Below are 57781 nucleotides of genomic sequence, written 5' to 3'. Positions count from 1 at the left end.
TACTGGCATTCCCAATTCCATACGTATGTATTTATGTATCTGCTTCCTGATTTGGAGAGGATGACCAGGAATGTGCCAGGTTCACTGCAGGCACATAACGTCCTTATTTGCCCAGTCATTTGTTTCCTTTTCCAGTCACTAACATAGAGTCCCACTGCTGCTGGACATTGAGGCAGGTGTTCACTGCCTCAGCATCTCCCAGTGATGCTATGGAGGGGCTGTGCTGGATCCCTGAACACCTATTGGTGTGAGGCTTCCTCTGTGCAAAGGATACGCTCTATTGTAAAGTAGGATTTGGCTTTTAGTACTTCTTTAGCCCACACCTTTAACAGTCTAATTATTCAAGCCAGAATTCCAAAGCTGTGTAACATTTAAGATGAATTGTGTGTGTTCTTTTTATTGCCAGCCCGAATCATAACCCTTTGCCAACGTTAAAGCCTTTGTTCTCCAGTGTGGGACTGCACTGGGTGTCCCTGGGCGCAGACAGTGCTGGTGTGTGCCAACCGTGCTCCTACCAAGTGGCAGAACTTTGAGTGCCCAGCACTAAAATATTACAGCGATACTTGGAAGGATTTATACTCTCACCAATGACAAACTGTGGGACAGGACTGGTTCTGCACTGAGGGAGTTTTGGGGTAAAAGAAATGTAAAATAAATCAACACCTACTTTGGGTATTTTTCCCTTTTACTTTCTGCTGTAGTATTTACCCCCACTGTTTATACTGGAATGCCTTCCAGCAAGACTTCTGCATACATTAAACATTCTCATTGTTGCTCCATTTGAGGGTCCTTCACCCTGGTAGAAGTCATGTTGTAATAATCCAAGCATCTTTCAATCCTCTTAAATACCTGGCACTTACCCTGGTTACTGTGACTGGTTGATTAAGCTGGCTTTGCTGGTAAAGAGCAGATCCACGATGGTCTCCAAATGCCAAATGAGATGAGCTTGAAAAAGGGAGGAGAGTTTATATTAAAAACTGTATCAAGATTGGAAAGCATCAACTGCTTCACAGTTCACGCACAAGCATGCAAATCTCTTCCCTTTATCCACAGAGTTAGTTTGGGATAAACAGACTAATCTCATCTTATTTTTGTAAATCATTTTCTATTGACTCTCATTCTCGTTTTCCCCAGATCTGGAGCAGGGAGGATGCCAAGTTCTCAGCACTAAATGGAGAGGCCCAAACCTCAGCATTTAATTATTCATTTTCATAAAGCACTAGACTTTGTTCTGTGAGTAAGGGAGAGACATCTTCAGAGAGGTTTTGGTTGGCTCCTGTCCAATCTGTAAATAATATACCTTAAAAACACCAGTGAGGCAGCTCAGGAGCTGCTTTTGGAAGTCCAGGTCTGGTTTATATGTTCCTTCCTTCCACATTTGTAAGGTGGATGAATTGACTGTGCCTGCTAAACAGACAATGAATTGCAGGGCATGAAACTGATCTGTATCAGCTCAGCCAGAGAGACAAGAGTTACACCATAAACCAGGGTGCAAGTGATTTAATTACTCCTGGGTCAGATCTCCCCTCAAGTTCCTTGGAGTGAATAAAAACATAAGCAATGAACAGCAAAGCTCTGTGGCTGTGCCCTACACACCATCCCCAGCGTTACCCTCTCCATGGCAGAGAACTGGGCTCTGGGAGCAGGCAGAGCTCAGGATTGGGATGCTCCTGGCGACAGCTCCTGCTCCTTTTTTGGGGAGCCCCCAGTCCTCAGCTCAGGGCTGCAAGAGGCTGCTGAGCCATGTGTCCCCCACTGCCCCTTTGCTGCTTCGTAGGGCAGACTCAAGCAGAACACTGGTGTTTCCTCCATGGCAAGAACAAGGTATGCCCCAGCCCCATGTGCTCCAGGGAGGATGCCATGTCCTGGCCTCCTGAAAGCCCTTTTGGGCAGGAGAGCCATGCTTCAGGCCTCAGGGCTTTGCTTCAGCTGTGCTGTTTCACTGCCTCAGACTGCAGTTTCAGTTACAGAGGATGTTATCTCCTGTGACCAGCATCTGCCAGGGCTGGAAATCCTCCACATCCGGATTGTCCCTGCCTTTGTGTGCACACGTGGAGCCTCCAAGCAGAGTCCATCAGAGCAGCTGGCTGGCCACTGGCTCCATGGGGGAAACCCACAGTGTGTCTGCTCCATAGAGACTTGGGGGGACTCCCTGGTCTCCCCCCTTTGCTTTTGTAGGGGGTGAAGTCGTGGTCCATAGGAGTACTACAGGGCACTAGGCTCCTGCTGTCACCGTTCAGGTAGGCATTCAGGCAGAGTCTGATTATTTGGCTGCCTAAAAATAGCATTTCCAAGCTCTGATGCTTTGGCCATCTCCCTGTCCCCTGGGAGAGCGAAACCTCTGCCTTGGGTGACGGAAGGAAGCACTGTGCTCGTGCCCAGCAGTGTCAGTGGTGCCTGACCAGAGACCATGGAGGAGCTGCCTGTGCCATGCCCTGCTCTCTGCCAGTCTGTGCTGCTGTGTCACTGCCATTTACCCTCTTGTTTCCTCCTCCCTGCCCTGTGCTCTTCTCCCACACCCACCCCGTTCGTGCGAAGCTCCACATTCCTTTCCCCACGGTCATTTCCATTTTCCAGCCCTGCGCTTCGCTTCCACTCTCTCCTCCACTTCCTTTGCCTAAATGACCAGTAACAAACCAATTTGGGATGCTCCCACCAGGCTTTACAGCTGGTGTCGCAATGAGGCTGTGAGGGACAGGGGTGTTTGTGCCTCTCCATTATTTGTTCTAGGGACATGTTGCTGCTCTGGTGACACTTGGTTTGCACTTGGAAGGTTTTCTGTGAGGCTTTACCCCCATGTGCCCCTCCAAAATGAAACTCCGTACAGCATGGACACGATTTGATGAGGGCATCTGGGCCTATGTGTCAAGGGAAGCTCCTCATTGGAGCCAGCACTCGGCTCTGCTGTGATTCCTTGGCTCTGCTGCCATTCCTCTGCTCCTGGACACAGAGCAGGCCTAGGAGCTTTCCCAGGCAGGGCTGGGATCAAAGCAATTCTCTGCCCCAGCCAAAGGGTGGGGTATCCCCTGCCCGGAGCCAGCAGCAGGGCTGGGCGCAGCGGTGCCAGCTCGCTGTGCATGGGCCGCCCTCCTTGGCACGGCCTTCAAGAGCTCCGGAGTGGGAGGGAAGCGGGAGTCCAGCCCGCAGGGCAAGAGGGGGAGTCCTTGCAGGCAAACTGAAGGGATAGGGCAGGGTGGAGCACTCGTTTGTCTGGAAAGACGATGCAGGGCAGCCCTGCAATGTGGGGATAATGCGATAATCCATCCCTGCGAGCCAGAGGGAGGAAGGAGAAGCCCCTTATCTCAAGCTCCTGGCTTCACCCTGCGCTCGGCAAAGCTATCCTGCTGGCCGAGAGGCGCTCGGTAGCTTGATCTGACTGTTCTTAACAAGCAAAATGAAGCTGTTTCCCTTCTGCTCTTATTTTCTTTGCTGGTTTTCATTGGAATCCAGGCTGGTTTTGATATTGGTGCCTGGTGCCTATTTGCCTGGCAAACTGCAGAGAGGAAAACTCTCATTAGAGAGATTCCAGGCCTGTGCTTTTGTGGCTGAGGTCTTGGAAACTTCTCATTCGCACTCGGTGGTCCTCCAGAGAGACCTCCAGCCGGAGCAGGAGAGAGCAGGCTTGCTGCTCACGCTATCTCGAAGGTAAACTGAGAGTAGCATTAGGGCCTCTTTCTCTTAAACGTTCCTGGTCTCTTCGGAAAGCTTTACAGGTGCTATTTGCTTTCCCTCCTTATGGTACACGCCATTTCCAAGGCAAAACGTCCCCCTCAAAGATGGAATGAGCCTGGAATCGGCTCCTCAGCCCATAGGGCAGCACCCGCGTGGCGATGCTGAGCAGCTGTCTGCCTGGCAGGGCTGTTCCACTTGGCAGCCAGACAAAGGACTCAGGAGTAGGAGGAAAACAAGGCTGGGAGGGAAAGTCGCTCCAGATAATACGGCATCTGGCCTGGGAGGAACCATCTCAAAGTGGGAAGCAGGGCTAGGCTGGGAAAAAAGTTTCTCTGGGAGAATTTAAGCGGAGAGCCCATCCAGAATAAGCATCCAAACTTCCATCTGAAATCACTGCAAGGCTGACGTGGGCCAGGCGCTGGGGCTTGGCTCACGGCTGCTGCTCCTGCCTTCTGCACGCCGTACCACAGCCCCCTTGCACAGGGTCCAGAGGGATGTTTCCTGGGAAGGGTGGGGAGCAATCTGGAGCTTCCAGGGGGAGTTTGAGGTGTGAGGAGAAAAGGCAACAGGGTAGAGCTGGGGAATGTGTGTTTCTGCTCAGGACTGAGTGTTTCTAATGCGTGTTGGTGAGCTGGGGCAGTAACGTCAGCCAAAAAGATGGTGGTGGAGGAACACCAAGGGAACAAAAAGAGCAGGAGGGGAAACCTTGTACCCTCATCAGGAAGCAGTTATAGGGAGCAGAGACAGGAATGTAAGGAGCTGTAGCAATGCGATAAGAAGGGAGCACGAGTGGTGCCAAGAAGGATAAAATGCACAATCTTCCCTCTGTGCCAATGCCCCAGGAGCATGTGAGGTGTCCCTGGAGCAGGGCCCAGGGAAGGAAGCATGAGGAGGTGCTGGCTCCGTATGATCCCAGTGAGAAAGGTGCTCAGCTCTGCAAAGTACCTCTTGAAATGGTGTTTGTTAGAGCTGACACGCACCTCCCTCACCACTTGTGCTCCTTGGGGAGGCTGAGCTACCTTCACTCAGGACTTAAAAAGGTTCATTTTCAGCCTAGGCCTATCAGAGACTCCTCACTTCCATTTTGGATGATCTCTTAGTTTTAGCATGAGAGAGCAGTCTGTAGACCTGCAGATTAAATTAGAGCTCAGAAACCGGTAGATGCATCTCTGATTATTGTACATACGATGCTGGGACCCCTAGAAATGTGGGGTATTTGATATAACCTCCCTCTAGAAAGAAAAAGGAACAAACTTCCCCTTGCTGCTACACGTGTCTCTGTGGTGGGTAAAGGATATTTAGCACATCTACAAGTCACCCAATTCATTAAGCCTGGCAACAATTAATTACATTGAAATGAATGCGCAAAATGTAATGCTTTACACATGTCAAAAAGATGCCAGGAAAACCCTGGGTCTCACTGTGCCACCTTCAATTCCTCTCACTGTTGGTTTAATCCAAGATGATAAGGAACAAGCCTATTCTGTACTCTGCAGGAGGGTTACACACAGCTCTGCAGATACTGATGCCATTTTCCTTTACTTCTAGATAAAAGGGGACAAACAAGTTTGACTTTAGGCATGGCCCAAGGCCCCCAGCTCTGCTGGGGAAAGCAGCACCTTCCAACACACTTTGCATGTGTATTCCTTACACCCTCGCCAGAGCACAGCATCCATCTGTGCCGACTTTTGGGAAGGGAAAACCTCTCTGAGATCCATCAGGGCTTTGGCTAAGCAGGGAATGGGAGGCTCTGTGGAAACATTGAGTATTTGCAGTGGTTTGGGAGGAGCAGAGGTGAGGAAGTTGAAGGAGGAGAGGGAACAGAAAGGAAAGAGGAGGAGAACAGGGTGGATGTTGCAGATGTCACACATCCGAGAAGAGGTTCTGTACCTGGCAAATACATCACCTATGTCTGCAGGTGGCTGAAGAGACAGGCATCTCTTACTCACCTTGCTGGAAACCATAAGCACACACATTGATTTTGAAGTTATCTCTTAGTGTGGAGAAGGCTCATGTGTGATGAAACGGCGCTGCTGCATTTGCTGCTCTGCGACCTGGCCACTTGGTGATTAAGAGCTGCTTTTGCTGTCAGTAAACAAGCCTGTGCTATGGGTCTGCAGAGCCCAGACCTGTGACTTGAACAGACTGGAGCCTGCACACTGCTGGGACTGTAGCTTTACATTCAATGCAGGGTTTGCATGTGCAGAACACAACTTTCAGCAGTGCAAGCCACGCTCGTGACACAAAACACATTCAAACTGCAGGCAGTGCCTCTGAGGGAGCTCAAATCTCTGCTCACCCCACTGAGCACAGTCCAGGGCCCAAGCACAATGGTGGCTTTATTCTTGTGGCCGCACCTGGCTCAGAACAACTCAAGTGAATCCACAGCGATAGGAAGAACACAGAGGTACCTCTTATCCAAGCCCAGCACCCACAAAACACCCTAGGAGGCAGCTAGTCGAGTCAATTGAAGCTTAGAGAGCACCCAAGGCCAGGCAGTGAGGTCATTGAGGTTCTTGTGCTGAAGAAAGGATCATCTTTACAGGATCGTTTCCTTATCCCCCCTTCCAGGAACACTGTGTATTTTGAAGCTGTCATTATAAAACACAAGCAGAACACGGGGGATCTTGTTCTTCACTGTGTTGCTCTGAGCAGAGTTGTGTGGAGTTGATGTAAAGCTGTGTTAAACACAGAGAGGTTGGAACACTCCCATTTCACACTCAAGCGGAGTGACTGAAAACAAGGCAGTGGAAAATCCCATCCCAGGGCGGCATGGCCCTCTCCTGCAGGACTTCATGGGCCTCCCAGGGATCAACAGAAAGGCACTTACTTACAAATGTGGAAAGGAAGCTTTAGGGAGACAGAGTTCTCGCTTGAACAGCCCTGGAACTGGGGGTTTAACCAGTGGAATCCTTAGTAAATGAATGACACTGTTAAAACCTCAAGCACCTGTGTGAAAATACTGTCACTGACCATGTAATTCCATACCTGGGGCTGTCAGGTCCCCTCGCTTAACAGGCAGGACGTGGAGCAGTTGTTGTACTGGGCTTCGCCACGATAGCACTTGGACTGGAGATAAAGCACAAAACCAGAACAAGGTCAGGTATTTTATCTGGTTATCAGCCATCATTTTGAGATGTTTCCTTCATGCAGTTGCTAGGGCAGGAGATGGGGGGGTGTCAAAGGCTGGCTCGCTTCTCCCACCCTGCTTCAATTGTCCTTTATGTGGAGGAAACCATCTAATTGCACCGTGTGTCTGCAATGGAGATGCTACCTGCCTGCCTCTGCAGAGCAGCCCAATGACAGTGATCCTATGGGCTTAAATCCGTGTCACTTTACCCCTGACTTCCACGGAGCAGGATCAGGCTCCCTGTGTTTGCTGTCGCTGCATTAAGCGCAGTTGATTGCCTTGCACAGACATCAATTAGCATGTGCAATAAAACTACCAAGTACCTCACCCATCTCACAGCAGGAAGATCACACATGTGGGTCTCATCCTGTGGGTCTTGGGCTGAGCTGTGCACTGAAAGAGGCTGTGCAGGTCCCAAGCAGTTATATTGGTATAAATCTGGAGTAATTTAACCATTATAGAGGATTAATTGACAGAAGGAGCAAACCCGAGTGCTTTGCATCGAAAAGGACGAGTTCTGAAGTGGCAGATGCAGGCTGGAAAGATTCATAATTTAATCTGTAAATTTGCATTTTTTCATTTTTTTTTGGGGGGGAAGGAAGATAAGGGGACATTACTGATCTTGCAAGCAGAAAATGAATCAATTACCAACGAGATTCGTATTGTGTTTTTCAATCCCTCCGAAGCTGCGATCTACATTAACCTTCACCCTCCAAGCGGAGAGAAATAGTGGTTTGAAATAAAAAATAAATAAATAAAATAATCAGATTTTTCCTTGGCGGCGTCTAGGGTAAAAAATAACGTTTTATCCTAATATTATCAACAGGTATTTTCCATCGAAATCGACGCGGGGGGAGACGCGGAATAAACCGGAGGTGAACGGCGGCTCTGAGGTGAGGGGGAAGGCGGGAAGGCGGCGACACTCGGGCCACCCTGAGGGACGCGTCAGCCCTTCCCCTCTGGCAGGGGCCGCCGTCCGCGATCCCCCCCTCCGTGCCGCGGGCAGAGCCGTTTATAAATGAGAAGTTGTGCCAAAACTTTCCGAAGTTCAATTAAAACAGCCCCCTCCCGCCGCCGGGCTCCCCGCCTGCCCGCCCTCCCTTCCCCTCCTCTCCCCTCCCCGCCCGGCTCCTCTCACGGCGGCGTCCCTGAGGGGAGCTCCATTGTCTGTGAGGGGATGGCCGCGGCACCCCCCGCCGCCGCGCCCCCTCCGCGCCCCCTCCGCGCCGAGGTGCGCGGGGCGCCGGGCCGCCGCGGCGGGTGGCTGCTTCGTGTGCCCCAAAGTTTTTGGATCGGCGTCTCCTCATGATGTATGGATGATATATTGCATTGTGGGTGTCAATATAACTGACGGCCATATTTGCCGGTGCTGCTACTGCTGTAAACAACCCAAAGTGTCTGGGAGACACGGAGACGCTTCACTGAATTTCAGGACGCTTCTCCTCCTCCCGCTGGCCATGTCTCTGGGAATGTCTTACAAGCCCAACTTGAACGCCCACATCCCCGGGACTCCCCTCAACCCGGGTAAGTCCGCGCCGGTAACTGGGTGGTAAGTTTGGGAGGCGTGCGGCGGGGCCCCGCGGTGCCGCACCGGCACCTGGGGAGAGGGAGGGGGAAAAGCCCCGGACTCGAGTTTTTGCCCAGTCCGGTATGGCGGGGCAGCGGCTCCGCGCCGGCTCCGCGCCGCCATTAACCAGAGCCCGCCCGGCGCCGTTACCCCGCACCGCGCCGCTCGTTCTCAGGGGTGCGGAGCCGGCCGCGCGCTGCCACCGCCGCCGCTCCGGGGCTCCGGCCGCCGGGTTTCCTCCATGCTCGGCTCCCCGGGGCGGCTGATTGATCTGGATCAGGAATATTCCGCCGGCGCCTCAGCGAGGACCGCTGCTGGCGGGACGCCGCAAGTGCCGCTCGCTCCGCGCCGTGCCTCGCCTCGCTTCGCCTCACGCGTGCGGCCGCCCAGCCGCTCTCCTCAGGCGGAGGGGCCGCCCCGGGCCGCTCTCTTCAGGCGAAACGGCCGCCAGGGACCCCGGTCCCGCGGCCGCCGCCGATGGGGGGGCCCGCAAGCGCCTCAAGGGGACCCTCGCTCCCCGCTTCCCCCTCAGAGTCTCCCGGCTCTGCGGAGCAGTCGGGGCAGGCGAGCCCGCTGCGCTCCCTGGTGATTTTTGGAAGGCGGGGGGGGGGGGGGGGGTAGCAGGAATTCCTCTTTATTTCTTACAAAAGCCCTTTTAAAAACGACTCCTTTTCTTTGGATCTGTACAGGAATGTTTCCAACTTCTCTCACTAAAAAGTTTCCTTGATGGCATTAACTTTTACTCCATTCCCCCCCCCCCCCCGTTTTATTTTCCGTTCCCTAATTCCCGAAGGTAACAGCAGACGAGTGTTTTTCCCTTGTGCTGAGGTGTTTTCTGTACAATTGGGTCTCCGTGGCGGGGACTGTGTAAATCGGTGCAGCCTGAACAAAGCCGCAGCAGCAATTGGCTTCGCTGTGGGATATTTGGAAGGGATCTCGCTAATCCGTGCGCGTCGGCTGGTGTTAACCAGAACCAAAATGGAGAAGTTGGTTCCGACTTCAAAAATAACCCTTCCATCTCCCTTCCCCACAGCCCCAGCCTGCAGGCTTGGCATCAGAGCATCCACAGCCAGGAATCAGGCAGGTTTTTTTCTTTTATTTCCGTTTTTTTTTCCCCCTTTTGAGAAGAGAAAGTTTTGCAGTCGGGCTGAGGAGGGAGGGAAGAGTGCCCGGGTGATTTTTACAGTGCCGTTTGTGGTTGTAACCCTGGGAGATTGATGAGCGAAAGGGATCAACAAGATGCACCTTTACTCTAGCTACCAGGAGAGCAGCGGTCTTGTTTTACTGCAAGGAGCTGTTGCCAGCTGGTGGATGAACCGAGGTCCCTGTGCCTCAGACGCTGTGATCCTGCGTGGCGCTGAGCTCGGTGGGGCTGCGAGCGTGTGAAGGCTCGGTGTGCCTGGGTTATGTGTGGGGAGTGCCGCGGGCCCGGGCGCTGCTCTGCGAAAGGGGTCAGGAAGCAGGGGATGTGCTAAGGATTGCTGACAAAAAGCAGAAGTGTCACCGGAGGAAAAAGAGAAACAAAACAAAGCCCAGCAAGGCAAAGCGTTCTCCTGCCGGCTCCCACGAGAACCTGTGCCTTGCTCTCCGGAACAGCCGTAAAATTGCAGGGAAAACAAAGGTGGTATTTTGCGGTGGTGGGTGAGGGGTGGGGATTAGGTCATGCTATGGGGGGGATCCGGGTCTGGCTGCTCTGCGAGCGAGGGCTGCAGAATCCCGGCTCAGACATGCCGCTCACAATGCGAGCTGAGCAGTGAAGTTTCCGTCTCGAGCCCTCTCGCTACCGTGTCTGTGTGCTTTCTATCGCTCCGGCTGTGATCAGCGCTTTAGATTCTTTCATGCAGTTTTATCCTTCCCCCCCTTCCTCCTTCCCTTTTTTTTCCCCCCTCGTAATGGCAAGTTAGCAGCAGTTTGCTGTCATGCTGGAACTATTCCTGTCTAAGTTGTCCTCTCTTCTGAGTTCGGATCATCCTCAACACCCCCAGAATCTTTTCAATGAAAGAACGTCCTCCTCTGAATCCAAAATGGGCTCTCTCTTCCCTCCCTGTCTTCTGCCATTATCCTCACGCACCAGCTCTTCCTCTAGCTAGTGGTATTGCCAGCACCGTGGCCTAAGGCCAAGGGAGTTAGACAAAGCAGTCCTTGCAGTTGCACATATCGCATTCAGAGTGATATGACTGCAGATGGCCCCCTCCTTTCTGGAGCTTAATTCTGAATTGAAGGAGATTGCTTCTGTATTGTGCTTAAATTAAATGCCCTCCCAGCCATGAGGTTAAATTCTAGGTTTGCTTCCAAACCTGGGGTGAAGGTCCCCCCCGCCCCGTCCTGCAGAGGAGAGGAAAAACAGGAAATCTGTCCCTTTTGGCCTGAAATCAGCCCTGCAGAAACCTCTCTGTATGAATGCTGAATATTTTGGTCTCGGCCGAAGGAGGGCTCTGGGCAGCTGTGGATCTTACAGGGATTTTCCTCTGGGAGGTAACGCTGCTCTTCCCTGCAGTGCAGGGCTTGTGGTGCAGGAGAATTTGGAAAGGCAGTGTCGACTCAGCTCCGGGAGCTGCGTCCTTGCTGCAGAGCCAACTCCTTTCAAGTTTAGCCTGAGAGTGGCCACTCTGCAAAATCATGTTTAAACTGTGCTCAGTAAGTGCATCAGTGAGGTGCAGCAGTTGTGGTTGATGGGTGGCTGCGCTCTCTTCTCGCATGGGAGCGTGTCTGGGGGCTCAGAAACCTGGACTGAGGTCCAGAGGGAGAGGAGCTGTCTGGGGGGAGGAAGTAAGGGAGGAAGCCTCTGTGGGTTGTCGGCAGCTCTGGGGATGACTGCGGGTGAGGAAAATGCAGCTGCTCTGCAAGTGACTCAGGATGCTGGAAGCATCCGGGTGCTGACTCCTCTGCCTCACACCAGCGTGAGGGAAGGAGAATGTGTTGTCGCAGCAGAATTTGGTGCCTATTTCTCTTCCCTATTGCCCAGGGAAGGGGTGACACTTGGCCCAGGGTGTCTGCAGCCCAGTCTACATTTTTGTCCAAATTATCAGTCACCTTATGGAGGGCCTGTGCTCTGGGAATTGGGTCCCTGTGCATTCCGTCCCACGATGTCAGTACTGCGTGTGCTTGGGGAGCCCTGTTTGATGTCCTGCACAAGCACCTTTGTCTGGGTAGTAAAAAGGTGCTCTGTTGGGACCTACCACTACCTCTGTTAGGGTGATGGCTTTAAACTGGAGAGAGCAGATTTAGATCTTAGGCAGAAGTTCTTCTGAACTTCAGGGTGCTGAGATGCTGGCAGAGGGTGCTCAGAGAAGCTGTGGCTGCCCCATCCCTGGCAGTGTTCAGGGCCACTCTGGACGGGGCTTGGAGCAACCTGCTCTAGTGGAAAGTGTCCCTGCCTGTGGCTGGGGGTTGGAACTATATAAGCTTGAAGATCCTTTCCAACCCAGACCCTTCTGTGATTCTATGATATGACCTGTCATGCTGTGGCTCTACCTTCCCAGCCTCACCTGACCCTGCAGCGTTACCCTTTCTAACAGCCACATTTTGATTTGTTTGTATTCTCTTGCTTATCTTACTGAATCCTGCAGGTACTGTTTCCTCCTCATTTGTGTTTCATACTGTTTAACTATTTCTCTGTAAGAGGGCCAGCTGCTGCGCTGAGGTGTAGAGCATCATCTCCGTTGACTTAAGTGGAACCAGAGAGGTTTACACCAGCTGTGAACTGGTTTGTAGTTTGTCTCCTCGTTTCCATGTGTTTCTAGCTCTGTGGATATTCACCAGTATTCCTGTTTTGGTCAGAGTATGCACAGGTGAGAGAAAAGTTGTTTTAAGATACAGAAGCCATCAGAAACAGCTTGGAATTTTCCTTTGGTTTCCTTTTAAGTCTTGCAGAAATGTCAGGCTTCGAGACAAAATCCTGTTCCTGTAGCAAAGCTTAGAACCTGTTCTACGTAGGATCTGGAAAATACAAATTCCAGCAGACTCTGACAGGGGAAGGAGCTGTGTCTCGGCTTCTCGTAAGTAAGTGGTGACCTGTATAGCAGGTGCTGCTTAGTGAGGGCCAGCAGGGCTGGTGTGCACCTGAGTCACCTCCAGCAACCACAAGTTTCCTGGTGAAAAGTGCAAATTCTAAGGGAGAGGTGAAAAGAAGATTGTTTTCCTGACTGGGGCTGTAGCTTGCAACTGGAGAGACCCATTTCAATCAGTCCTGAGAAATGACACCCACCACACTAGGCCATTCCTTATGTGATTAAGACTGCAGTGCAGACTTGCATGAGCAAATGGCTTGCTCGTCGCCCTTTGCAGAGACAGCTTGTGTTTGATGTTGTTGTCCATATTGAGAGGTTGTTTTTGGAGTGGGAGTACTGGAAAGAGTACTGTTTGTAGGCAGAGCAGAGAGCAAAGTGTTCGTGCCTTAGCAGAAGAGATAATTTCTAGGAAATAGACTCTTCCCCCCCCCCAAGTTCAAACTGAAATTTGTTGCATCCCTCATCTCCTGAAGACCATGTGAAGTTAGAAAAGAAAAGCACATTGAGAGTGTTTCAGAATTAGCAATTTTCAGGTGGACTTGTTTGTACATTTAGAAAACTGGCATTCTTGGCTTTGTCTACCTGAGTGTTTAGCTTTAAAGCAAAGGGATGGTTTTCACAGCCAGCAAGTCTCCTCATTGTCCCCATCCATCACATGGTGGTTGAGTTGCAGAGTGGTTTTGGTTCATGCTAACTTGCTTCCTTTTGGATGAAAGTAAACTAGGAGCTCTGTTCTGGTTGTGCAACATTGATACTCCATCCCTTTTAATGAGAACACAAGGGTCCAAATCAAAGGTTAGATGGCTTTCAACCATAGCCATGGTCCCAGAGGGGGACCAGACTAACCTGAATTCATACCTCCCCGCACCCCAGCAATGTGTGGTGTACATGTACCATATGCTTTCATCTTTGGATCGTTTCCTTGTGCCAAATAACTTGCTGGTCCTGTGTCTTAAGCTAGAAAAGAAGGGGATGTGACTGTGTTCTGGTTTTCTGATTAAAAAAAAGGCAGGGGGGTAGGAAGAAGAGACATAAGAAATGACCGTTATCCACATGGAAAGATAAAAAAGAACGAAAATACTAGAGGAAAAGACCAAAGCGTGACAGATCAAAAGAGCAAGGCCTCTGGCTGTTAAGATAAAGAATGTCCTAGTTCTTGAGAACATATTTATGTGTGCATGCACTGGACTTTTTTAAAAGGAAATAGTTTTATTCAAAGAAAGGTCTGTTTCTACCACAAGGGCTGTTTAAGGGGGAAATAGTGGGTGAAAATAGAACTTTCACAGGCACTGCTATAAGGAATGTTTTGTGCAAGTGAGAACAGGGTCTGTTATTTTAAATTAAAACATTTATTGGAAGGTTGGGGGAAAAGGGGGCTTTCTGTTTTCACTCTGGGTTGGCAGCTCCTGTAGTGTGTGGCTTGGCAGTGCAGTAGATCTGCTTGTGTAGACATGCATGTGGTATCCCATGGATGGCAAGGAGTTCTTGTTGAACTTAAACCAAAGTGCATAGAGGGCTAAGGAATCAAATATTCTTGTAGTTAGCCAAAACACTGCAGCTGTGATTCAGGCTGTGTTCAGGTACTCGCTGCTGAAATGGCTGTGCTGGTTGAAGATGTTACCTCTCCCCTTGTGCTTGAAGATACCTTGTGATGTGTGTTGGCAGAGCAGCTTCTCAGGTGTTCTCTTGCACTTGTCTCATTCAGGACAGAGAAATTTATATCCTCTCAGTTAAAATATTCCAGCCTGGTTGTCTTGTACCATACACCGTCACGAATCGAGGTGCCATCATCTGAAGCAGATGAGGCATGTCCTCCAGTTGTGTGGGAGAGGCAGTAACAGCACTGGGCTCTATGTAAAGAGGTGATGACCACTAGCCATCTAAATGGCAAAAGGTTTATGTTGCAGGCAACCCCAGAGTGAAGAGACTGTGAAACAAGGTAGACTTTGTGAAAGAAGCCATGGGATTCCACAGACTACACCATGTACCTTGGATAAAATCCAGGCTATAGGTGTCTCTTACATGCTGTCATGTTCATGTGTAGGAAGAGTTTGTAAAATGGCAGGAGTTTACTTACACACTTTTACAGGACCTTAGACAGTACAGGGTATAGAGAAACACATATCCACTGAGGTTGGCTCTTGGCTTGTCCAAGGCAGTTCTGTGTGAGTAACTTGGTGAGTTGAGTAACTTGATGAGTTAAGTAACTATTCCTGATTTTACTTTGCTGTTTGTGAGAGAAGCCATGGGATCTGCTGGGAGTGGATCAGGTGAGTGTGCCCTGGTGTTGTTCTGCTCCCACTGCTTCCTTGCAGGGTGCATGGCAAGCTGCCTTCTCAGGTACCTTTACAGCAAGCAGCAGCAAGAGAATGAGGAATTAAAACTTAGAACAGCAAATTGGTATCATTGCTCAGGCTTGGATACAGTAGCATAGGACCTGAAGGGATCCCTACAAACCTACCATAAATTCATGAGAAGATTCCTGGTCAGTGGGAGTTTAGGCAAACAAAGATTGATGTGAGATCCTTTGTCTCCCAGGGTGTTAATTTGGGCTCAGAGAGACTGCTGGAAGGAAGAGATTTCGACACAGAAATCTCATTTCTGTTTTCTGTATTGTGACACCCTCCCACCCAATTAATACAGATTAATATTGATTAACAAGAAAATAGCTATATTTTTGTGGGGGGAAAACGCTTCTGGCAGTCTTCTGTTTGAATGGAGAAATGAAAGGCATTGTTGGCACAAGAATAAATGGGTAGAGAAAAGGGTTTGTGTACATTTAATTAGGAAAGTGGAGGGAGGAAAGTGTGTCTATTAATTGAGGTTTTAAACAGCAGCAAGCACTAAGACAATCTGGGACGTGATACAGGATGTCTCTTAAATTCAGTACCAAGCACACTCCCTTTTCAATTGTGTCAATTCTTAACTGTCTTGTCTCCATTGTCATTTCACTGTGAGAGAGCTTCAGTTTAGCTCCCCCCTCCTTTTTTTCTCTCTAGTGAATACCTAATCATCACACTGCTTTTTGACTGGGTATTGACTCTGAGACTTCCTGGCCTAATTTTTCTTGCTCACTATAATAGCAATAGCTGGCGATCTTTATTTTGTGATTCTTGAATCTGAGCTATACAGGATACTCAGACATGCAGCTGGATTTTGGGTTAATTGAGTAGTAGTCAGCCAAAACCCAGGGCTTCTCAGTGGTATTAACAGAGAAAGTGATAGGTCACAAAGCTCAAGGTTCGTTACCCTCTGAGATACTCATACCCCCACAATTAATTTCATTTTCATGATTGCATCATCTGAAATTGAGGTGAAATCAAGGATTTTTGGTTTTTTCCCCCCTCCCAGCTGAGTTTGACTGGCACAACTTCTGACATAGGTGTATGGAGGCTGGTACTGTGGCCAAGTCGAATCCTTTTCTTTGTTCTCAGGGCCTGCTGCTGCTGATAAAGTGGTCGGCGCATGGCATTATGTCTTATTACATTTTTGATGCAGACTGCAAAGAAACGGGTAAACTCACCATGGTTACCGCGATCTGTCATTTGGCAGGGCATGCCGTACTCAGCGATGGCCTCTAGTGTCTGCAGCACAGCTCTGCATATGTGACGGGTACAGTAGACAATACAGCACCCGTGGCTGCTGAAGGGATGAACTTTACTCATCTCACTTCTAAGTCACATCAGCAGCAGTGCTCCAGCAACAGATTCTTACTCGTGATTGCCTCCTGAAAGTTCTTGTTTGCTTTTGTCATTCAGTGTTGACTGAGTCACTGCTGGATCCAAGCTTCCAACTACTGTCCACTGCAAAGGCGTGTGGTGTTGGCTTCCACACCTGTGGAACTTTCTTGGTCAGCACTTAGATTTGTTACTTTGCCTTCTAATAGGGTTTCTTTCTTACCTAGACATACCCTGCTGCATTATTTTGTACAGACCCAGCATGGGAAATCGCTTAAATCAACATAATGTGAAACAATCACTGAACTGTCTGTCATATATTGTCATTAACCAACATGGTGGTGATAAGTTGTTGGTTTGCTGCAGCTGAGGCTTGCTCAGTGGGTAGGGCAGGATTCCTGAGCCTGGTCATCAGAGTCCTGGCCTAAATTCTGAACCACTTTGGAGCTCCCAGGACTTTTATGTGGCTGCTTGCAGCAACAGTTCAGGAACAAGTCCTTGCAGGATGGCCCTTTTGTTTTATTGTACGTGAGGAAAAATCACTTTAGTCTTTCTCTGCTTAATTGAGGTAATTAAAGCTTCTTACCTTGCAGCACAAGGGGCTCATTAATGGTTTTGAAGCATTTTGAAGTCCTTGGAGGAAAGATGCATTTTGCTGTTGTGTCAGGTTTGATAACTGTTGAAACTCAGTCATCTGGACTTGAAACACTGGGTTTACATACAGAAATCTTACCAGTTTGAGCTAACAATGTGAAGAACTAATGGAGAACTAAGGGTGTTCTTCCCAGTGCCATACTCTAAGGGTGTGTTGCTAAGTTTTTCTGGGTTTTGCTATGCTTTAGCAAAATGTGACAATGGGCTCCATGGGAAACCTGGCCAGAAATGCAGATTGTAATGCCATAAGGTTTAGCAGCTTAGCTAAAGACAAAGAGAAATCTTGCCTTTTTGAGGTGACCTAGTGACCAGCTCAGTTTGCCTTTCTTAGGATTTCACATTCTGTTAACTAGTAAAAATTAAGAACATGCTCTCTTCTTGTAATGGAGACACCACCACAATGACATCCAGTGATCAGTTCTGAAGTGGGAAGAGACTTCCCAACTGAGGGCAAGAGTCTATTCCACTGTGTTCAGCCTTGTTTTATACAGTGTAACTGCTGGCTCACCCTTTTTGCGGCAAGGGAAAACAGGAATGAAATCACTTGCAACTTTAAAACAAAGCCTAGAGATTTACATAGTTCTAAGCCCCAGTGACTTTTAGCATCGGTTTAATTTAGATTTAAATGAAGGCTGGTAAATGAGATCTTTTCCTCATAGGAAAGACAGTTGGGAATTTTCAGCAAAGGAGTTTGTAAGGGGGAAGATTTTTCCAGACAGCAGGCAGTCTGTGTCTGTGCCTACAGGCAAAGACAGCAGCATCAGTGGATGCAGGGGCACTCTGGCTGAAAGAGCAAACAAGTTGAATGGGGTAACATGCCCTTAGTCCTGAGGTACAGTCCATAGCCAGGAGGTCCTCCAGCACTGGTGGGAAATGGGCAGTGTAATTAAGCCCCTAAGAAAAATCTGAAGGTTGTTTTTCAGCCCCCAGTACTTAGTGTTGTGGCGTGAGGGGGAAGGAGTGTTGTGATGGTTCATTTCTGGAGCAGTTCATCAATGGTTGCACTAGAGTCTGTTTTTGGAAGTCCCAGCTGACTCAAAACCCTGTAGATCCAAATAGAATCCTTTATAACTTCAGAGAAAGTAACCATAACCCAGGGTGATGTTATTTTCCCTTTGGTTTTCTTACACAACACAATTTGTCTGGCTAAAAATGTTTGATATCACACAAAGAGGAATAAAGGTAGCAGTCCTCGCCTCCAGTGTCATACAATGAGCAGCAGATCTGATCTACCTCAACTGACTGTTCCCTATGAATAGTTTTGGCATTGGCTGAAAATAGTACTGAGGGTAACTGGCATTGACCATGTGATGACACTTTGAGTTGCAAAATTACTTTCAGATAACTTGCAGTGAAAAAGTAAAAATAGCACAGTACATTAGACTCATCTGTGTGGAATTTATATCTGCCAAAATAGGGCTCCTTAATATTTACAGTTTGTCTAGGCAGAACAACCTGTCATGCTACACTCTGTTTCACTTTTAGGCAAACAGTTTGCACTGATAATGCTGCAGGCTGTGCTGTTTCCAAATGTACAGCAAACATAAGAGAAGCATTAATTTAACCATTCTCTTCCTAGCAAATACCATGCCTGTGAAATGTCATTAGTGAGCTCAGACAGAGGTGAGAGGTCACAGCTTTAGCAAAAAGTGATTAAAATGTGTCCCAACGTAACAGATTAATTAATCTTTAGATAATAACAGGGTGTTTTTTCCTCTTTTCTCTCTCCAGCTGGGAGCGTTCACTCTCCCTCCACAAGTATGGCAACATCTGCGCAATACAGACAGCTTATAAATGACTACGGACCCCCATCTCTAGGCTACACACAAGGGATGCAGGTATGTCTCTGCTGCTTGTTTCTCTTTAATCGGATCACTGACCCTGCATACTAGCCTGGATTGGGGCCTGTAATCTGAGGTGTTCCTCCCTCCCACCAAGATCTGAAATCAAACCCAAATGGCACACTGATTCATCACACATGTCTTGGGATCAAATTAGACTAAGCAGAGTGCTGAGTGAGATTGGTTACTAATTAACTGTTAGTCCCATCCTATCTGAGTCACTGTGAAACATGTCTTCAGTTATGTTGAGATACAAGAGCTCCTAACATATTTTATTTGTTAAAAAATGACTATTTCTGTAACATTTCTCTTCAGTAAATTTATACCCTAAAACGTAGTCCCATAAAGTGTGTGTCACGCACAGTCCTGTGGGCTGCTCCAGGAATCCAGCTGTAAACTTTCCATTAGATGTTCTTGACTTCATAGGATTTCCCTTATGATACAGGCAGGTTTGCTTTTTCTGCTTCTCACTCTCCTGCCTTCCCCACAAAATGTACACCTAAACACTGAAGAAGCAAAACAGGAGTTAAATAAGCAATTCCCAGCTTGCAGTTCTTTTAGTTCTGTTTTAGCTCTGGTTTCACCCAAGGTCCCTCTCTTGCAGCTGCATGCTCCCATTTGATCCTGATTTTTGAAGGGCACATAGCATTGTGTCCAGCTGTAGTGGCAACCACAAAAAGCAAATGATGTTTCTATAATAAGCCTGAAATTTTAATGTCTTAAAAAGCGGCTTCAAGGTCTATTTCTCCCTGCGTTCCCAGTTGCTGTTTATTGTAATTGTTCTGTTTGTAGCAGTATTTGATTGAGATTAATCTATTTTCAACTACAGGGGACCAGCAGCAGCCAAGTACCACAAAGCAAATATGCAGAACTTCTAGCTATCATAGAAGAACTAGGAAAAGAGATTAGACCCACATATGCTGGGAGTAAAAGTGCGATGGAAAGGCTAAAAAGAGGTAATGCTTAAATCTGTTTGAAAAGAATCATGTCCCATACACTTGGAGCACTGACTGCTTGTGTACAGCTTCATGACAACTGGTTCTCTTGAAAGGAGACTTTGAGCTCATCATTAAACTGGGTGTATTAATGAGCAACTGAAACCTTGGGATACTCCACTTGTGCTGCATTTGATAGATAAACCAGTGATGAAATGGCTTTCGTGTGCACAAAGGGAGTGTCAGTTAGCATTTCAAACCACCTTTTAGACCCATAAGGTGTCTAATGGATGCGTGCTTCCAGGTTGCTGGTGACTGACTTGCCCCTTCAGTTTTCCCTTTCTGGTCTTCAGAATATGTGGCCAAGCATTGTTTACTTCTCCTCACTTACATCACCCATGTACTTGACCCAGGAGCCTTTACTAAAGTGCATTTTTACACCAAGGCTGATGGAGAGCTACAAAAAGGGAATAAAAGGTTGCCAGGGAGGGCTGTGCAGGCTGAGATGTCAAACATACACATTTGTTCCCCCACTCTGTTACCTGTTGTCAGTGGATGTCATTAAGAGCCCACCAGGGAGGGACATAGAAGCTTTTAGGCCTGGCTGATAGGTCTTTCCAGCTTTGCTTTGTCAGCTAAAAGGGGTAATAAATGCCCTTTCCTTGGAGTGTAAAAGAAACCCCTGCATGCCCCACTGCTGACATCAGCTTGACATTGTCCTCTGCAGGGGACGTGAGAGGGATATTTCTGAAGGAGCAGTGGGACATTCCAGTGCCCCAGCTCCTGAAATTACCCTGAAAGGCCATGGACAACAGTTGTGCTGGCAATCCTGTTATTTGTCAGTATAATGTAGTTACTGATTCCTTGGTCCTTGTGCTGAGTTTGGCTCATGCTTTCAACCCAGAATGGGAATGTTACTGTAGCAGACTAACTTCACCATCTTGCAAATCCCCCTTTCATTTACCCAAGACTGTGAAGCTTTATTTAAGGCTCAACCATTACGAGAGTGTAATATATCTGCCATGACATGCAATAAAATGACTAGTAGCTGTTCTGGGAAAGGATGCAATAAAGTCTGCTGATGAGTGGTAAGTGGAATGTGGCCCAGCTAAAATCAATGTTACTGGAGTCTCTTTATTGCATTGCCTGAGTCAGTATTAATAGATCATGAATGGCAGTAGGCTAATGGGGACAGCCTGAGAGGGACTGGGAGAGACGCAGACATCCTCAGTTTGGTCAGAAGTTGTTTTGCTGCTGCTCACAGTGAGTATTCAGTTTGCTGTCTAAGGTGGGTTTCAGGTTCAGTGCTGGCACTGTGACTTGCCAGTGTTGCAAAGAATCCCAAATACATACTTTTTGCTGCCATCTTTTGGTCACAGACATACCTCTCTTTCCATTTTGGGAGCCTGATGGTTGAAGGAGCATGTGCAAGTGTGAGAGCAAAAGTGACTGAGGGTAACCCATGTGACTGCAGCCTTCCTGGCCACATCCCCAGCTCCACCTGCTCCTAAGCAGAGACTACTGACCTCTAAAACTGGCCACATTTCCCACTGTTCTTCATCATTCAGGATAGATTTGCTGCATAAACTAGGCATCCTGCCACCAGATACAGGTCTGATGCACAAATTCTGCATCCCACAGCTGCAGGGTGCAGCTTTACTTGTCTGTGTCAATTTAACCCTCTGCAAAGCCTTGTGCCTGTCAAGTCCCAAGTCAATACTCCTTGGATGTAAAGGCTGTTGCTGTGATATGGAATAGCAGCCTTCCAGAAACAGAATCCATTATCTTTAAATAGAGTTTAAACTTCATCTCTTGTGTTACTGTCCTTTCTCCACCTTGTTAAGGAACATGACTGAGCAGAGAAATCACTTTCTATCTTGTCCTGTCAGTAAAAGATAACCTCGTTTGTAGTAGAAAACCCTGTCTTGTCTCTCATCTCGAAAATCCATCTCGGGCTCTGTTCTTTCAGCAGCTCTGTGAACATGAATCTAGATTTAGTTCCAGGATTAAGAATGGAGGTCCAGATTGCTGGAACTGAAGGCAACAGGCCTTGTAGTGAAAAATTCCACATTATGTCTATCAGATGAGAGTAGATGTGGCAGCATGTGAAGTGGTGATGACTTACACTGGGAGCTGAGCCAGCGTTAGGAGGGAACTTTTTGCACGCACCATAAAAAAATCCTTTTTACAAGAGACACAACTTGTGTTTAAGCAGTATTACGAGGGCTTGGATTAGGTGCATCCTCTCAGAGAACTGTCCCAAGGTATTAAGGCTCAGAGCCTGCTGAAATGACTCCCCGGATAACTTTGTATTTACTTTTCACTCCCCCGTAGCAAAATAACTCACAGGTAGGCAAGATGGTTTTCTCCCCCACCTGCTTTCCATTATGTCTTTGATTTTCAACAGGCCTGCACTGCACATTAGGATATACCTGTCACTGCAGACCCGCAAGATCTTACCGTGCTTTCATTCCTGGTTTAGCCCCTTTTCTGTTTATAATGGCAGTTTGGGAAAGCAGCAGCTGATGTTTGGGAAGTGAGGGGTCTCCCCCCCTTCTGTGGCAGCCTTGGCAACTTAGGACAGAAATACCTCTACCTTTCTCTGCAGTGTCATCGCAGGTGTGACCGGAATGAGATGATTGAAAACATGTCCAATTCTTTTGCAGGCATTATCCATGCCAGAGGATTAGTTCGGGAATGCTTGGCTGAGACGGAACGAAATGCAAGATCCTAGCCCACTCATTCCGTCTCTGAATGAAGAAAAAGTAACACTTATTCCTTTTGACTCTTGAAACATTCAGACAAATTCCTTTATTTTGAATGTTTTGCCTTTCTTGTTTCACCCTTACGAAAATGTATAGTTAAGAATGAGAAAACAAGGATTTTTTCAACTTCCTGAGGGTTTGCATTTTGTAAAGACATTAAAACTCCCTACAAAATGTTTCTAAAACATGAAAACTGAACTGCATGCAGAGGAATGCTCTTTCTCTCCCAGGCTCTATTTCAGTTCTCTTCTTATCCAGCCACAGTCTCATTCTGGTTTTTGGTTTTTTCCTTTGACTGTATTCACTTAACCCCAAACTGTCAATCTTCCACAGTCTGACATTAGCTCTGAGGATTTTGTTTAATGAATGCAGAATAGCATGCTGTCCCCTGTAGTCTGCTAAGTCACACTTTGTCATACAGCATAGACCCTGCTTAGAAATAACCTTCCCCTTCTCTTATTTTCCCTTTTTTGTTCGTTTTGCATAAACATTTGCATGACTGTTAGTGCTTTGAAGTCCATTTAAAGTGCATGAGTTATATGGAAAATAGGGAAACCTATTAAATAATAACAAGGTCCTGGAAAGCTAATTTCTACATTAAGGCTGGAGATTTCAGTTTAAAGTTTGCCAGAAAAAAAGAAGAAAAAGAAAATTCTGGATAAATTACTAAAACTGTTATTTGCATCTTTGTATGTATTTATTACTTGACGTAATAAAGCTTATTTTCATTAACAGTTTGTATTAAAACTCTGTACAGTCACTTTAATTGGATTCATACTCCATGAACAAGAACTCCCAACAGCTAAAAATGTAACTTTCATGCAGGAGGCTCAGGTTCAGGAACAGAGAAGGGAATTAGGGAACACCCCTGAATTGCTGGTGAGTTTCCATCCCTGGCACAGTGGGATGCAGTTGGAAGGTGGTTACAGTTGCCAGTAGTCTCCACTCCTTTCAAAACACATGCTGTAACCTCACTTCCTGAAGCTCTCTCCTTCAATGCTGAAGGCCAAAACTTGGTGGCAACTAGTGAGGTGCTGTCCAGAAATGAAAGGGAAGTTCTGGTTAAGCAATTAGAGTTGTGAATGGGGTTAAAATGGGAAAGTATTCCTCACTAGTGCCTTCAGAGTGACAGTAACAAAGGACATGCAGCTGTATTTGCAGAACATGGGAAACTGTCTGAAATGAGGGAAGATACCCAAATACCTGAGCTTAATGTAATAGTGACTGTAATTCACTGTTATGCAATCTAAATCCTAAGGAAGTTGGGCTGTCTGGGCTATCTAACACATAGAGCTATGGATGCTTGCAGAAAATACAGTATATTAAGAGGCCAGGTTAATTACTTGGATGATCTGGATTTCATTGCCTTGGGAGGCAGCTTCCAGGATGTGTTCTTTAGCTGTAATAAACCAATTTTACCTTTGAACTGGAAGAACACAACTCACTTGGAGCAGGGAGTGTTGGTTTTAGGCTTGTTCTCCCCAAGTGTTTGAACTCCTACGAAGCATCATACGGTGTCATCCAGGCACAAAGAAATCTATTGCACTTTTGGTCTCCATTACCAATGGTGGAAGGTTTATAGTTCCTTTTTAACAAGGATTGCTTTAGCATCTTCTGAACTTGGCAGGAAAACTGATTGCTAAATGTGATTAATGAGATGATGGTGGGCAGAAGCAGAAATACAACTGCTTTTATCACCTCAGTTTTACAGTAATGGAAGGTCACTACTTGGTCTTTCAGCAGTGCTTAGGGAGCTCTACATCAAACTAACTTCATCCATTAGTTTGAAACCTGGGTTTAGGTATAATGACAAACATTCCCCTTACCCTATTCAGGCAAGTCTGTATTTCACACAGTTCATTTCTTATCCAGTTGTTGCATCTCTTTAAAAAGCTTTTTCCTTTCTAGATGTTCCCTTGCTCTTCTTTTTTTTTTTTGCTTTTTCTTCTCCAATGCTTTCTTCTCTTTAAAAACATCACTTTCTTCACCTTTATAGAAAAGGTCAACTTTTTCCTGCAGGATTTCTCTGGCTATCTTCCGGTTCTGCTCCACTGATCTTGTTTGATGACACTGAAGAAACACAATAGAATATTTTTACTGGAACTATTAATCTATCCTTCTGCTTTCCCTTTCAGTCTAGGCATTCCTGCCATTACTGTAAAGAAACTCCTCTTTTGCTACTGTAACTCGTTAGACTAGCTTTCGCATTAATCTTCGATGCTCCTATTTTACCTTGGAGACCTGTTTCTGAGTTTAACGTAATGTCTCCTCCTTATGATAAGGAAGCAAAGATTAATTTCAAAGTATTAATCCACAAGAAGTAGGCAAGAAGAATGCTTAAAAAGAATCTGCAAAGTGGATCTGATCACCTTGTTCAGGAAGACATTCTAACTCACAAGAGGGACAGGAATGCGAGAGCTGCCACTGAAAGACAGCTACAACAAAAGAGTTTCTTTCTGATAGCCAAAACTTGCTTCTGGATGGGATTCTTTACATAAAACTTTTCCTCCCTGACATTTGCACTGTGATGATGCATTAATATTAAAGAAGATCTAGAAGACATGATGACAATTTGTGACTTAATGGAATAAACCAATTACCTTCACTACAATCCCAGATGGAACATGCTTCAAGACAACACAGTTGTTTGTCTTATTTGTGGCCTGGCCTCCTGGGCCATTACCTCTCACAAACTGTTCTTCTAATTCTGCCTCAGTTAGTCCAAGGAGATTGAGAGAGTTTTTCTTCCCTGCTGCCTGAAGTAAGGGTGCTCTGGGTAGAGAGAAATGCTTCTGCCCCAGAATCCATGGTCTCCAGCCTGGCACTCGGGCTTCTCTCAGTAAGGATGCAAAATGAACTAAACTTGGAACGTTCATACAGAAACGAGGACACGGTTTCTCTGGAACAAAACCTGAAACAAGAGGGGAGTAGAGTTTACCATGAGAATCCGGTGTTAAGATCTAGATCCCACTTTTTGAACACGGATACATGAGTGCTTGATACCGGTGTCACTGGCAAGGCCACGGAGGACGATGCTTTATACCGCTGATTAAACCGCCTTTAAACGCTATTGTACTGCTGAGAACCTCGCACGCACACCCAGTTCTGGTAACAGAGCGAGCAGCACGGTGTCAGCAGAGCCAGGAACGAGGGGAAACAGCGGCCGCCGGGACCTACGACGGTCACTGCGGCGCTGCCCTCCCAGACCTGCCGCCTCCCCGGAGCGACTCCCACAACCCGGGACACGCCATCCCCAACCCCGCCGCTGCTTCCTACCTTCAGGTGACTCGGGGCACCCCCGCCTCCGCTCGCACAGCGCAGGCGCGTCCCGCTGCGCACGCGTACCACACCCTCTGCGGCTCCGCACACCGCCGGCCCCCCCCGCGCTTGCGCAATGCGGGGCTGATCGGCGCTTGGGTGCGCAAGGGGCGGGCTACCAATCAGATCCTGCGAACCCGTGCGGCGCGTAGCCACACTGGCCAATCCCCTCGCGGCGCCGCGCGTACTTTTCCACGTAGCGAATCAGCGCGGAAGGCGCGGCCAAGCGCGCGGTTAAGGTGGCCAATCATCGAGCCGGGCTCTGCCTGGAGCGCCCTCTGCCCCACCGCGTTCGAAACTCGGCCGCCAATCGGTGGGAGGAAGGCGGCGGGCCGCGCCTGTTTATCGCCTAACGGTCACCGGAGGAGGCCGCTCTTGGGCCGCCGCGGACGCCTCCCCGCGGGCTCCCAGCGATGCGGGTAGGAACCGAGCGAGCCCCGGGGGCAGCTGCCGGGGGCGGAGCCCGCCGCGCCTCTGCACTTGGACGCGTCCCAGCGCCGGCGATGCCCCCTCCATTACCCCGCCCCTTTCTCTGATGAGTGACAGGCGCGCCAGCCAATCGGAAACTGCGGCGCTGTCAACATCCCGGAGCGCGAGGGGCAGCTGCCCAATGGGAGCGTAGGGGCGGGGCTTGACCTGAGGGAGAGGGCGGTGGGGGCGGAGTCCGTGCGGGGGTGGGAGGGGGACACGCTGCTGGGGGGACGGGGCCGTGAGGGGGAGAGCCGAGGGTAAGGGGCGTCTTGGGAGGGGAGCCCGAGGGGCAGAGAGGGAGGGAGGGAGGGAGGGAAGGAGTGGGTCCATTAGAAGGGGGCAGAGGTGCGGAGGAGATCGCTGATGGAGGGGGGCGGCCCTGAGGGGGATCCCTTGTGAGGGGAGGGGGTCCCGTGATGAAGCTGAGCTTTACGGGCAGGAGCCCCCCCTGGGGCTCGTTGTCCCTCCTCATGGTCCCTCAGGAAGTCCTTGGGAAGCCGGGGAAAGGGAGTCCTGGAGGCGGGAGGGGCAGCGGGGACCGAGGCGCCCCGTTCCCTCTGAGGGATCTGCGGGGGGTCGCGGGCAGTCGGGTCTCGCTCAGGAGGAGCCGCAGAACCACGCGGGCGACGCTGGCCCTGCTGTTCGCATCCCCATCGCACTTAAGAGTCAGAATACCCCGCAGCTTGGTTTTTATCCTACTCCTTTATGTAGGGACTTGGCCGTATAAGGATTATTCTGTGCTATGGAAACAATAGCTGTCAGCTTAGTACTCCTCAGCCCAGTTACAGCTCACTTAATGTGCTTTCTTTTATATTGTGAGCAGACTTCTAATGAGGTTATGAAACGAGCCTGTGTCACAGCGAAGTCCCACCCATCTGCTGTGCTGCTGAGATAGGCCACCCATGATTGCATCCTGGGGAGACTGAGGTAGCCCCCTCCACTGTCATCAGCTGCTCCAGAGGCACTCACAGCTCTTTTATCTGTCCTGTTAGGTGCCTGATAACCTTCAGGTTTTCCGCACTTTAAACTACTAGAGAAAGAAGAAAGGCTTCCCCCCTCCCCGTTTATCCCAAGAAGCTTTGCCAAAGGATATGTGCATCTGGGATAACTTCCTTCCCATTCTTGTATTTTCAGCCCTGTCCAAAGGAGATAGCTTGAGTGAGTACCTGGGAAGCATTCCTGCTAAAAGTCCAGTAAAACAGGCAAAAATCAGGCTGTTGTCCATCGGTTTTCCTTCTGGTGGAAATAAATGTTTATGCTTCCAGACCTATCTATTAGTGTGATATCTCTGTACTCACAAGTAATGTTAAAGCCGGTAGCATGTAATTGTAAGCCCTCTAAAGAGGAATGGTTGTGTTGGAGGTGGTGTGCATCTTTAAGGCAGCAGGGGTTTATTTTTAGTATTGTCACAGACCACTAGGATGTTATTTCTTAATGTCTCTTCTTGTTCATCTGTGCCATGATTGTAAGGTTTCTCGTCCCTGTTAGAACGCAGCGTGAATTCACCAGGGTGTAGAACGCGCTGGAATAAGCACTATAGGAGGACTGAGCAATGTATTTCAACTATTTTTCAGTGAACGTATGGGAACTGGAGGAATATTTTAGTCTCTTTACAGCATTTCTTGTGAACTGCTGCTTTGAGTGCTGTAAGAGCATCGCACAAGTGTTTAGTAGTTATTTATTTATGATGCTTTCAGTTAACCAGCTGCTGGGTTTAACTGCTCTGGGATTCCTGTTGGACTACATGGGGTTTTGTTGTTAGTTGTTAAGATGTGTAGCTCAAAACAGCTTTTTGAGTTAATGTTCTACAGTAACAGTAAACCAAGTGTTCTGTGAAGAAAGCAAGCCAAATATCACATACAGAAACGTCAGAATTGGTCAGTTGCAGTCTAACTCAGTGGGTCTTGGTTTTATTTTCTGGTGGCTTTGCTTCTTGCAGGCAAGGCACAGATTGCTGTTCAGCAGGTTTAAGTGCATTGATAATAAGGCCCTTTCACAGAAGTCTGAGAGCTCAGATTTCAACCGACCAACCAAACCCCAACAGCACTGTTCTACCTGGAATTTTTTGGATTCAGACACCACTTACAGCCTGGTCTAGATGTGATGCACAGCTGGGAATCTCTTTGATTTTTAGTGGTCCCAGCAAGTAGAAAGCTGACTAAATACCCCATGTTTGCAAGCATAGCACTGGGCAAGGAAGAGAGGTTGGTTGTGGAATGCCAGCACTTTCTGGGGTGGTTTGGCTTTTTAATCAAATTGTGATTCTTTAATCAAATGGCTTTTACAAACCTGATGGTGGTGCTTATTATATTTTGTATATTTATTTATTTTCAGGGTAACATCATACTTGGGACTAAGATATGGAAAACTGTGACGTGGTGAAACCTGCGCAAGAAATCCCTTCATCTTCTGCAGACTCTGATGTCAGCAATACCCACAGCTCTGTCTGTCACTTGCATTGTAACAGGTAATGTGTTGAAGAAATTCCTAACAAATACTGTTATTATTTTCGTTATGCTTCATTAGTGTGCTGTTGCAGTAGTGTTGTTGCTCAGGTGAAATAATACGTAATACTCTGCAATATATTTTGGGCTGTTTCGTATTTACAGGTGTAATGCTTAATGAGAAAAGCTTTATTGAAAGAACTGTTAATTTTTCCGTAAAAGCTTAGGAGTTTCGTTTGCCTTGTCTTGTAGAATTGGAGCTGGGAACCTGTCTTGCACTAATTGTAAGAGCTCATTCTTTAGAATGATCATGCATTGTGCTAAGACCATGCATTGGTAGAGACCAGCAGCTTAGAAATATGGAGTTGTTTTTCTGTTCAGTGCCCAGGCTATTCCCAGTCTGAATTAGAAGGGCACATATGGACTAATAGTCTAAGCGATGATAAGGAGAGGTTCTTCTTGACTGTCCTATTAAGATGAGAGTTACAAGTTGCTTACTGCATGTGTAACTCCTCAAAAGGAGGCAGTACTCTTGGGCTTCATGAATCATTGTTACATAGCAGCTTATATTTGTGCACTTCTGACATCAGAATCTATAAGGAAGCACATGGGTTTGATGAAAAGCTGGATTTATTGACATTTGCACTAGCAAGCAGTAATGTCTCTGTTGGTGATGCTGCCTCTCTTCTTGGAAAGCTGTGTTTTAATAGTATGTAAGATAAGAATGAGGCATCTTGTGGATTCTTGGACATTTTCTTGACAAACATCTATGAACGGATCAGTTGTTATTTTTCAGCATGAAGAGGGTCACAGTGTAAATTAAGTGTGTAACTCTGTACAGCTTCATAGCATACGTAGTGTGTTATTTTGGCCATTATATTGGACAACTGGCACGATAAATAATTGAAATCCTTTTCCTTGTGTTTCACTAGAAGTCCCTCATCCAATCCCAATGGAGTTTCTGGTTACTCAGGGAATACCAGGTCCTCATTAATGCCTGGTTCTGTTGAGCTGCTTGCCTCCTTTGTGCAAGATCTCCAGAACGCTGGAAATTCTGACACAGAAATTGTGAAGAGCTGTGAGGTATTTGATGTTAAGGTTTATTTTTAAAGACATTTGTATTAATGTATCAGCTTTGTATTTTGGAAGACAAATCTAATGCTACAGTTTAGCAGTAAGATCTATGATGTATGTGTTTATTCCTCATGATGGGACAAATCCTTTTACAATGTGTGAACTAATCATGTGCGTAGATTTTACTGCAATTTTCCCATAGCTTTTAATCTTAGTGTTACAAGACAGATGTGAATATTTTTTCCAGAGTTTCAATTGCAAGTTTTTGAGTGGAAAAAAATGTAAACCTTTAAAATTGTCTCACTTCAAACTGGCCTGAAGTGATCCTGGAAATTATAAGTTTTCTTTCTAAAACTGGCTCAGTTTTAGTTTAATGACTTACTTATTCCATTTGTAGCAATGTGATCAGTTTGTTTCCCGACTTAAAACAACCCCAAAATCATGAAGTGGGTTCAATGAGTTAATTCTCTCAAATGCTTTTTAATGTTGTTTTTGTCTTTTTTTTTACTTTAAATTTTATCATTATATTTAGGGGTTTGCTTTAACAGCTCCGAGGAAGGAACAGAGGTGTCTGTGTCGAGGCACATGCTTTCTGTGTCCCGTGTCCTGTGCTTCAAGAATCAGGCTCCATGAAGATTAACATAAAGTAGTTTTAAAATTCAGATTTTACCATATTTTAGGAACTCTATAGATTTGACTTAACATTCTCTTTTTGTTGTCACTGAATAGTTATGCATCATGGCCTTCAGCTACATTGCTGAAGGGAACAAGCAAATGGTTCACTGAACATAAGGATGTTTCATTACCAGTTTTAAAATTGTCTATAATTTACTGAACTGGAATCAACCTTTCCAAAATTGGACTGTACTTCGCTGCCAGCCATTTCTATTTTCAAGTAACCTTTAATAGAATAACTCTCTTCTCTGTTTCATTTGTGTTTTTTTAAACCAAACTTAAATTGTAGAGGTGTTTTCTTGCTGTCTAGAAGGAGTTAAAGTGAATGTGTCCATAGTGAATTGTTCCCATTGATAGGGGGCTGCGTGTGTTGTGGGGTTGAAACCACAGTGCTGTTACCAAACTTTGTATTATGTCAACACCTACGTGTAAGACTGCAAAACTGTATTGTAGCTAGAGATGCAATATGACTGTGCTTTAATTATTTTACTTTCTGATTTAATAGACAAGGTGGCTACAGTTATTGAGACTGGTAGAAAAACAATGTCAGGAACAAATAGTTGCCCAGCAAGAGCAGTTCCACCATCAAATCCAAGTAAGTAATGATTTGTTCATGTAGGTAGGTTAGACTAAACATTTCTTCCCTTGCCCCCAACCACATTTCCCTCCAAAACAATGCAGGCTCTGGCACCCTTATCTTTTTCTGTAAGTATATTCAGACAGGCAGTTAGTGGAAGTGGATAACTGGAATGCCATTTACAGGATGCTTATTTGAGATGGCCTTGGGTAATTAACAAAGTAACTGTAAGAACCATTCTAGAAGTGAATATTCTGAGATTATGTGTTTTCAGTTGTTTTGTTTTCACAAACATTTAGTTCAGAATGCCGATAGGATAATTGGATTTTGGAGGTACAAGCTGGTTTTAACTAACTGTTAGACTGTATCATTTCTAATTTTGAGACATGGTAGTTTTCTCCTCATTAGAAGATGTTATGCATCTTGTCATTCACTCCTCTAGACAGTCTAGAGCGTAGGAAAGCATTCATTGTAAAACCTGAATGCTTATTCCACCCTTCGGTTAAGAATGAAAAGATGACCCAGGGGAATATTCACATTTTTGCTGAACCATATTTATCCATTAAAACAAAACAAATGTCTATGTATGTATGAGACAGTGATTCTATAAATATATAATGCTTAATATCTTCATCATTTTGGTTGCTGTTTTTCCCTTCCCTTTCCTGATGCCCTCTACACTAGTAGTAATCAGCAGTTCCTGAACTGAATTAACAAGAGGTACTGTCCTTTTATCCTATCTCCTGTTTCTCCCCGTTCACCTCTTCACCTTCCCCCCCATCTTGTTATTTTTGTCCCACCAGTGTTTCCTTTCTCTTGTATTTCCTTCCTCCTACTGTAGTGGTTTGATTCACTTGTTACTAATCGTAGTTTTGACTAAACCATTGTGTTGGCTTTGCCTTTTTGTGTCTTAATAGGAAAGGCTACCTCTGGAAGAGCTGACTTTGTGGTATCAGCAGGGAGTTACTAACTACTAATTGCCACACTAAATATAAAATCAACAGCTATAACTTGCTTTCAGTTATATGAGTGCATTATATATAACAGAGGGAGCTATTCCAAACTTAAAACTGAGAAATACTGCAATCCAGGCAACTCACTATGCTCTAATAAGAATACTAAAGGGTGCCCCATCCCTGGCAGTGTTCAAGGCCAGGTTGGATGGGGCTTGGAGCAACCTGCTCTAGTGGAAGGTGACCCTGCCCATGGCAGAGGGTTGGAACTATATGAGCTTTAAGCTTCTTTCCAACCCAAACCAGTCTGTGATTCTATAACAAATAATAATCTACTATTTGGGTAGAAAAACAAGATGCTGCATTAACATTGGTGTGACTCTGAGATAAGGCTTGCTCTATGCTGTGCTTGAAGAGCAATGTGCTTTAAAAATACATCTTAATCCATGTGAAAATAGGGATCAAAAGACCTGGAGTTCATTTTCGAATCAGTGGGGTCAGTCCTTGGCTTTGTGATCGGAAGCCAGGTGTGGTAATGGTGAACTGCCGCCACCTGTGGATCACCCCAAGATCAGACTTTATGGAAGAGATCTGAAAGGAAAAAAAGTTACCTGTATTCCCAGAATTATAGAAGTGTGATCTTATTTTTCCCAGGTCTTGTCTTCTCTTGGAATTATTTGTGACCATGCAAAGAGAAGTAAGAATGCTATTTAATTGGAATAGTAGCCTTTCACTTTTCCCACCCAAGGCATTAATGGCAAAGATTAAATGTCAGCAGAGAATCTCATCAATTTGGGTTTTTTCTCCTGACAATTCTGTTTCTTCCCTTTTGTTCTCCCTTCCCTCCTTTGTCAGAGTTGAGTCACACAATCACAAATTATTGTTGAAATCATGAGCCAGTAACAAAGCTTATGGCAGAAAACTTTGACACTTGAGTGGGAGTGTCAGGGGTTTTGGTGGTGTTATTTGGGGGATGACTTGGGGAGATTTTGTTTCAGTTTTGGAGGGATGGGTTCTGTTGGGGGGAAGATTGGGGTAGTTTTAGGGGGTTGGTTTTTGGAGGTTATTTTGGGGGGTGAAAATCGATAGTTAATAAAACCTAGGGGCTGGTTCTGACTAGTGTACGTGTAGGTTCCTCTGAAATTAAGCCTTACTTTTTATTTCTTACTTTAAGAGAACAAATGATTTTTGTCCAGTTTGTGCTTTCCACCTGCCATTCACATGAGTAATGCACTGGAGTTCTGTGAAAAACATTAGTAGAGTTCCACATTCTTAAACAACTGTTAAATCTAGTGACGTAACTAGAGGTTTGCTCCGCTCCATCAGATACCAGAATAATTCAAATGCAGATCTCTATTATATGGATAAATAACGTATTATCTAAATCTGGTATTTTAAAGTCAGGTTTGATGCAAATAATCTTACAGAGGTACATTATTCCTATTAGCATCATAGAGGAATGGTTTATACTTCCATTAAGCATCCTTGCAGTCTTTAAAACATATATCTAACTTATAGAATCTTTTACACCTAAATTTAGCAAAAGGCTTTTGTCCACTTCTAATGACATACCTGGATAGCTAATATTGCCTTAGCTGGTTGGTAGGTAACTCTAGTTTGAAGGTATGTAGTGAATACATGCATGCATGTTTTTTACATTAATAAATGACTAGTGAGACCTGTAATTCACTGCATGGATTTAAGAATTGTTGCCATGGACATTTTACTGTTACATGTAGACCTACTTTATGCATGAGATATCTACATATTGGAAAATCTGAGTCATTTCAGAGAAGTACCCTAGTTCTGTCACTAATACCATGAATTGAAGAGTCATCAAAGTTTAAATGTGTTCTGTGATATCCTCTCTTAGGAATTTTGCCTTCCCTTTTCCCGCAGCTCATTCAGGATGAGGTAAGGCAGTTGGCAAAACTGCAGAGCAGCAACTGGGGCACTGGCAAGAGCAGAAGTTTGCCCACCAAGCTCACAGACACTTTTTCATCACTAGGCAGTCAGATGGGGATGCATTCTGAAATCTTTAAAGAACATGAATGTGTTGTCAATCAACTTGGATCTAATGAAGCAGAAAGTCAGCCAAATGCCTCTGACCTGTATCAGGAATGTTTTGGAAGTGATGCTTCAATGAACAGTGGGTACGGTACACTTTCTGCCTCTGAACTGCACCCTGGCAGACTTGACAACACTACCACGTGCACAGACTACATGGAGAAAACTTCCCAGGGACAGAGTGATGGAGCAATAGTGCAGAGCGATGCAGCTGTAGCCAGTGTTCAAAATAAAAGGGAACTTTCACCAAAAAAAAGAGAGGAAAATTGTTCATCGGGAAGGAATGATGCTTTAATTTTTCCTACTGATTTTGAACATAAAGTTGATGAAACTCAATGTGGAAAAAAAGCTAGGTAAGTGGTAAACTTTCCAAATACTTTATTGTAGGCAGTCCCCATTCTGTAAATAGCTGTTGGTAACTGAAAACACGTCAGAATTGAATGGAACATCTTGATTGTAAAAAATGCTACTGTGCTGCTTACACAGTAAGAAAAGACCCTGCATTTTCGTTTTGGCTTAATTTTGTGGTTTTGGATGGTATCTGCTTGAACAGACCAAAAAATAGTTGTCTGAAGCTCTTTGTTAGGACTTTTTTTAAAGGAAAGCTATTTTACTGGTGGGTGTGTTTCAGTAGCACCTTTCAGTGATTTCTTTGTGTTTGAGTTGGTTTTTTACCTTAAAAACCCCCAAACCAACAACCCTAAACCATTTCAGCATTCATCACTTCATATTGTTTCTCAAAGGTGTATGAAGGCAGTGGGGGTTTAGTGCCTCTGTTCCACCTTGAAGAAGAAATTTCCTGTAGGGATCATGTCTCCACTGAAAAGGATGTATGTACTTAAGGTCTGTGTTTGTTCTTCTAGTAAATCTTTAACATCGTGGGCACAAAAACTGAAACAAAACCAACCAAAAAGAATAAATGCAGGTGAAGTGTGTGTGAACTCTATGCAAGAAAATGAGCAAGCAAAGAAATTACCCCATCAGAATGTAAGTCTCTGTATGTTTTTCTAGTTTGATTCTTGTTACTGGTATTTTTTCAGCATTGTAGTGGTTTCTGATTCAGCACATGCTTTCATACTTGCTTTAAGCATTAGAGTATGATGTTACCATTCATATGTTTAAAGTTCAGGTGGGCAGAGTTTACTTTTTGTATCATTCTATACTTATATATTTTGGCTTATTTTATTCCTTACCTAATTGTTGTGTTCACTTACCTAGGTAGCACTTGTTCTTTCCTCATAGAGGTAATAGTTACATTCTCAATTGAAGCTTCAGGTCGTGGTCATTTATTGTGCCCTATAATTTTTTTGGAGGATCTTGGATTTCAAGTTTGTGATGCCACCACTTTAGAACTGTAGTACCACCTATTGCTGTGGCTGCTGAAGCAGCTCAAAATGCCTCTTTTGAGCAGAATTTGATTTGTGCTTCCCCGTATTCGTGAGTTAATAATTCTGTATGTCCACGCACCTGATTATTTTGGGGAGGGAAGCTTAATCACATAGTTCTGATCCAGAAGGTTGTTCTGCAAGGTGATTGTGTGAGTAATCATCATACATGTAACTATGAAGTTTTAGCATTCCTTCCAGTATATTGTCACAAACCTCTCTCCTTATGTGAATTTTAAGGAAAGAATTCTTGACACTCTGTTAATGGCTCTACTTATAGGAGATTAGGAGAACTAGGAAATATGAATCAGTTGATTCAAGGCAGGGCTTGTTTTCTTTCCTGTGGTCACTCTGAGGGTGATCTGGAAAGAGTTAAGAGTAGCTTACTGTGTTTGGGCTTGCTCTCTTTAATCTTCTTCCATTGTCGGTGGAAACAATATGTTCCTCTAAGGGGGTATTTCAAACCAGGAGTCACATTTATCTGCTTTGGATTGTTTCTTTTCTCTCTCTGCTACAGGAGGATGCATAAGGAAATTAGTGACAAACTCAGATTTTGAAAAAACCTTTATCTTTTCTTTCCTTTGTGAGAATTCAGTTGCTATTCCTTCATTTTCCTTTCTTCCTCCTTAGGCAAAGGAGAATACCTAAATAAAACATTAAGAGGGACAAAATAGCCTTGAGGTGAGCTGGTACTTCATGCAAAAACTTGAAAAGCTTTAGTTCCAATTCTTTTTTTCTTACTGACTTTTGTTAATTCAATGGTTTCTATCCTGGTTTAGTCCTCAGTTGTATGAGCTGTATAAATTTGCCAAGGAGCATGGCCGTTAAGCTTCTGTAATGGAACAAAAAGCCCCAAGTATGATAGGAAAGAGCAATATGAGATGACTGTTTTAAAGCTAGCTGCACTTACTCAGTTGCTCTTGTATCACTGTGTTGTCATTCCTTGATTAAGGAAGAGGAGCTGTGGCAAATCTGAAGTTATGTCCATTTTTATCCCCTGTGTTCATCCCACTCTTTTCAAAATGGTTTCTTTGATTGCCTTTGGTGGTCGCTTAGGAAGTTTGGAATGAGGAGAAGGGTATGTAGTATCTTGTGTGTCTGGGGTGCTGATAGACAGCATTTACCTGTAGATTTGTGGTAGGTGGAGTCTTAACAGCTCAGTATAAGCAATTCCAATCTTAGGATGAGGAAAGAGTAATGCTTTATTGGTAAGTCACCCCTCTATATACCTGCACCTGGAGCAAGGAAGTTTAGATGACTGTACAAAGTGTGTATTTTTGTAACCGTTAATCTCAGAAATGCTCCACAAGCAACAGGCACATGGCTTAGAACATCAGTGTCTTTTAACTGAATGGCTTTGTTTAGTTTCCCTTTTGACTGTGGTTCCTCTGAATATAAATGGCACAGGTTTGGATCATGCTGTATAATGAAATATAATCCCTTTGCTTAAAAAGACTAACACCCCTTCCATGCAATTTGAAACAGTTATATCCTTGACTTTTTCTTCCCCCTTGCTTTGTGACTTTCCTTATAAATTGTTCCTTCTTTGTGATTTTAGACAAACCTTTCTGATGCTGCTTTGCCACCTTACACTTTTTACCTCAATCAACCGAATGAAAGTCCAAATTCCTTAGTGTCTGAAGCTTCAGGTATAGTTAACTTCTTGTACTTAAATTTCCTTTTCTTTTGAACTCTTGTTTTTTAAAACTCCTCCTAGAATGCATTTCTGGTAACCCTGGGGAGGTGAGGAGGGTTTGTGCACTCACAGGCTATTAAGCTTTGATATAGTATAATCCTGCTTTTCTTCCTCTTGCGTTTCGAACTGGTGGAGTTCCTGTGTGTCACTGCTGGCGGATGTAGGATATGCAGCAATTTTTCTCTTCAAATTCCTCAGTGTTTCAAAGTTGAGCTTTGTCTTTAAAACTGTTTCATAATTTAATTACTATTAAAATCGTGGGGCATCAAATGATCTTTCAAATATTGGCATCATTGGTCTATAGTAGTCACAGGAGTGCCTGGTGATAGAGGCAGAATTCCTGTAAGCCAAGGGTGTGATTGAGGAGTTGTATGGATAAACAAGAACAAGATAATGCAGTGTGTAATGTGCTGATTCTTTAATGGAGGGAGGTTGCTTTTTTAGTGTTTTGGTATGGTTTTAATTCCATTGTTTTGGGGTGGTTGGTGCTGGTTCTTTGTGGGGTTTTTGGGGACTTGTGGGGTTTGGGGGATATGGGGTTTTTTTTGTTTCATTTTGGTTGGGTTTTTTTTTTGTGAAAGCAAACAACTGATTCACTTATTTTGATTGTAACAGGGTGGATTCATTTGAGTAACAAACAGGGGCACAGAGATGCAGCCCTGCAAACTATATTTATTGCTTCTGCACAACCCATTGAGAGAGGGACACATATAAGAAACTGAAGTGGGGTTGAGACTGTATCTGTTCCTCGTGTGCCATCCCTCTTAGTCCTGGTAGTCTGTCTCTTTGCATGCTATAGAGTGCTGTTGAGTAGCAAACTGAAGTTTGCGGTGGGATTATTCCAGGGTAATACAAGTTTTAAATGCTATACTGGAAATGAGTAGAAATACCAAAGTTTATGGTAAATGAGGATTTGTCCCTTGAACACCAAAAAGTAAACCTACGTGCTTTCACTGGTTGATAGCTGTGGTTACTGATGCTGTGTGATGTGATGCTGATCATTGTTGCCTGTGCTTTGCATTGAAATTTTTCTAACTTCTGGTAACAAAAGCTTTAGTGAGTTCCTTAAGTAATAGATGCACATAATTAATACAGCATTTTTGCAAGCTGACACAGTAACATTTTACTAATGGATTTGGGGATTCCTGTTGTATAGCCATGAGTTTGGAATTTGTAGTTTTCTATTTATTATTTTCTTTCAATGTTTCTTTTTACCAGGTCTTTCATACTGGAAATTAGATGAGAAGGAGATGTATCACCCTTTACCAGAGAACTTCAGAAGTGACTTCGCTGATATGTTCTCCACAAAAGCATCACCGGAGCAGGTAAACTTTGTGTGTTAGAAGTTGGCTGATAGTTGCTTGTTGTCTTTGCTTTTTTTTCCCTACAATGGAAAATATCAGCCCTCCAGAAGCCAGCTTCTCTGTGAGACTCTTCTGTTAACTCAGTCTTTCATGTTCTGTTCCTGCATTATTCATTTAACCCCACTAACATCACTAGCAATTGACTGACCTTTTGTCACTTGCAAGAAACTGTGTGTATAGGAGTTGAAAAAAGACTGACTAGTACATTAAAGGTGTATGTCCCTCATTGAAGACCCTTTTTTAAACTGGGTATGCTGAATAAAGCCTTTTCCTGTTCTGAACTGCTTTATTAGCTAAACCCACCCCAGAACTTGCTTATCTATCCTGGGGATGGAGGATTGTGTTCAGGAAAAGTAATGTTGCAATTTTCCCTGTTGAAGTTGTCTTCTGCTGATGAAATCAAGTTGTCATCATTGAAGGATATTTATCATAAAAGACAAATGGAAAACAAGCAGCTGCCAGACCAGAATTTTATGCCTTCTTCCCAGTCAAGTCACCCACCAGAGGTAACACTGATTTCTTTACTTCACGTCTCAGTTTGGATAGGGTAAGTTACAGGCTGGTTTCTCATTAATTGGCCCCTGCTGCCACCTCCAGTTTTATGCTGGAACAGCAATTTGTGCAGCTGTGATGAGCCAGAATGGGAAGGGATCCAGCTGACAAGACCTCCAAAAACACCCTGGGTAAACAAGCATCTTTGCTGCACAACCTTGAGAATGGTGCAAGGATGAACCTGCTTACGCCAAGGCTGCAGCTGATGAAATGCAGATGGAACTGCAGTCGCAGGAACAGGGTTTTCTTACTGCTTCCCACAGGACGAGTTCATTCCACTCGTGAAACAGAAGAGGCCGAGGTTGTGTAATTGTTCTTTATCATATCTGTTTCTTTATACAGCTTTCAGTCTTGTACAAAATCCAGTAATGATGCTTCTGTGTGACTATCTTGCTTATATAATACATGAAGTGATTTTTCATAACTATGCAAAGTTATTGTTTCAACCTACAGGCAAACATCAAAGTCCTTCTATTTACATAACTGAAATGTCAAAGCATTTTTAGACAACTGCAGATGTTAGATATGTCTTTTATTTTTAATGGAAAATTAGAAACTCAAGTTGCAAACATTGGGAATATGCATCATCATCTAAGCTGTTACGTGTCCCTTCATCTTGCTTGTCATACCAAATTACTGTAGTAATTGTAGTAAATGGTTGTGGTTATTCATTATAATTCCTGCAATACGTTACATGGATTGCTGATGTCTTCAGATAAACTCCATTTACAAGAACAAAAGTTAAATCACAGGTTTTTTTAGTATTGTAACTTCTTTCCTAGATCTTGACGTTGGACCCAACCCTGCACATGAAACCAGGGCAGCAGAACCCAGGACCCCGTTTTATCAATGTTCCTGAAGAGACTGCTCCTTTTTCTCCAGACTCTATGGCAGAGCCCGGATTTTCAAGTCATTGTGACACAGACTCTTTTTCACAGACAAGTAATTCATCTCAGTTAAATGATTCTCCAAAGCATCCTGCCAGCAGCAGAGCTGCATGTTTGGACCTCTGGAGAAATCACCCATTCCAGAATGAAAACAAGACCAGCTCTCCCTTTCCAGTGGCATATATGGATGCTAACAATGATAATTTAGTCAACACTGAGGAGGAAGAAACACGGACTCTCACTCCATCTTCTATTGCTCAGTGTGCTGACAGCAGTTTGCCAGAATACAGCCTTTCAGTGACATCTGTCGAGGATCCTGTGATAATGTCAAAGTAAGTAATGTTGGTTGTAATGTAAGTAAGTAAGTAATGGTTGGTACCTTCACAGTACTTGTGAAATGAGCAGAATATGAGTTCTGTTTGCTTAGAACATAGCTGCACATTGCTGCTGTTTTCCTTTTCTCCTCTGAAGTGCAGATGGCGTCATTTCCCACTTCTTACAATTGTCTTTCTTTAGACTGTTCTATTTAACCTTCTTCAGACCATACTATTTAATCCTAGGGCACAGCATTTGTATTCTGTCTTCCTTGGATGTCAAAGCCTTAACTGGAAGGCAAAACAATTTCCTATGTTTTATTTGGTTGTGTCTTTTTATACCTTAAAATAAAAATCCGTACTACCCTCACAGGTCGTATAAGGGAGTTAATTCAGGCAGAGAACTTCCAAGTTCTGTGGGGGATATATTTTTCTGTCTTAGAGGCAAATGGTGGGAGAAGCACAGAATTACTGTACTTAGGAAACATAAATATCCCCCATTCACCATTGAAGCTCCTGTGAGTTGCCCGTGGACAAGCAGACATGGCATATTCCATGTGTGAGGGCTTATGTTAGGGTCATGGTTCAAGATAACTCAGTGTTTTGAGTTTTCCTGCTACAATTTTACATCCAGTTTCTAGTGCATAGCAAAGAAGAGAAGAGAGAGTAAAGCTTTGTATTGTATTTGTATACAATAATACTTGTATTAATGGGAAGACTTCTGTGCAAGCCTTGGGTGTTTGACACCACTGCGTTAGATGGTGAGGCTTTCTTAAATTGAATGCAACAGAGTTCTGTAAGAGAGATTTATATGCTGAGTTCATGATGTGCAAATGAATACAGCAGTGCATGGTCATGGCGATAGCTGGAAACCTTTTCTGTTCTTACTTTTGAAACTAGGATCAGGCAGAACTTGAGGGAAAAACACGCTCGGCACATAGCTGATCTACGAGCTTACTATGATGCTGAGATACACAGCTTAAAACAGCAGCTAGAGACAAGCCATAAAACTGCTTCGTCTGAAGACTTGAAGAAAATCAGTCAAAACCTTGCTGACAGGTACTGTTTGGCCTTGCTTGTCTTCTTCCTCTGTGACATGGGATTCCTTCCACTTCCAAACCTGAATGTACTTGTTTAGAATAGCTTGACAAGTTTGTCACTCTTCAATTCTGAAGATTATGTGCATCTGTCGTACTAATATTTTTGTATTAAATATAAATCTTGTGTTATTTAATGGAGCTGTTTAAGATCACTTTAAAATCATTGTTAGGCAGCAAGCATGATGTTTTGACCAGAGGTCTTGTTTGACCTGATTTTTGCTGAAGCCAGTGTAAGTTTTACTCAAGAGGGGCTGCCAGGCAGAGGTTGGCCTAAGCAATTTGTAATGGAACTATCTGTGTTGTAAAGTAGTTCTCGCCTGTCATGCTGGTGAACATCATCATCCTTTATCTTTCACGTTAAAACCACAGGCTTGAATTCATTGGTACCTTTATAAATTTGCCAGTCAGTGCTCTTTGACCACGTATTACTACTGTAGTCTGTGTGCCTCACCTAAATATTCCATTAGACATAGCTTGAATGTTTGCTATATGGAGAATTTTGTAGATAAATTATTTGTCAGTCAAAATAAATATTGTCAATTTAGATAGCTAAAATACTTAAAAAATCAATGCCTTTTAGAATAATTGAAGCAGTATCTGGGTAGCTGGGACTCTTCTGTACTTCCCTTCCAGCAGTACTGTGTGCTAACTACTAGAAGTGACTTCTGAGCAGTCATTTATTGAGTTAAAGTAGCTCGCGGTATAATTGCAGCTATTAATTATCACACAGCATCAGCAGCTAGCTGAAGTGCAGCTCTGCCCTGGTGCATCTCAGCTGCTTTTGGTCTGCAGCTCTTATGCTCCAAGCCACGTGGAGTCTCTGCGTGTGTTTCCAAGTTGCTGGTTGCCCACCATAGGCAGAGGCGCTGTGTGCTCACTCCAGAGGCTATGGGAGAAGGTCATGGTCTGGGCACCAAAATTCATGGGGATGCTTGAGGAAGGAAAGAAAGCTCTAAAATTTATATGTATTTTAAAGTTTCAAGAGATTTTTGTGATCTGTATGTTCTGAATAGGTGTGACCAATTAGATGCAGCTCTGAACGAAGCAAGTGCTCGCATAAAAGACCTTGAAAATAAGAATGCTGTGCTGGAAAGGCAGGTGGTAAGTGTGTGTTCTTAAATCAAGTTGTTTTTTTAACTGAAAGGGTAAGAGAATGCACTTGTTCATTACTAAGCTGATATGTGTTTCTGTATCTTCATCTTTTTATTTTCAACCTTCCTCCTTAATATATGAATCAGCCAATATGTTCCACCAGTGACTTTCCTAGCTGAGTTTCTTAGTCTTGAATCATCATCACTTTTACTTATGAACAGCCTTTTCAGGTTAGCAGGGATCAAACAAAGCTGAACAGTGAAATGCTGTGATGTGTTCATGATGTCTCTCTTTAGATATTGGGGGTTTTTAATATATTTATTTTGCTTTAATTACTTTCTCTGTTTTCTTAGAGCTGTGATAAAAACACATCTCATCTGCACTGAGGCAAGACTATTCTAAGGATATCTATACAGTTGTTCTGACTAGGTCAGACCAGTTTGCCTACAGCTGCATAGCTGCATTTACTGGTCAAAGAACAGGACACTTTGTCATCAGAGTTAGATACCTGGAGAGACATTTTTCCATGCTGGGGAGCAAGAGGCCTGACCTCCAGATATTTTAATTCCTGTAAAATAAATAACGTCTTTTTGGGGTTTCAGTCTTCATTTGCATTCTTTCTGCATCACAGAAATGAGCAAAAATCTTAAGTTCATATACAGATGTACCCTTGTTTTCTATTTAGGTGAATTTAGATTATGCTTTGCACTGAAATGAAAACAAATCCTCCAGGAATCATGATCATGAATGTGTGTTTTCCTGCAGGCAGACTGGCGAGACCGCTTCTACGCAGTCAGTCATAATTCCAAAGGTTTGCAGGAACGCATAGAAGAAATGCGCACAAGCAATAAGGAGAAGGATAACACCATCAGTCGGCTAAAATCGAGGCTTCAAGATCTAGAGGAAGCGTTTGAGAAAGCTTACAAGTTATCTGATAATAAAAACACCAGGCTAAAGGAAGAAAATAAAATGTTTCAAAATGTAAGTAAGCAAATGGGCAGTAGTGGTCACAGTTATACAGTGGGTCAGGAGCACAGCACCTCCTGCTTTGGAAAACTACTCGGACTTTAGCATTGTGAAGGCTTAAGGTGCCATTAAGAGAACAGGAATTATTCAGCTGGCTACTTAGTAGCTAGGTGTTAGGTGATACTATGGATCTATAGGTATTTAAGGTAACAAGGGTATACCTGGTAACACTTCTCGTAGTCTCTCAGGTATTTTATTACTCTGTGTGCTCTTATTTCATTTTATTTTTAGAGGTATTGCAGGAAGTTGGTTTAGAAAGTTGTTTTTCCCTTTCAAGTTTAGTGAGGATGGACTGAGTTTCTCATAAGTCACCTCAACTTGCTAGAACTCTTCATTGTGTATGATTTTAGACTGAATCAAAGGAGTTATTTCTCTGATTCTTCAGTAATAGCTTTATGGAATGTTTAAAAGGATTGGCAAAATGAGTGTTAGTTGGAAAAGCTACTTCACGCTTTAACTCCTTTTTTTACAACTAAGATTGCAAAATACAAAGTCAGCTTTAAAGTTAGTGAATAATTTTACTAGATCAATCAGTTCCTTCAGGTTCTTTAGAGATAAATAATTTGAGCATTAGAAATATATTGTGTAAGTAGTTCAGTTGTTCTGTTCTGTCTGTAACTTTTTGTTCCAATTGGAAGACGCTAGAACTTAACAAACAGTATTGAAGTACGTTCTCTATCCCCTGGAGTGCTTCTGCATGGGGTAGACAAACAATTCAGATGACAGCAGTCAACAAAACTGTTAATTGTAAATGGTCTCAGTGTGGATTTGTGTGTTCTTTTTGTTTTAGCTTTTAGGAGAATATGAGTCCCTTGGAAAAGAACATGAAAGGGTAAAGGTAAGTACACACTAGTAATTAGAGAACCACACGTGAAATGTGTGATAATGTGCCATAGAATTAACCTAAGTACTTTGAAAAAGATCAAATGGAAAGATCCATATTTATTTTACCTGATAGTTTCTTACTACATCTTCAGAGCCCTGCAGGGAAAAGGAGGGAGTTTGGAACGTATTGGTTTTCAGCAATATACAGCAAAAATATTGCAGAGTCAAAGCTGTCAAATTGAATGGGCCTCCCTTTCAAATAGGAAGGTGCATTTAATGTATTGTTTTCAAGATTGATGTAGTTACTCGGGTGTTTATCTTTTAATACACTTTGTACCTTCTAAGCTTATTACTTTTTTCCTTGTGTGCCTGTAGGATACGTTAAATACAACCGAAAACAAATTGCTTGATGCAAACACGCAGATATCTGATTTGAAAAGGTAAATGTGAAACTGTCTTCTCACTGTTTTAACAATATGAAATGCAGGCAGTGATCTAAATATTTACTCCTAGGTTATAAAGTCTGTAGATCTTGTAAGTTTCATTACATCTTATGAATCATTTCATGTTGTTTTATGTTACTTCATACATACTGTAAATATCTTGTTATTTTAGGTACATGTGTTTTCTGCTTCCTCGATCACAATGGCTTCCCATGGGATGTAATGATTTGCTTCCTTTCTGATGGTTGTCACTCAGATAGCCCAGCCAGGCTGCTGCTCAAGCTTTTACTCCTATAGTTGTCCTCTCAGGAGCCCCATCTTCAGCTAACCAGTCACTGTTCTGGTTTGCAGGAGTGAGGATGCTGACAGGAGTTTGCTAAGATTATGGCTGCTAGGCATTAATAAAGGACAGAAAGAACAGAAAGAATAAATAGGAAGAGTTTAAGAAAGGAATAGAAAGAAGCCAAAGCGACTCTGCTTTCAATTTTTATTGGGACTGTTGAGGGAATGAAGGTAGTATGAAGGACAATTGAAGTATTTCTGTTGGCACTTCTATTTTCTTCCTGCCTGATTCTCAGTGCTGCTATTTGGGGACCATTTCAGGCTGGGGAAATTTTAGTGGAAAAGGAGATTTTTATATCCTGCTCCAAAACCCTGTATTTCTGTTTTCCAAGAGGGAAGTGCCTAAGACTGTGTTGCATGGCCAAGGGCTAGCTCAGTGAAGGTGTGAACTGCAGTATGTGGGGGAGATGAAAATCCTGTGAAGAGCCTGAGCAGAAGATTGGTGGAGTTACCTGAGTGATACAGGAGCCACTCATTACATCCAGTCAGGGAGCCTCTTGTATAAGTACAGCATTTCAAGGAGGAAAAATGTTCTGGTTTTGTTTTCCCCAGCCCCTCCAAGGTGGACATTTTGATCCACAGCAGTATCTCCTGGTCCTGTCTTTCTAGTTAGGTTACTTACCTTAGAATTCAAATACATATTTGTATGTGTATTTAGATAGATATAAAAATGTAGTAGTTGCTCTTGTTCTTCTGCTTCACCAAGGATATCTGATTAGAAAAGAGCTGACTCCAAGAAATATGATGTATCTTTTATGTCATTTAAATAATCTTATAATGCATCTTTGCTACTTCCACATTAGGACCATTTTGAAACTTGAAGCTCAGCTCAAGCAGGTAGAACATGAAAACATGCTGAAACTTCGCCATGTAACTGAAAGTCGTTTCGGAACCTCTGGTGCCAAGTAAGTGAATATTCCAACAGTGTGAAAGCAGACCATGTGGTTTAGACTCCTTTTTAATGTGTTTTGGATAAAAATGGATCAAGATCACGTCAGTCCATAGGCCAAACTGGATTAAACACATGATGTAATCCAGAGGTTTTACATGCCAAGAAAGTATTAAGAACAAATACATACTTTGGATAATGTATGTGTGAGTTGGCAGACTGTTTCTAGTCTTGTCAGATGGGTGTTCGATAGGCCTCAGCTGAATAGGGGTTCCCGTGCTCACCAGGGATCTTGGGAATAGAATCTAATAGTTTAATTGGACACTGGAGGTTTTCCTTGTGTGTTTGTCACTGCTTTGAAGGGCTGATTTACTACTTTTTATGTTTCTACATACAGTTTGTACAGGTATCTTGAGAGAGTGGAAGTTGGAATTAGTTAGGATTTGAGTGGAATTAGAATGCATACTATAGTTTGAATTGTGGATTTAAGTTAAGAACGTTAAAGTTGAATTGTGTCCTGTGGTGTGTTTATGTGTGGTTGTTGTTGGTTTGGGGTTTTTAAATGTTTTAAAGACCAGAAATCTTTGCCCCCCTTTGGTTTTTCTTTGTTACTTAGTTATGGCCTCTTTGGTGTCTCTCAGTTCAGCACTGATCATATGAAGCCCAAAAAGATAATGTAATATGTCTGTAGATGTCCACTTGTCTATGTAGATGTCCACAGCAGTATTTGGGGGGAGAATCTTATTTTTTGTTAGTATGAAGATACAGGTAGTTTATGATGAATATATTACAGGACTGATTTCTGGGGGAAAAAAGGAATAAAAGCCTTCAAAACCTTTCCTAATTCTGAAGTGTTCTGTTCTCACAGCAAGTTGGCAACTCCTGATGTCAGCAGGCGGAAGTGGTTGATACCAGGAGCAGAGCATTCAATCTTCACTGGCCAGCCTTTGGAAGTCCAGGAAAGCTCGAAAGATAACAGACTAGAAGAAACCTATATTCCTTCCAGGTGAGTTGGTTTCCTTCAGTATCCACCACCTTTAGAAATCCAGAATTGACTAGATTTATATTTTTAGAGTTTTGTACTTGTTACATAAAACTCTCAAAAAATTCTCCATGTCATAGATGTTCTACAATTCCTTAAGAACAAAATCACCTTCCCTCACCAACAAAACAAGGAGCAGCTTTCAGTACTGTTCTTGAAATATCAGAAAGCTTCAACTGCATCTTGTGCTGCCTTCTTTACATGTTTTTGTCCAACTCTACTCTGGGTTTGGACACAGTGTGCTCTGTTGTATTGGATGTGAGCTGTAGCAGTTGGCTGCAGCTTTCCACTAGTGTGAAGCTTCAGGTGTAGTTTAGGATGTAATGTAGTAGTTTTCCTTCTTACTTAGAAGTTTCTGAAGCCTCTGTCAAGACATACTTAATCCTAAGGACATATCAAATCACTGAATTTAACTCACACCTGAACTGGCTGTAACACAGTCTTCTGAGGTCCTTGGCTAAAGCTAAAAAGCACCCTTAAAATTCTTGGTTTGATGACTGTCAATCTCAAACTAAATTCCTCCAGTTTTTTGTTTATTGAGCTACTTGTTTGGATATATGAAATAAAGTAAAAATACTTGATCAGTTCTTTAACTTTCCACTGCGTCATATTCTTTAAGGCACCATTCTCCTCCTGAGAAAGACTCCTCACAAGAAGACTCTTCAACAACCACATCAGAAAAGAAAGAAATGGAGATATCAGAACCACCAATTATAAAAGCTTTTAAAGAACTTGAAGAAGGAAAAGCATTTAAAGATTGGGGTACACAGACAGAAAAAGAAGATGCATCAGCTAGTAACTTTTGTTTTCATATTCCTGAACTTGTCTTTACTGGCTTTTCTTTGGTTGCATGTCTTTCGGTTTTGTTATTTTTGGCATTCAAGTCCACCAGGCTTAAGTGATGGGATAAAAACAGTTTTAGCATGCAGACTTCTGGAGTTTTCCTAAGAAAATTCAACATTACGCAGCTAAGTGACTTGTTTAACATAGAGGGAATGCAAAGGTTGCTGTTAAGTCTCAAGCTGGAGAGTAGCTAATGTCCTTTTTCTAAGAATATCTCAGTATTTATAAACAGTTAATGGAGTCCTAGCAATGCCCTGGCTGGCTGTACATCCATTATAGTTTTGTTCTCGTGGTGTTGTATCACAATGTTACTAAGAAAGTTGGCGTAAGTATTGTAGGACTGCACTGAGCTGTTCTAACTACCTTGATTTAGAAAGCCTTGTAATTAGAAAACACTGAGTTTGTCTCAAATTCTTGATTCAGGCAGGTACTCCAACCCTCTTTCCCCAAAGATGTTTTTGTCCTTCTTTTCACTATCTCTATTAAATCAGTGTTATTTAGCATTGTTTCCTCACACATGCTGCAAAACATCCTTTTTCATAAGTTAATCCATCTTTCATGAGTACGATGAGCAGGGAGTAAGACTTGAGCAAAACATGTTGATGTCAGGCAGACTAAGTGCAGTCTTTGTACAGTCCAAGCTGTGTACAGAATATTTGTGGGTTCTTGTATTAAAACAAGTATTATATTAATCAATCTTTTTCTTCTTTTTAATTAGAAACATCAAATCGACGTCAAACTGTTGGGTTTGTTGAATCTTCTTTAGTTGCTAACCGATCGCCAGAGAAAGGGAAAGACCAGCACAGACCAAAACGGTACAGCTCCCCTTCTGGCCAGAGGTCATCGTCCCTTCCTCCTCCAAACAGGAAATCAAATACTCCAAGTCAGTGCTTTTCTGAAGTTTGGTTTGTGTTACTCAAAAGGTAGAATCAAGTAACGAGAAGCTGCTCTAGAAGAAAGAAAAATAAAGATAGAACTTGTGCATTACTCTAACAGTAAAAGTAAAAGCTTGACTGGAATTGTAGAAAACATGAGAGCTCTTAAGTTTATTTTAACTTTTCTGTGTTGTGATGCACTTTTCATCTAAATAAACATGCAGACAGCTTTGAAAAGCATTCATTTAAGATGTAAGCATCTGATCACATGAGTGGGAGATGTTCGAGGTAGTTAAACATCCTCTGTCTTTTGCAGCAAGAAGAGAGATAATGTTGGCACCAGTGTCTGTGACATACAGCCCAAAACGATCTCCAAAAGAAAACCTCTCTCCTGGATTTAGCCATTTGCTTAGCAAAAATGAAAACACAGTGACAAGGTACGAGGCTTGTGAATACAGTTGTGTTCTGAACATTACTATAGCAGCACTATGTTTATGCAGGCTTAATACTGCTCTTTCTTGTTCATTAAAAGTCCTAGAAAATGAGTCATGTGAAGATATCTGAATATACAGCTAAGTTTAACTCTGTCAAGAAACATGGGAGCTTGGCCTGCTTCTGAAAGAAAGTTGCACAAATAGGGTATTTTGGTGGTGCAAATAGGAGTATATTGAGCTATGGCACTATGAGCAGTAAGCAGAAGACTTGCAATGCTGTGGGATAGAAATTGTTTTTATTAAAAAACTGCTTATTTAACCAAAAGGTGAAAAAGTAGAAAATACTGCATTGCTTGATACATGATTTCTAGCTAGTGATTGTTTTGTGCTTCCTACTCTGTAGATTTGATATACTTCTAGATGACCTGGAATCTGGTCCTACATCTACTTTACAGCACAATAATACAAGAAAAAGGCTCCAGTTCCTCTCACTAGATGATACAGAAGGTAATCTATCAAAGTGGGGGGGAAACTTTCTCTATTGGTAATAGCTGCTTAGATAGAAAGCTGTCACTTTTATCAAGTCCAAGTTTTAAAAACCCTCTAAATCTTGCCTTATTCTGTAGACAGAGAAGTACCATTCATATAGTATTTTATTTTTATGTATATGTGTGTATGCACAAAGAAAATGGAACAAGAGCAATAATGAAATGGAGAAAGAAGGGCAGTATGTTTTCCTATGCTTAACTCAGTTACACAATGCGTATCTTAGTCGGATCTGTATAAAGATGTACGTACTCAGGGATACTAATAACATTCTGCTGCTAAACATCACATTACAGATAGCCAAGAGTAACTATAATAAAAGCAGTTGTTTCAGATGTTTTAAATGATTGATTAAACCAAATCTTTTCTCACTTTTGTAAATCTTGTCACAATGTTCTGCTTTTGTTTTTATTAATGCGTTGATTTAGATGAGTGTTTTCATGACAACTGTGATATTTAGTGATATTTAGAAATGTTGTAAGAGTCAAAGTTATTCCTAATTGGCACAGTACAGTAATCTGTTTGTTAGCCAAAAAATGTGCTGTGATATAAAGATCACTTGAAAGATCATCTGTACAAATGTTTTCCATTCTTCTGGGAAGTTTGCCTACGGCAACCTAACAAGGCTTTGCTAGTCACTCTCCTTACTTTATGTACCTCCGAGGTCACTCTGCTTTTCTTGTCATTAGCTTATTTTTCTCTTATATGTAATAATTTCACAGGCAATTACAAAACGAATAAAAAGATCCCTATTTTGTTGATAGGAAGGCAACACTCAGGTGTCAGACACAGCTCTTGTGCTGAATCCATCAATACTGGAATGAAGAAAGCGACAGCCTGGGACGAGAGGAGTGTAGCACAGAAATATGAGCCAGTGCTGCCTGCTTGTGAAGGGGACTTCAAATACACAGCAAGGATTAGGACTCTGGCTGAAACAGAGAGGCTTTTTGATGAGCTGACTCAGGAAAAGCAACAGGCAAAGATTATTCTTATTTTAAATTTGTGATGAAACATAATAGTTGGAAGAGAGGTGAGGGGTGTAGCTGCGCACCCTGCAATGCATGGCTGAAATTCATGCGTAATTTCTAGTGTTACCCTGGGAATGGGCCATTATCATTCCCTGCTCTACTTCCCATATTCCAATCCTTTTCTGTCCCTAACTTCCTTAAAGGAGAGTCACTTTAACATAAGCACAGTGTGAATGGAAGGGTTGAAGCGAATTTGATTTTCTTCCTCAATGGCCAATGATTTAAACCAGCCTTTCAAATAAGGAAGGTTATTCTGGCAAGTAAGTGTGCTCCCTTCATAGGATCCTAGAATGGTTTGGGTTAGAAGGGACCTTAAAGCTCATCTAATTCCAATTCCACCGCCACAGGCAGGGACACCTTCCACTAAAGCAGGTTGCTGCAAGCCCCATCCAACCTGGCCTTGAACACTTCAAAATGACCCTTGGGAGAGTCTGCTTATGAATGTTAACTTCTGTATCTGTTTGGTACAGCACAGTATTATGGTAGCATACTTACGTTTAAGAACAAGACTGAATGTGTCTCTGTAATCTATATACCTCACCTCTCTCTTTGTAAGATGAGTTAAGAAGGCTTATACTGGCTTTTGAAACTATAATTTACAGCTGAAGTATTTTCTGTTACTAGATTGAGGCTGCATTGAGTCGAATACCTTGTTCTGGTGGAAGAATGACCTTGCAAGCAAGATTAAATCAGGTGAAAAAGCTTCTACATCTGGCTGTTCTCTTAAATTGCTCTCCCACAGTTCAAGAATATAGAGTGTAGATGAAAGTTCCACTATAGTAAGCTCAATTACTGTGGGAACTTTTCCATACCACTGAGAAGTGTTCCTGAATATGGCATATAAGGAAAAAGTATGTGTGTGTGTACATGTATAAGTAGTACATAGTGTATATTCTGCATAAGACGACTTGTTGATATCTTCTGTGGTTTGTACATGGGATGCATTTTCCAGATTACTACAAGAATAGTCTGTCCTTGCTATAATACTAAGAGGCACATGAAGGCAATACATTGAGGCAGTAACTATGAAACAGATCCCTGCAGCTGTTGTGCTGTAGAGGAAAGTGTAAAGTTTAGGGGTTGTTTGGGGTTTTTTTGTCTGCTTGAAAGCATAAAGAAGCAAGTAAGAAGGCAAAAAGAAGTAGTGTAGGTGGAATACAGGAGAGGCCCTTCTTTAGAAGCCTCTGCAGACTCTTCTAATGAAAACAAGCATCTCCCAGTTGTGTTCTAGAGGTCTCTGCAAAGCCTACAACTGCAGCAGTTCCTAAATAGGGATCCTAGGGCTTGTAACCGATTTGAAAGTCAAAGTGCATTCCAGTGAATCAATGCTACCCCTCACTGCAGTGGTCAGCATTTCCTAAATGTGTCTCCCTCATCATCAACCTGGCCTAATTCTTGTCAAGTTTATCTAGAAGTCACATGAAAGTTTAAAAACCAACCCCAAATACCTAAAACAGTTTTAAAGAAGCCAAAGACCCACAAGTACACACACATACATAAAAATAATAGAGGGTTTGTAGGTCTGCCTCTAGTTTGTGGGTGCTGACAGAATGCTAGTAAAGGATACCAGCTGAATATAGGAATAACAGTTATTTCTTCATTTTATAATGATCATTGGATTTTGGTTTATTAAATCCCTTTTTTTTTTTTTCCCTTTCTTTAACTGTTTCCTTTAGGAAGCTCTGGAAGATCGCTTGGAAAGGATTAATAGAGATTTGGGGTCAATACGCATGACTCTGAAACGATTCCATGTTTTACATACCTCCGCAAACCTTTGACAATTCTCTCTTTGAATGCAAATATGCTTTTTTTTCCACCCCTTGCACTAATATGTAATTATGCACTCAGTAAATGCAAATGGTTTTGTATTTTTCTAAACCCTCAATAGTAGTTTTACAACCATGTTACCCTTTACCAAGAGCAATATTTTGTACTTGGAGCCACCTATATTTTGAACATATTTTTGTTACACTTGAGAAAATCAGTATTTATCCTGTATTGTAATATTTTTAGAAATATTAATTATTTTTAAATAGTGATATTGAATTTATAAGAAGAATATGAAACTAAAAGGCAGCTTGTTTTCAGAAAATGAGTGTTACTGGTTTGCACTTCGTTTTCCTCCCCATTTTATACGTATTTATGGTATGATGTAAATAGTAGCCAATAGGAAATTTTGATCTTTAATACAAAAATCAACCTGAATTACCTGTGTAAGAGAACCGTTATGTTGTAAATCCTTTTAATTTCAACCGTATAACACGGGTACCTTTCATTGTGACAAAACTGTGAGCAATACTTTCGCTATGGTTGGTTGGCTGCAGAATGAAGTGTGTTCTGTTGGTCTGGCTGCATTAGGAAAATATTGCTCTAAATGACTTGATGTCTCCCAACAGTTGCAGTGAGTAGTGTTCTGCTACTGCAGGTACCGGGATCCATGGGAGCCATCCCATCTCGACTCCAGCCTCCACTCCAGGACTGTAACTATTCATCCCAGGTTACTGTTTTAATGCAGCAGGCTGGGTTTTGTGCCATGCCAGTGTTCTGGTCACCTCCATTCCTGAATCAAATCCAAGCTGTATTTATGAACACACATGCATTTTTCTGGGTGAAAACAATACATAATTGCTAGTTGGCCTATTGGTGAATGACTGTCCAACATTGATGGTTTGTATTTTAATATCAAATAAAGGTTTAATTAGATTCTTTCCTCCTGCCCAAGAACATTAATAGGTTCTGGAATATTACAGCAGCCATAATGTAGGTTTTAATCATATTGTGTGTTTCAACTTCTGTCCTTGTTCAAGATGTTTAGCCACCAATGATGTGATTATCAGGCCAAAATAGCTGTCATAAAGGAAGCTCGGGAAGATCTGATTCTAAAATTAGAGTCTTGTCATTTAAGGTATTTGATGAACTGTTCTATCCAAGAAATGATATTTTATTGCAGCCACTTTTCCCTGCAGTTCCTTTCATACACAGAGTTCAGGAGAAGTCAAGGATGTTGGTTGCTGTTTTTACCCTTTAAAATATACAAATTGGACCTGAATACTTGGAGTTAAATATATTTCTAGCTGCACCAGTAGCTGTACAATTTTGATGATATTCCATATTACTTGTAACTTTTACTTAGAAGGGGTTGAAGGAGGAAAACCAAATCTTGACTTCCCTCTGCAGCTCTACAGTTCAGCTGAAGAAGTTTCCCCACCATTTTAAGTTAGTAACAGGTTCAGTTTGAAAGTGTTCTTCAGAAGTATCAATCACCTAGCAGGATTTTTCCAAGGAATCCATCACAGGACAATTCCAGGAGTCCACTATTGCGCTGATGGACAAAAACACCACCTACAGCACAAGCAAGCACCATTTTCCTGACAGATGTTAGAAAGAAGCAGGTAAATCAGTTCAGCTTCTGCTGCGGTTACCTCCCCTCGTTCGTTCCTGTGCTGTTCCTTGTCATGTCCTCTTTTTATTATTACAAATTGTGAGTCAGAATTTATTTTTTAATCAAAAGCCCTCCTCCATCTGTTGGAGCTCTTTAGGCTATTTCTGTTCTATTCTAACACTGAAGGAGGAGGGGAAAAAAGCCCAGCTAAGTGTTGCTCTTGGTGCACTTCTAGGCCAGCCTTTGCAGGCAGGTCTGGTGGTGGGTTGACCTGTCGGCGTGATGCCTTTGGCCTGAATCCTGAGGCAGAGCTGCAGTTCCAGCTGAGATCAGTGGGAGGCCGGAACGCTCAGCGCTTCCCGACATCCGACCGCACGCAGCAGAAGCGAGCGCAGAAGCGGGTGTTTGCCGTGGGAACGTGACTGCGCTTTGCTGGGCAGCTTATTAATCCCGTTAACGATTCTTCCCCATGACACCAGCAAACTGGGGACAAATAAGGACTTTTAGAGACCCCGAAGCTTATGCTTGCCCTGAGCAGGACTTTAATCCTTCCTCTAGATTTCTTACACCTGCCACCTCCCAGCTCTGGAGGTGTTTATTACCTTTCCTAATCCATTGGGTTTTGCCTGGAGCCTCAGGCTTTGGTCTGCCTGACTGCTCTGATGAGACACGTGTAGTTTCCTCTGGTAATGATAAACATTACAGCTCCTTCAGTGAGAGATTTAACCTTTGCAAAAGAGCATTTCCATTGGTCCGCATCTCTAAAATGCAAGTTATAAATGGTGTCTCTGGCGCTGATGTTTCAGGTGCAGGAGCTTGAGCCATCAACTGGTGAGTTTGGAATTACCCTGTTCTATCCAGGAGCTGGAGTGGAGGAGGAGCGCTGAGGTGATGTACCCTTAAACAAAGAAAAATCTGAAAACTGGCAAATTTTATTGCTTTAATCCCCTTTAGTGATTGTTTTCCACTCGTTGCAGAGTGCACTTACAGACCTGCGAAAGCTGCCAGGGCCAGGGTTGGGCCGGGGCTTTGCCTATTGGGGCCGCTCTGGCTCGGTAGCAGTTGTTATCGTCCCTCCTGCGGGCACGGCTCCGGCCGGGCCCCCCCCCCCCCAACCCCGCCGCGGGCCAGGTGCCGGTTGCCGCAGCGGCCGGCAGGCGGCGCTCCGGTCCCGCCCGCCGTGCTGGAGCGCCGGCCCGGCGCGGCACGGGGAAGGAAGTGGCGACTCAGCGGCGGTGGGCACGGCTCGGGCGGGCGGATAAAGCTGCCCGGGCGGCGCGCAGGGCAGGAGCGGGGCAGAGCCGGTGCCGGGCTCTTCACCTTCCCCGCTCCTCCGCCCCCCCTTCCCGCAGCTGCGGTGGCCCGCCCGCCTCACCTTCCCCCCGCCTCCGCTGTCCCCGCGCCGCGGCAGAGCCGGCGGGTGAGGAGCTGCCTGCGCCCGGCCCACCCTCGCCGGGGATTATGCCAGCGGAGCGCGGGCATGTCGGCAGGCAGCCACCCGTAGGCAGCGGCAGCCGCCGAGCCACGGCGGCATCAGCAGCACCAGCAGCAGCGGGAGCCGCGGCCGCTGCGCCGGGAGCAGCCGGTGCGTGGCAGGGGGACGCGGGGGGCGGCGGGGCGGGCACCCCGGGCCGGGCCAGCCGCGCCTCAGTGAGGGCGGGAACCGCCGCGGGCCTGAGGGGAGCGTGAGGTGAGGGGGGGGGTAAGGCCGGGCCCGCGGGGCGGCCTCAGCCTCCCCTGAGGGGCCGGGGCGGCTCGGTGGGGCCTCGGCGGGCGGTGGCGGCGGAGGAACGGCCCCTGCGGGCCGCGGCGGGCGGGCTTGGGTCGTCCCGCCCGTGGTCAGAGGGATGCGGCGGCGGTGGTAAAAGTTTCCCGAATAGAGGAGTGAATGACAGGGAGGGACGGGTCTGCGGGCACCGCAGCCATAGCCGCGGGTGCGCGGCTCGTCGTTAGTGCACGGGGAATAACGAGAGGTTCGCTGTCTCTAACGTACTCTGCGGTGAGGTGATGGGGTTTGGCTGTGGTGCACCCCCCGGCGCTCCTTTCTCTCCGTGCTGGCGCGCTGGAGGCAGCAAACACCTTTTCCCTCTGCCCTCGGTCGCGGTTTGAGTGTCGGGGTTGATGGAGTCCCTCCACACCGGGCTCCTGGCACGGCAGAGGGAGCGTTTCTCGGTCTGTGTTGCCTGGAGGTGCACGAAGCCGTGCTGGGTATCAGGGAACGGTGCCGGCAACCTTCAAGCACCATAGGTGTGAGGCCAGAGAGAGCCCAGCCTGAGGGAGAGCCTTCATCCTGGCCGCGACCTTCCTCATCCTCCTTCCTTACCGCATCTCCCAGGATTGAATTCCAATGGGTTCCTCTATGGCAGAGGCACCGGGATGAGGCCTGTGCTGTGGTGGGGGCCCTAGCATGAGGCCTGGCTGTGAGGAGGGCAGGAAGGTGCTGCCCGGGGCTGGTCTCCCTGCCTGGGGTAGAGGAAGAGGGATGAGACCCGTCGTGGCTTCGTGGAAGGAGTAATTTGGCTGATTATGGCTAAGGAAGACCCGTGGGGGCTTTTGGGGCTTGAGGCTCCCCTGCGGTCAGTGAACATCGCTGGAAATCAGCCGTGATCCCCTTGTGAGGGCAGGAGCAGGAATCTTCCCTTTAGAAAGAGCAGGTTGCCCATTCCTTAGCTGGATGATGGGCTGTAAGAGGAGACCCTCTCCTCTGGGCCTGGCGGTCCCTATTCCTGGTTTCCCTGTCACTTGACAGACGGGGCCCTGTCTGGTGTTCCCAAACAACCCTGGGCTCTATTCTGTAGAATGCTGCTGCCCCATGGCAGCAGGCATCAGCACGAACAACTTCAGCTTCTCCTCCATCTGTGGGAGAGTTAAATGCCTTCCTTCAGCTGCTCCCCAGCCCCTTTTGCTCCACTGAAGGACCCCAGAGGAATGCACCAGACCTGGGGCTGGAGCATCATTAGCAGAGCCCCTCAGCGTAGTGCCCTGCTCAGTCAGCCACGCAATTCAAACCTGTCACATTTCATGTTAAAACAACACGATTGAGGCAAAGTTTGTTTAAATTGTGTATTGTAGCAGAAAGAAAAAGTTTCTTCTTCTGTTAGTACCTGCTCTGAAGTGAAAGCTTCCATCTTCTCTGGGCTCTGTGCATCTGGAACAGCTAAGTGGGTAATACAATGCCAAAATCCATCTTTGAAGACATAATCTGCATGTGCTCAGCTCTGTACATGACACCGGTTCAGCAGGACAATGGCACTAGATTAGTCTTTGCAGACATCAGGATTTAAACAGGAGATGGCTTGATTGCACGTCGCAATATCTATGGCCTGTAGGATTCCTTATCCTCCTATTCCATACTAATTCCCTCTCCCTGCCCACATCTTTCTCCTCACGCTGTATTTTTATCATGTAGTTTATTTTTGTCGTGACTGCGTTGTGCTCCTGAGTAACACAAGAAGACTGACTGCCTTACAGAGTTCAGCACTGCCTTCTGAGTGATATTTTCCACTGGTGAATAGGAGATGGCTGTCTGCAGGGCAGGCTTTCTCCCGGCCTTTGGCAGACCTCATGCCTGCAATGGTCAATAGATCGCTGTATGGCTGGTTATTCTGACAGGTAACCACCTCGTTGGTTTGACCCTGTGCTGCTGCTCGGTAATTGAAATGCCTCCTTGGGATATATGGAATAAAGCATGGCCAAGCATGAAAGCACAGCTGCAGACTTGTCCTGGCTTGCTGTTTCTCACAGGAACGCTGCTCTGTGGTCCTGGCAATGTGTTCTGATTGTGGCAGCATCTCCAAGAGGGAAAGCGAAAGGAGCAAGCAAGGGCTGGATATACAGCTCGTTGTGCTTCTTGCCTTGCTAGAGCAGGCTGCTGGTAGGTTGCTAG

At 44.4% G+C, this 57781-nt stretch overlaps 3 protein-coding genes across 18 annotated transcripts; 2 read left to right on the top strand and 1 right to left on the bottom strand.

Annotated features, from left to right (window-relative positions):
• Positions 1 to 7624: 7624 nt before the first annotated feature.
• CDK2AP1 (cyclin dependent kinase 2 associated protein 1) lies at positions 7625 to 22983 on the top strand. Of its 5 annotated transcripts, XM_080628750.1 has the most exons (5): positions 7625 to 7695; positions 8198 to 8326; positions 18442 to 18548; positions 19381 to 19507; positions 22153 to 22983. In XM_080628750.1, exons 2-5 carry the CDS (start codon positions 8260 to 8262, stop codon positions 22218 to 22220), a joined length of 369 nt encoding a protein of 122 aa, XP_080484876.1. In that variant the 5' UTR covers positions 7625 to 7695; positions 8198 to 8259; the 3' UTR covers positions 22221 to 22983. The 5 variants fall into 5 exon arrangements, with proteins under 5 accessions (XP_080484876.1, XP_080484877.1, XP_080484874.1 ...); XM_080628751.1 differs by lacking the exon at positions 8198 to 8326 and having other exon boundaries at positions 7670 to 7695; XM_080628748.1 differs by lacking the exon at positions 7625 to 7695 and having other exon boundaries at positions 7983 to 8326.
• MTRFR (mitochondrial translation release factor in rescue) lies at positions 18895 to 25642 on the bottom strand. 3 transcript variants are annotated; one of them, XM_080628755.1, is made up of 4 exons: positions 25528 to 25642; positions 24852 to 25162; positions 24078 to 24321; positions 18895 to 19057 (listed from the first exon to the last, which is right to left on the bottom strand). In XM_080628755.1, the coding sequence occupies exons 2-3, from the start codon at positions 25125 to 25127 to the stop codon at positions 24109 to 24111; spliced, it is 489 nt and encodes a 162-aa protein (XP_080484881.1). In that variant the 5' UTR covers positions 25128 to 25162; positions 25528 to 25642; the 3' UTR covers positions 18895 to 19057; positions 24078 to 24108. The 3 variants fall into 3 exon arrangements, with proteins under 3 accessions (XP_080484881.1, XP_080484879.1, XP_080484880.1); XM_080628753.1 differs by lacking the exon at positions 18895 to 19057 and adding an exon at positions 23138 to 23285 and having other exon boundaries at positions 25528 to 25641; XM_080628754.1 differs by lacking the exons at positions 18895 to 19057; positions 25528 to 25642 and adding an exon at positions 25255 to 25473 and having other exon boundaries at positions 23138 to 24321.
• Positions 25643 to 25835: 193 nt separating this feature from the next.
• Positions 25836 to 53709, top strand: MPHOSPH9 (M-phase phosphoprotein 9). Of its 10 annotated transcripts, XM_080628741.1 has the most exons (25): positions 25838 to 25988; positions 27033 to 27198; positions 28375 to 28507; positions 29417 to 29567; positions 30739 to 30828; positions 33663 to 34183; positions 34694 to 34817; positions 36774 to 36864; positions 38130 to 38236; positions 38656 to 38781; positions 39610 to 40046; positions 40929 to 41087; positions 42142 to 42229; positions 42986 to 43201; positions 44037 to 44084; positions 44447 to 44511; positions 45660 to 45761; positions 46614 to 46751; positions 47407 to 47582; positions 48349 to 48513; positions 48822 to 48942; positions 49343 to 49446; positions 50250 to 50461; positions 51138 to 51206; positions 52190 to 53709. In XM_080628741.1, exons 3-25 carry the CDS (start codon positions 28401 to 28403, stop codon positions 52289 to 52291), a joined length of 3519 nt encoding a protein of 1172 aa, XP_080484867.1. In that variant the 5' UTR covers positions 25838 to 25988; positions 27033 to 27198; positions 28375 to 28400; the 3' UTR covers positions 52292 to 53709. The 10 variants fall into 10 exon arrangements, 8 of the variants coding, with proteins under 8 accessions (XP_080484868.1, XP_080484867.1, XP_080484871.1 ...); XM_080628742.1 differs by lacking the exon at positions 27033 to 27198 and having other exon boundaries at positions 25836 to 25988; XM_080628745.1 differs by lacking the exon at positions 25838 to 25988 and having other exon boundaries at positions 26730 to 27198; positions 48397 to 48513.
• Positions 53710 to 57781: the final 4072 nt, after the last annotated feature.

Source organism: Psittacula echo, assembly GCF_963264785.1.
Source record: "Psittacula echo genome assembly, chromosome: 13".
Taxonomy (NCBI): domain Eukaryota; kingdom Metazoa; phylum Chordata; class Aves; order Psittaciformes; family Psittacidae; genus Psittacula; species Psittacula echo.
This window is presented reverse-complemented; position numbering and strand designations above follow the sequence as displayed.

Bases quoted from the DNA above. Each gene is read 5' to 3' on its own strand.
- CDK2AP1 (XM_080628748.1), top strand. From the start codon at position 8,119: ATGATATATTGCATTGTGGGTGTCAATATAACTGACGGCCATATTTGC. The intron at 8,327-18,441 runs GTAAGTCCGCGC...TTCTCTCTCCAG, and splicing joins CGGGACTCCCCTCAACCCGG to CTGGGAGCGTTCACTCTCCC. The intron at 19,508-22,152 runs GTAATGCTTAAA...ATTCTTTTGCAG, and splicing joins GATGGAAAGGCTAAAAAGAG to GCATTATCCATGCCAGAGGA.
- MTRFR (XM_080628755.1), bottom strand. From the start codon at position 25,127: ATGAACGTTCCAAGTTTAGTTCATTTTGCATCCTTACTGAGAGAAGCC. The intron at 24,322-24,851 runs GTAATTGGTTTA...GTGTTTCTTCAG, and splicing joins CATCTGGGATTGTAGTGAAG to TGTCATCAAACAAGATCAGT.
- MPHOSPH9 (XM_080628742.1), top strand. From the start codon at position 28,401: ATGGAAAACTGTGACGTGGTGAAACCTGCGCAAGAAATCCCTTCATCT. The intron at 30,829-33,662 runs GTAAGTAATGAT...CTTTTCCCGCAG, and splicing joins AGTTCCACCATCAAATCCAA to CTCATTCAGGATGAGGTAAG. The intron at 44,512-45,659 runs GTAAATGTGAAA...CTTCCACATTAG, and splicing joins CAGATATCTGATTTGAAAAG to GACCATTTTGAAACTTGAAG.